Here is a 70862-nt window from a genome sequence, read left to right as displayed (position 1 = left end):
GGTTTCATGTATTCGATATTTCACATCGAGTTGTGTGTCGGGACCTGCCTGGATAAAAACAATTTGCATGTCATCATTTGCATAGTAATAAATCAAGTGAAAAGATAAGAGCTTCAAAAGGTAAATACTATCCATTGGTTACATTATATTTTATAGTATGGTTTCAGATTAGCTGCTGGTCTCCATGCAAGGTCTCCAAATCTTGGTAGTTCAATAATTAACTTATTTAATTATATTACTGAGCCCTTACCTACAATTACAGTATATTGATACAATAGATACCGTATGCTCAACTACCTTCATTTTAACTTGTAGTACCAAGGGTTTTAAAACCAGAAAGAAGTAGTTAGATTTTGTACTTATGTTCAAATGTACTCCGCATAAGCAAATTTGGGTTGCTGCTTGGATAGTTAGCATAATTACCAGCTTGGACTGTGCTCCTGTCTGACTCCCTCTCTCTTGGCCTCCTCCCAGATCTGTCTGCTTTCCTTCTGTACAACTCCACAGGCAGCCCAGAAACAGCAGCCGTCACCCCTCAGGCAGCCTGGCAGTGCCCAAACTGCCTTTACTCTATGGTAACAGGGTACTTCAGCTGCCCTGCCTGCTCCGGGGAGAGCGGCGAGGAGGGCATATGCTCTGGAGACAGCCCTTCGTGGTGCCTGCAGTTTTCCTATAGGCATTAAAGGCTGAGCTGCTGGTGAGGGCAGCCCCAGGAATCCCCTAAGAGGAAAAGCACAATACTACACAAAGTTTGGCCTGGCCTCTGGAAGTGTTTCTGCTGTTAAGTCAGTAGGGGGCATTTTTTCCGTGCCATAAACTGAGTAGCGAGCCTGTGCCTACAGGTAGCATTTAACACTGCAAGGTTTGTGGTTCATCCTTTAGAAGAGATGTAAAGCCAGAAGTTTCTAACCTTTTACAGCCACTAAAAATGCTCTGCCAATGCGCTTTTCCAAATACAAACACAGGCAGTCGCTGTACTTTAACACTAGTTATCCTCAAATGAGACTGCTGAGAGAATTGAATGATAATTCTTGCCTTAGTGATACCCAGAAAGCAAAGCTGAGCTGATGTGGGTGGAATATACTGGATTTATGCTGGTGTAGACACAGAATTATATGCTGTGTTCTCTCAATTCCTATTGTGTATTGCCACAGCTGTGAAGAGGTGTAGAGGTACCTGATATTACAGTTGCAGGTTGTAAAACAGGATGAAAGGTTTTCGAAAAATATAATGGACTTAATCCTCAGCAGGTATAAATTGACATTTATCGAGCTGCATCAGATTATACTATCTGGGATGTGGACTTAAAAAGAGCCAAATTCTGTTCTCTGTTACAGTGTTTTAAATCTGCAATAAATCAGCTCAGTGAGTAAATGAAATACGTGAGAGAAGACATTGTTTCTGTATGTTAGTTGTTGGTGGTTTATTTCATTATTATTATGAATAGCTATGCCTTTAACTGGGGCAGCTTCAGTCGTTCACCAGTCAGCTTTTATGTTTTATTACCTTATCAATAATGAATATGCCTGAATATGTAATAACCAACTATTTAATTAATGCATTCAACATTGTGAGACTAGCAATGAGTAAAATCTATACTCTTTTTAGAAAAAGAGTACCACATATGAGGAAATCTCTATTGCAGATTCCTTTTCTCTGTTTTTTACTTAACATCATAGTCAGATCAATGATTCAAGTAATAATTGATTTCCATCTCAGATGTTTTAAGAAAAGGAAATATGGATATCTAGAGAAGGAAAGATGAATAACAATTGCAATAAATATGTACTCTTAAAAATAGAACATCGTTTAAGATAAAATACTGAAACTAATATCTGTCCTTTGGGAACATCAGCAAAATGAAGGTGGTGTTACAGCTCTGATATAAAGATGTTTGCATTTGGCTATTGTTAAGGATGTGTGTAGTTCAGTGAAGACAGTGGGACTATTCATTTGTTTCATTTTAATCGTGCAAAGGGTTTGCCAGATTTTAGTCTTTGTAACTACATGCTAAAAATCTCCTTAGTTTGAAAACAGGATACCCAGAGGGTAGGTGCCAGGAGATGTGGGTAGTTTATTGTAAGGTGTTTAGCGATTCGTGTCCCCTTTCTGAGGTCAATTTCTATCTGGGTAAAAGTGTTTTGTGATTTTAGAGTGTGAAATATTCTCTCTGACACTGGGTTTCTTGTGTTTTACATCTGAAAATCCAATCCAGTAGAAAAGAATGCTAATGTTGTTTTCAAGTAAAGTAATGCTTGTCATTATTATGGTAATATCATCTTTGTATGCCTCTCAGAGGTAAATACTCTTTTGTTAGATTAACACTATACAGAAGGACTCCAGGCAAAGGATCATGTTTCATTCTTTTTTTTCTTCTGTAATTTTAGCTGTCACCCTATTTGACTAAAATACCACCTAGTGCTTTTAGATAGATCTGTGACTCAGGACTAGTGTCAATCCAATAATATTCACAAACAATTTATTCAGAGTATTGCCAAATTTTATCAGGTCATTCTTTGTTATGTGTGAAACCAGCTCTTCCTAAGTCAAGATAATATTTAGATTTTTTAGTAAGTGTGTTTTTGCCATTGGTCTGAAAACCTTACTGATGGAAATGGGTAGAATTCCCAACAAAGAAAGGAGAACACAGAGTGGACTAGTAAGACAAATTCTATTAGTGACAGAAATTTTCTATTCTTTAGTCCTTACATTAATAAGCAATTTACCAGCACACATAGTTCCCTTGATAAGAAAATAATATACATCCTGCTTGTCATGGTAACAAGTATCTTACTGTGCAAGCCATTTTTTTGATTTTTTTTAAGACGTTTTTGGAAGACACTTTGCTGTCATGCTTGCTCTGTTATGAACAAGATGGAGATAATCTGATTCAGAGTGCATAAGCAATTCCAACATTCTTTGTTTTGCAAAGTCTACTTACAGTTCTCTTGGCTTCCATCACCATGTATAGAGCAAACTGATTACCAGTTGCTGTGTCTCCATTGTATTTCTTCAGTGCTGTGTCGACAGCTTTAAAGACATCAGGGTCATCACAGTCCAAAAACTCAAATGGAAGAGGGGTGGCTCTGCTAGAGAAAAAACTACAGCAGAATACGAGTACAATAAAAGGTTTCATAATTGGAGAAAAAAAGCCCCCTGAATTAGAAGGCTCTTTAAAAACCAAATGGAAAAAGAATGCCTGAGAGGGTTTTAGTCACCTCTTCTGTTTTTCAGGAGCAATAGCTGAGTAAACAGAGTGAGTAGGTTGTTGGGGTTGGTTGGTTCTCATCATACCCTGTTTATACTGCAAATAAACTTCTGAGTTTATCTAGATAAACTTTGTGTGGTCACCAGAATGACACTAAGGTTATCCACCTGCCATCAAGATAACAGACTAAATGGCTGCAGCTGGGGACAGGTTTAGACTAAGCAGGATGGCCGCTGAACAGAAGAGAAAGCAGAATGTCTGTAGCTTTTTGGCTTCTTTTCTTAACATCTAAACAGCTGCTGAGAATGAATTTTAGAAGGCTTAGATAAAATACCCAAGAAGGGCACAGTGCCAATGAAGTTCTGGTTCTGGACAACAACTCTGTAAATTTTATAGATCTGTTTAGTGTTCAGACCACAACAGTTACGAGAAGTCAGAACATGTTTGAAAAAAGATGCGTATCATTGAACGTCACATAACTCTTCAGTAACACTTGATAAACCTTGTCCTTCACGTTACTATTGGAAGTGTCCATCTTCACTGCCATGTGGAGACTGCCTTTGGACTATGGATTAGTCAATATTCATAATGTTTTGTTATCGTTACAGATAGGGAAAACGACACCCAAGCACAAGGGATTAAGTAATGTTGGCTGTGTCTGGCAGAGCCAGAATTAGAGCTGGCTGGGAACATCTGGTGCTTGTCTCCAGTGTTGAACACCAAATAGCTTTGCTTTGAATCTGTGAGCACCTTGGGATTGCCTCAGCTCCAGTGTTCCAGTTGTGTCTTGCTACAAGTTTTGGTTAAAGAAAAAGCACTTTAGAGACTTTGTGGATAAACTATGCCGGAAATAAGGTTGTTCGTACATGATAATGCACTTTCAAAAATTAGACAATCTTCACTCAGTCACACAAAATGCTGTCCCCATTTTTTTTTTATTTTTTCTTCAATGTAGCCCTCACACTGTATTTTACTTTATGCCATTAAAAAGCTACTTTGAGGATCAATTTGCTACTTTTTTGAGATTAATCCTACGTTCTTGCTTATGAGATAACTGTTGTGAACTAACTCATTGGGGTCCCAGGTCTGTCTAAATGCATTTTACCTTGATGGGGGCTAGAGCATAAAGAGGCACCAGTATTCTTTCTTCCTGCTCCGCCCAACTTAGTTTCCAGTGAGGACGGTTCAGTGATAAAGAAAACATTTACATGAAAGAGTTATTACATGCATCTGCTTTTCTCCTCCCCTGAGAGCAATTACGAACTATTTGAAAAGGGCTGTCCTTGAACGCAGTATTTCTGGTATATCACCGCCAGCAGCTGTAGCAATGGAAGTACCTGGGCAGGCCACCCTGCAGTGTTACGCTACAAGTAATTAACTATTGTCAGACCTTTTCTAGATAATGGAGGTAACCCAAGCACCATTAGTCAATTTATGCTAGGCTAGAGTATGCCTCATTGGTGTTTACTGTGCAGCTAAACATCCATAATAACAAAAAAGACAAAACTCTGGCAACTGGGTCAAGAAATAAAATTCTTACATATTTTTATTTTCTTTGAATCTTTACAAAGCATGAATGTAGTGCCATGGATTGTTTTTTATGGAAGGCGGTGAAATTTCCTCCAGGTCAGATTTCCTCAGAAAAGTATATTATAATTATGAATGATGAGAAAATTAAAGATGTTAGATGGTAGTTTTCACTATCAGGGAATTTTCCTTTTTGTTACAACTAAAGGAGCATTGTTTGCTGGGGAATTTTATATCCATTCACATTGTCTGAGGAATTCAGAATTTTGAGCCTTTCAGTTACAGTGGAGTCTGAGATGGCTGGGATCAAGAGGCAGGTTGGAATAATTTTCTTAATCATTGTTTTCAGTGCTGCTTCTTCCTAGAAATTGTATGCTTTTCCCCCTTCTCCGTGTGCTGTTTTCATTCATTCTACAACTGTCATTGGCCCCGCAACTCTCAAACTAGGAACATCTTTCTCTGAGGTCACGTGGGAGAATTTTCTGACATGGAGCTGTGTGGAAATAAAGGCAAAATTTTTGGAAGAACAAATTTGGGGTTTCCTGGGCATGACTTTGATTGTGTAGGGTGATCTGGAAAACCCAGAGCTTCTGGCACCTCCTTTAGACTTGAGCCAGTTAAGGGAATACCTTCACCAGTGCTGGAGAAGTGAGGGCTGCTTTCGGATAGCTCAGGAAACTTTGCAGTGGGAGGTGTGAGAGAATCCTGCTGATTTAGAACTGGAATGCGATAGACAGCTCCTGTTATTTGGAATGGAAAGTACTTTCCTGATTTGCCTGTCTTGTTGCAGTGATGTCTGTAATAGTGATGATAGAGATGACGAGGGTGGCCTGGAGGAGGACGGTGATGTGGTCCATGATGGGGAGGAGGGTGGTGGCGATGTGGTCCATGAGGAGGGGGAGGACAGTGTGGTTCATGATGGGGACCAAGAGGAGGATTATGTGGTTCATCATGGGGAGAAGAAGAAGGGAGATCATGGAATTCCTCTTGGGAAGGAGAAGAATGATGTGGTTCATTGTGGGGAGGAGGAGCAGAAAAGGGATGTTGTGGTTCCTCTTGAAGAGGAGGATGTGGTCCATCATGGGGAGGAGGAGGGTGGTGATGTGGTCCACCATGGGGAAGAGGTGGAGGACAGTGGTGTGGAGGGTGAAGGTGGTGATGTGGTTCACCATGGGGGCGAAGAGAAAGAGCAGGTCCTTCATGGCTGTCTTGATGTTCTGTGTTGAAACTGTGGTTATGCTCAGAGTCTTCAGGTGTGGATTGAGAAGACAGTGGACATCCATGCCTGTGACGATGCCTGTGACGATGCCTGTGATGGGGATGGGGATGTCTGTGTGGCTGTCTCAGAGCTGAATGTTTGCATCTTTGCCCATAGTGATGGTGCTGTTCATAAAAACACCAGGGGAGGAAGTATTATGTGAGACGTTTATAGGACAGAAGAAAGTGGTGAGAAAGAGAGAGGGGTGGGAGTTAGTAGGTTTGCATTTACAGTTCTGGTGATCTGAAGGAAACAAAACCTGTGATGTTTTTCAAGGTAGAAGAGATGGAGTAGATGATAAAATGCCAAATTACTGAAAATCATCTGGAAATACTACACCATAACAAAATGAAATCATATAATCAACTGAGCAAAATTTGTGATGAGTCAAAACAAAATAAACCCCACACTGGAGTAGCTGTTATTAAATGGATGGGAATACCAAATATTATAAAGATCATCTCCCCTCTTCTTGCTTTCTAAAATTCCTTTGAGCTTGTTTGCCAATTTCTACTCACTTTAACTAGGGAGTATGATTGGACTGAGAAAAGACACCCTTGGAAGCAGTAGTAGGGACAGCTCGATTTGAATTCATCCTCTGATTACTTAGCAGTCAAAAGCCAGTCTGTCCTGATATGCTGCATCACACCCAGGTAATAATAAAGGGGTATAAACAACCGTTGCAATCATCTCAGTCCGGACTAAGTGAGGTTGGTGTAGCCTGGAGGAGGATATAGCCAGAGACATTGCAATACGTGAGTACATACCCAGGGATGGTAGATGTCACAGCTTATATCTGTTCTATCAGGTTCATCTGGATCACTGATCATTCTTGCCTTGCAGAATCCCATGTGCTAAGCAAAAGAAAAGGTAAAAAACAATGCACATCTGGGTTCTTGTGATGGAGTTGATAGAAGCAACTAAAAGTTCACCATTTTGAAAGTTAGGCTATTTCCTTTGATACCTAAGTATATTTACATAACTTAGCTAGATCCTGAGCTTTCTGACCAGTGATACTTGCCAGTGACTAATAATGATTAAAATATAGGCCAGTTTTGAATGTTCTTGACTGTGAAGACCACTTTGCCATGTGTGTCCAGAGGACTACTACTCTCCATCTTACTTCTCTTTTGATGTCTGTAAGAAATTGGTCAGGTACTGATGTCTCCAAAACAAGTACCCTGTGGGTAACTGATTTTTATTCCTTTTTTTGTGTCTTTGCTTGCCAAACTTTTGTTCAGATGGGGCTGTTCTGAAATTTAGCTCAAAGTCCTCAAAAACAGACGCTGTAGCTATACTGTTTCACACAAAGCTCAAGGTAGAGCTTCCTCCCATATTTATTTTTTAAAAAGTACTGTTGTAATCTTTTTGCATTACTTCCCTTAGCATCCTGTTTGCTGTCACTTTCACCTGCTGTCCAGTTGTTTTGTGTGGAATTGCTCGTGTGAAAGAGCACAGAACTTGGGTGAGGGGTTCTGTGTATGCTCTCTGTAGTGGATGCTTTATCTTGATATATGTTTGGGCTGTTAGTAGCCTATTATGATCAATGACTACAAATGTTAACAGCATTTTATACACACACCCCTGTGATGGCAGCATTGAGAACAGAATTCAAAACCTCTGGCTATCTGGCTTGGGCTTCATTCTAGTGAACTTTTGGCTCCGCTACCAGTTCGTTCACAACCTTTTCCAATATTCTGGAGTATAAAGAGCCAGAGAAGAAAATGGATGTAGATAAAATAAAAGTTCTACATGTTTTATTTTTTCCATATTTTTATTTCATTCCTTCAGTTTCATTTCTGGGGAATAATTTATTCTGAAAGTATGATCTTGTCTAGTTTTTTCTTTGGTGTAGACTATAATTGTAATGGGAAGGTGGGGTGAGGAGAGTACTTTGATAGTAATCTGCAGGCAGGCCTGAATTATTCCACTCTCCATTCCCTTGCAGCAGAGGAAAAAAAGAATAACCCTGGGCTCACTGGGATGACATAATGCATGTATTTTTTTCAAGATCTATGACTCATGTTCGTGTACAAGTTTTTATGCAAATAGCATGAATGATTTACTAGGGAATGACCACAATTTGAATGTGAAAGCCAGATCCAAACTGAAAAGCTCGGCTCTGTAATATGCCAGACTCCAGTCAGATTTGAGAGTTCAGATTGGCTCCTTACAGAATAAAAAGGAGCAGCTGTAAAATTAGGATCTGGACTTTGACGTGCTGGATTTTTAATTTTGAGTTTGGGTGCATCCTTATTAGAAACATTTGGAAATATAGTGGGAAGATCTTTCTGGTGCCACCCATTGTATCAGTCGTCATTCCAAGACTTTACTTACAGTGTGCCAGTCATCCAGAAAATCACATTCCAATGCCTGGTCTGTTTGTTGTGCAGATTTGGAACAGTTGGTCTCTTTTATAGAGAATCCTAAGATGTAACCTTCATGGGAGGCAGTCTGAAACCAAGAGGTCAAACAAGAAGAGGTAACTAGGTGTCTTAAAAACCTGTAATTTTAAAAGCAACCATACTTCATATTGTTGAAAAACCTGTCTACCTCATGTTTTCACTAACTGTGCTGTTTAGATGTTCATACATATACGCATATACAGTGAGGAAAATAGATTAGATAATTTATACCTTACTTGCCTCACCTTTATGAGTTCCAGGAATGGTTGCTTTCTTTCTTTGTCTAGTATGTGTATGTTATAAAAATGATACTTTTTATTACGGTTTGAGAAACCCACAACAATTTACTGTTGTTTAGACAATTATTCTATCACTTGATGACACCTTCCCCAGCCGGGAAGGGGAATCAGGGAAAAAACAAGGAAACCTGGGGGTTGAAATATAAACAGATATAATAGAATAAGACTAGATAATTCACATTAATAGCTCTAAAGAACCAATATTGATCCTGATACCAATCTAAAATATGCAAGGATTATACTCAGCCAATTGTATCAGCAGGCAGTAGAAGCTGTGCACTCCCAGCAGTAGACAGCAAATGTCTGACACTGCGAGCACTATGGCTTTGAGAGGAAAGGAAGGGCTCAGGGGTCCAGCACTGGGGTAAAGAAGTCCTCTGCATCACAGCCATTAAGGGAGAGAGTACTTCACAACAAACTTTCTAATTTATATTGAATGTGAGGTGTTTCATGGTATGAAATAATCCTGTTGGTCAGTTTATGTCAAGGGCCCGGGTCTCACTCCTCCTTGTCCCTGCACCTGGTGAGCTCGAAAACACTGAGACCTTGAAACCCACGCACCATAGCTGGCTATAAAGTAAATCTTTTCACAAATTCAGACACTAGAGTCTTCTAAAAGTGCAGTTTTCCCAGGCAGTAGAAGAGAAATTAGTCCTGTGTCACTCAAACCAGGACACTTTTACAGCCTGTGTTTTTAGGTAGTAGCATCCTTAGAGTCTTCTCTGTAAATTGAACTGCTGCTTCTGTGAAAATACAAAGTTCTACTGGATGGCAACCACCCCTTTCCAGTTATGGGAGTGCATAGTACTGCATTGCTGATGTTGACTTGGGATGACATTCTGCCAGTTACTGTGAGATTGTTGATTGCTCTGTTGTCAGTGGCATTATTCATAGAGAAGGCATTACTCCGTAAGAACATGGGAGAAGGCCTTTGTGATCGTGTTAAAATCCATAGAGGTGTTTGATTTTAATTTCCAGCTGTAGTAGTAGTTTATTTCAATTCTGTGTTGAAGGTGTCCATAGCATGTGTGTGCACACAAGTTTCATTAATTTAACTAAATTGGTTAAAAGTGGATGCACATACTTTATGATATACTTTTTTATCATAATTCGTAGTTTCTAAGTGTTATGCAGTCTGTTGAAATCCAGTGGTACAATCTAAATTGGCTCTGTAGCTAAAGATGGCCAAGTGTGAAGACAAAGCATTTAGGGAGAAATCCATGAATCCAGGCAATCTGAAAAGAGCCACTTGCTAAAAGGGGGTAGGGATACATCCTGCATGGCACTACAGTGTAGAATACTGTCAAGTTTCTGAGCAATATTAAAAGCTGCAGGGAGGTGGGACTGGCATGCTATAATTTAGGCAGTTGCCAAGATCAACATATATTATGGCCATGGGACTTCATTACAGAGGTGTCCTGAACTGACATATGTTGGCAGAATGATCCTGTGCTGTTTAAGTGAAGGTCTCGAGTATGTACCAACAAGAAGTTGTGGTGATGTGAGAGTTATTCTTCCAATCACCCAAAGGATAAGTCTTCATGTAGACATCACTCAAAGATGGAGGAGTTATTTACCAGAGCCAGTAGTTCTTCAAGAGGTACAGCATAGATAAACCTCCTGTCCTTCAGAGCTCTCACAGTGCTGCTTTGCTCTGCAGCAGAGAGTCAAAATGATGCTGAGCGTGTTCCACTTTGTGTTGTACCCATGTGCTAAATATTCTAAGAGTAAAAAATTATCTGACTTCAGTTGACAGAATGTATGACTGTGATAATATGCATGGCTGTACATATTGAAGAACTCTGGTCAGTAGTAAATAAACTCTTGTATGTTATGATATGATAGGTCAATAGGCATTCAAAATAAAAATATGCACATAAGGAAGGCTCCGACATTTTGTATGCCATCACACTGCCATAGTTTTCAGCAGGTGAGAAATCCTTTTGCTTTCACATGCCTAAATTAAAGTTGATAACAAGTCTTTGCAGAAGTACGACCTTCAATTTTAAGAGATGATTTACACTGAGAGGTGACAAGCAATAGTTCTGGTCCTAGAAGGGTTTGAGTTCTGGTCCCGTGGTTTTGGAGCTGCTCACAAAATTTTGTCATTTAGCAGTAATTCTAGGACAAAATGCCACTTACCATCTTTAAAATCTTTTCAACTTTGTCCACGTTGAAGTAGTTTGTGTGGTTACTCTCTCTATTGAATTTCTCCAGGGCCTTTGCAGCAATATTTTTATGTTGCTCGGTGACTTCTAAGACTTCAACTTTCACAGGACAATCTTTGCACTCTAATAAATCAGGGGGAACTGTGCAAACAGATAATTTACTTCTATTGCAATGGATATTAATACTCTTGGGAGTGTCCATGTACCTTTAATGTGAACTCATAATGAGAAACTGAAATGCAAGCGTTTCATTGGAAGTGAAATACCTATCCCTCACTCCACAAACACGGGTCTGTTCTGTAACATGAAAAAACCCCAAACCTGTGAAGATGAATATTCTTACAAATCTTTTAGCTCCACCTTAGGATCTTAGCACTCCAAAAGGGCATTCTTTCCAAGTTTACTTTTTTTCTCATATTCATTATTGTGTTTTGGTGGACTGGAATGGTGGTACCATCTGATATTAATAAGGTCTGCTTTAGAAGAGTAGGATAACCTTAATTCTATTACTCATTCTTAACATTCCATTTGAATTATCTAAAATATGAATTGCAAGCAGATGATTTAATCTGTTACAGTTACCATACACTAGTAGTGCACAGACTTGTAATTTGGTACTGGGGCTGGTTTGAGGTATACATTGGCTCGCAACAGTGGTTATTTTACCTGGACTTAATGTACAATTAAATCCATATAGTTGAGGTTTCCTCAGCAGCTGGCTTGTATATGTGATAATCTTACATTGCCCAAAGTCCTGAGAGAAAAAAAGAATACGTGATTATGATGTTATTTTCACTGGATTTAATTGGATGTAGGTGATCATCGTAATTATGCCTCCTTTTAATGTACAGTACTTGTAAGAATAACAGATGTGGTCATTAATGGAATATTTGATCTGGTACCAGTCAAAATTTGTGTTCAGTTAAAATGGGATCTCCCTCTACAAGAGCCTTTATTTTAATTCTCGGTTTGCATGACTGAGTAGACAATGGAGAACTAAACCAGCCTTCACAGTCATTGTAATAATTACTTACAGTAAGATAATACTAGCTAGCGGGGGAAGTTAGGGTGCCAGAGATACTCAAGGTTACATAAATCTATCAAAAAGCGGATGGACCTTTCCTTCCATTCATTTCCCCCATCTTAATAAAAAGTGTAAATGCCTTCTCTTCTCTCCTCGTGGCCCTCCTGCTTTGTCTTGTGTGGTAGTACTACCATTCTCCTATTTAAATGAAGTTTTGGACTCGTAGTTCTCATCCCAGACTGCATCATTGGATTGCAGCAAGGAAGGACAAGTATTGCTACACATCATATGTGTTCTGACACCACCAGTGTTTCGCATTGTCATTCCACAAATGCTATGACCAAAACCTGACAAAATATAACACTGGTATTTCTGGCTAATATACTAGGAACATGCTTGAAAAAATCATTTCTTGTGCCCTTTAGTTGTCAGCAAATTATTCTTAAAACATCAGTACTGCTACCAGCAGTGTAATGTGGACTATAGCTCCTTTGAGACAACCAGTTAAATGTAGCTGCACTTATTTGAGGAGTCAGCCCTTCTCCAAACCTTTAGCTTATGTTTAACAACTCTAGAACCCAATAGATTTTATTTTATAGTAAGCCATATTAAAGCCTAGACTTCACTTAGAGTTTTGTGACACAGGAATTTCCGTGCAGTTCAGATGAAGATCAAGTTAATGCATTATTGATGTATGACTCTGCCTGGTGCCATTACTTGCCATGGAATAGGTGTCACTGTATTCACAAGACTCCCAGTGTCTTCTGGATAATACAGAGCATTCAGTTTCCAGCACGTCCAAGGTTAAGTAGAGGACTGATGAATTTCCCTGGAAGAGAAGTGCAGGTAAAAATGAGTTTGTATGCAAGAAATTTGATCTGAAAGAAGCTTTATTTGCAATAGATATGTTTAATCTTTAATGTAGCTTCCCCAGTTCCCTATTAAGGTTTTTCTGAGCTGACAAACGTGGAAAGGGTTTAGGCTGGAGGGGACCTTGGCGATCATCTTGTCCAGCTACTTGCTCAAGGTAAAGCTAAGTTCAAAGTTAGATTCAGCTGAATCTATATATCTGTGTATCACCAAGACAGATGTTCCACAACCTCTCTGGGCTGTTCCAGTACTTAACTGCTTTTTCCATGATTTTTTGGGGGCCTTACAACTAGTCTACTAGTTGTACTTCCTTCCTACAACTTATAGCTGTCGCCTCTTATCCTTTTGTTGAGAACCTGTGGAAAGAGTCTGGCATCTATCAAGTAGGGAAAATGCCAGTGTTAAGAAGTTGCCAGTCCCTCTTTCTGATTTTCACATAGAACGTATTGGTCTATTAGGAAATCAGTTGTCCAGGCAGCCAGTAATATAGCTACAGCCACTTCAAATGACCTCAGTGACCAGATACTCTTTCAGAACTTTGCTTCCTGCTCAGTTTATTCAGGGAGTGATGCAACAAAGCTGTAATAATCTCTACAAATTCAGTAGCTTTAACTCTGAAATTCTAGTATGTTCTGAGCAAATAAGATGGAGAATCAGAATTTGAATTTGGCTGCCAGTGTAATGGGATGTGGTGTTAAGAATTATCTGTGGCCCACAGAAATGGTTTTGTATTTTTCTGCAAGAAAATGAATCTCAATTCACGTTTGGAATGGATTATTTAAAATTCATGCAACCCCTGTATGGACATTCAGAATGAGCACAGACGTATTTTATTTTGTCATTTAGATAAAATGATGCAAAGCCTTTCACTGTGAATAAATGTCCTCAGGTTTTATGAAATTTCATCCATTCATAGTCCTTTTTCAGAGTGTTTCTGTATAGACGAGACCTTGAGAAAGAATTACTGCGGTCTAGTGTAATATTTTTATTAGTGAGAGTCCATCAGTGTGATGTTAAACACTAGTTTTGCAGTATCCTTATGTCTTAGCATTGTCTCTTTTTAAAACAGGGGCCAGATGATTCGCGCAAAGAGACATGTTATTCAATAGCTGAATCAGGAAAAGAATAGAGTTGTCCTGGACACCCATCCTGCCCACTAGCTGTGTGATTATTCTCTGCTTAGGGGTAGTTAGTTTCTCTATTTTATTTTATAAATCCCAATAATTTCAAGCTGCTAGTCAACACATTAATAAAATGCAGACAGAGAAGAGAACAAAGACAGTAAGAAAGGCTATTTTTTTCTGATTTGTATTTATGGAATTGCACTGAATGGAAAGGTAAGACGGGTAAGATAGTCTTTTGTAAAATGTGCTATTCACTAGGAGCCCTCTGAAGCTGAAATGACTAAATACATTCACTTTGTCATCCAAACTTGTGAAATGCTGAAGAAGCCAATTCATGCGTGACAAATATTTATTTTCTTCAGCAGGATGCATTTGGATTCAAAAAGCCTAAAGCAGAGCTTGGGTGAAATTAAGTGTCAACATCCAAATATGCAGTAGAAAATTCTTCTGTCTGCTGGATAGCCCTTGGGGAAAAAAAGCTTATATGGTGCGGCCTTGGTTGTTTTAAAAGCATCTTGGGCACCAGAGCTCTGCACTGCAGAAGCCCAGAACTGTTCTAGTGTGAATAGTCGAGTACCTTATGCTTCTAGAACTCCAGATCCCGCTGCTAGGAATTGCTTTTCTTAAGTTTCTAAGAGGGTTGATGTGATAGGCTTGATGCACACTATCGCATGGAGATGGTAAAAATAATGTTCTAGGGATTATTATTGTTGTTGTTATTATTATTATTACTATTACTATTACTATTTTTTTTTAATGTCATCTTGGCAGCGGAGCCAGCATAACTTCTTGCACCGTAGCGTACATGATAAGTATGCAGGAGACCACACCTGGTGGCTTTGGGTCTGAGAAGGTACAGAGACCTTACAGGGAAAATTCTTTAGCTGTAAGATAGACAGAAGGCTCTTTTCTGTTCTTGTAGACTCTATGTGATAGCTGAAGCTGTGGTCCTGGACTTCAAAGACAGCAAAATTCATTAAGGGTACAAAACAAAACAAAAGCATTGTAGTCTAGTGACTATAGCATTCATCTGGAAGTGTGAATCCTCAGCTCTGGTCCCTATTCCAAGTTATGGTTCTATAGTTTATACTGTCAATAAGTTAATAATTGGTTAAAATGTAGAAACAGTGAGATTTTTCTTTTTATAAACAAATATGGGTTTTCTCATTCATCCAATAAATATTGCATGTCTTACTGCCCAGTGGCTCTGCTTCACAGGGGTGGCACACACATCGCTGCATGGCAGCAGCATTCTTCAAAGACGGGAGACTTGAGGGTTTAAATCTCCTACTGCTGAAGAAGACTGATTGCTTCCCAGATGCGCTCTTTCACTACCTGGCTATTGCATAAAACCCAGTAGTATCACTTGCCACATCCTTGTCTTTGAAAAGCAAAATAATCAATCAGGTTTTTTTGAAAGTATACCTGAAGACCTGTAGGAATCTCAGCTTTGGGTCACCTTCTGAGCTTTTTCTTGTCCTAACAGGCAGATCCATCAAAAACCAGCCCTTTTTTTCAGTTGCCATCCTGAAATGTGTTACACATTTCTTAAACAGTGCATGTGTGCCTGGATTCTAGTTTCATAGCCAAGCAGCTGGAAGGTAGCCAGGTGCATTAGTAAATCTACATGTCCTCGGTCTCTTTTATCTACTAGTTAAAGAAATTTTGTATTCTATTGCTTTTTCTGCTATTGATTTGCTTTGGCATTTAGGCAATCATTGAGAAAGGCTTATGTATCCTCTCTAGGAAACAGAAATAGAAATAGGAAGGAAATAGGAAATTACTGATATGGATTATCTATCCAGCCCTTCCCTTGTTTTGCAGAATGGCATTTTCCTCTCCTTTGGCTTCCTCTGCCATTTCCCCCTTCCATCCAGTTATCCAGCTGTCTCCAAAATTAAGATAATAACAAAATACCGATCTTGCAGGATACATTGATCTAATTAATGTTAGACATTCGCAGGTTAAAGGAAGCGTCTGAATGTAGATTTTGAACATAACATCTGAGACATGACAACAGACCGGATAGATTAATTTCTGGTGTTGTATAAAGCTGTTCAGAGCATCTCTTCTGCTAACATCCTGTCAGCCAAGAGAAGAGAGGGCATTCAGTGTCTTTTGAAATCAAGCTTATGTACAATAAATCATGCACAAATGAATACTGAGATAGTGTAAGTCAGAGCTGATTCATTGAATTGCATCAACATTTCTCTGTTAAAAGCAATAAACATAAGCTTTTAATGATCATGCTCATTATTTTAAAATCACAGTCTTGTGTAAACCAGCCTTTAAATTGATACTTACTATATGTAGTTTGTGTGCATCAGCAACACGGAATAAACCAAAGACAAAGCCATCTCTGCGGTGTCTGTTGACCAAATCCAGGGCCACTCCTGCATCTGTTTCAACAGTATTACAGTCTGCAGGTGTAATGCTTGTTTTGTTTTGGGCTTTAGAGCACTGCAGCAGTGTTAGAAGAAGAGCTGAAGCTAGAAGCAGCATTTTGTTTGCAGTGTTAGATCACTTCTGCCCATGCTCTGATAAAGTCAGTAGTCTGCTTTTAAATCAGAGTAGCCCACTGAAGTTATAAATGAATGCTAGAAAGGCATGGTTTTGTATAAATTTAAGTGTTGTGTCAGAGGGCCATTACCTTGACCCTGGATTAAAGTTTGCAAACAGCAAGTAAATGATTATATAGTGATTGAGCAGATTTTTGAGGAAAGTAGGCCTTACAATACTCTCTGAACTGCCCATCAAAGAGACTATGTTTATAATTCTTTAAGCAGGCATTGTGCAATAGTGTTTTACTATGAAAAATACTTAGCTTCTAACAGGGTGCTGCTGAGCCTGGCATTAAGAAGGTCCAGTTTATGTATGCAGCTATTATGCAATCTTGGTTTTCTGTTTACTGTAAAAACAGTTGAACTGAAAATATGCTGAAGTATTTGGGGTCGAGTGATGGCTGTGTCTACATCCCTGTTTTTACAAATCCTTACCTAGCAGAGAACTAGTGAAAGGGAAACATGGAAATCACTCAGATTTGGAAAAGGGATGTAGCTCAAGGTGCACTTGCAAACTGGTGGTCTGTAGCTTCTGCTACAGTGAGTACCTGCTGCTCTTCCAGCTCGAGAAAATTTACAGCGGACTTCTATCAGCTTTACATCATTTCAGACTGGTACACAGAATGGGATTGACTGGCTTAATACTGATCAGCTTTTCATAGAAAAAGGTGCTAGCTGTATAATTGACTTAGGTTTACATGTTTGACTTTGTACTTTTTCCTTGACTTATTTTCGTGAGAAACATTGGGAAATATAATGGGTAATCATCCTTAACCCTTACCTCATTTTATTAATCCTTATTTTAAAAAATCCAAGTTTTAGCATGTCTGCTGTTTAAGAAATCACATTTTAAAATGCATAGAGCTGAAGTATTGGCTTTCTTTTATAGTTAGTTCAGGACACACTTAACAGTTCTCTGGTAGCAGATAAGCTAAATGGAGAATCTTACAAGATTAGAACTGGGGGGCACTCAAAACTGGTGTGAGTCAGTTTAAAATGGATAAAAATAGTACCTGTGCAATGGGTAGTGAACTTCTGGAACTTGTTGCCTCAGAAAGATGTGGAGGCAGACAGTATCAGCAGAGTCAGAAATCGCTTAGAAAAGTTTACAGATAACAGGTACTTCAGTGGATACCAGAAGGACTAAGCAGATAAGTACTCTTTTAAATTCCTAGTACAGTGATCCAGGGTACTGGAAAAGTACAAGGGGAATGGTTTGGAGAAAGGGGGCAAGTCAGATGTTTCTCCTAACCACAATTCTCTTTTGCCACTGTGAGAGATGAATACTGGGATGGGTGAACTACTGTTCTGATACAGTAGAGCACCTACAAAAAGGCTGGAGAGGGACTTTTTTACAAGGGCATGTAGTGATCAGACGAGGGGTAATGACTTCAAACTGGAAGAGGGTAGATTTAGAAAACATATCAGGAAGAATTTTTTCACAATGAGGGCGATGAGGCACTGGAACAGGTTCCCCATAGAAGTTGTGGCTGCCCCATCCCTGGAGCTGTTCAAGGCCAGGTTGGACGGGGCTTTGAGCAATCTTCGGTGGGAGGTGTCCCTGCCCACGGCAGGGGGTTGGAACTAGGTGATCTTTAAGGTTCCTTCCAACCTAAACCATTCTATGATTCTATGATTTCTTTTGTTTATGTTTTTATGATGTTGCATTATAATAATTCAGAATTTCTTCTGGAAGATTGAAAAAAAAATGGTGAAATAGGTGTTGTATAAATAATCAAAGACATTTGAAATACATCTCATCAGTTAAAAATAATATTCACATCATTGCTGTGTTCCAAATCTTACCCCCATTCATTACTTACAATAGTGTTTAATTTTTCAAATGGGCAGTCATATTGAAGAAAGGCATCAGATTAGGCAATTTATAACATAATTCCCTTAGTCTTCTATTGTTTGCAGATTGTTTGTTCTTTTTTTCTCCTTTTGTTCTGTGCTGTTCATTGTGACACCGATCATTTTCTTGACAGTGGCTTATGTACTTTTTATGTATGAAATAGAAACACTATGAATAAACAGTAGAAAATGTACAATTCCTGCCAAATTGACTGCAGAAGTAAAGGTAAGATTCTGTTCCCACAGTAGAGAATTTTGTCCTTGATTTCTTTGGAAAAGAAAGATTGGACTCTATTATTAAAGTATAGCATGGACAAGCACTCCAGGCACAGTTAATTAAATATTGGTTGTACTTGAGTCAGTATAATGTATTTTTATCATTTCTCATCCAGTTTGATATCTTTTTTAATACTTATTTTGTTTTTATATTTATTGCTTGTCGGGTTTTGTGTTTTGTTTTAATGAAGCTATTTCTATAAACAGATAGCTGGCAGGAATAGGAATATTTATCCTAACATGGCATTTCTCTTGACTGCCTTGTCCAAAGCTTGTTTATCTGTATGACTTTTACCAAGGCTTGACTTGCAACAGTAAGAGGTGATCCGTATTCAAACTTTAAAGAACTGGTAATAAACAGCCTCCTTAAACCTCTCTCCAGAAATGTGGGAGAACACACCAAAAAGTGACTTATTTTCCCCACTTGAAAAACAAGGTATCAAATGCTTAATAAACAGAGCTTTATTCTAGGGGGGTAAGAAAAAGAGAGCTGACAAATAAAAGAGATAATATTCAATAACCAATTACTCCTTTCCTAAAGTATAGCTGTAACTATTAACAGATATCTCTGATTTCTTGGGAGGACGACTGCTGTGTTAGCTGACTGTTCTCTGCCTTCTGCAGTAGCGCTTCCCTCAGGCTGGCGTTATCAAATCACACAGCTCAGGCAATCATGCAGGTAGCAAGACCTTATCCATCTGGCAGCCTGTGCTGCTCTGCAGCTGCTGTGGTTTCTGCACCTAAGCAAGAATACAACTAACAGAGACACATGTGGCTCCAGTTGCTTCTAGAAGAATTCTTTGCTAGCGTCTCTTTACTTTTTTTTTAGTCTGTGATGACTCATACCTTCAGACCAGGGTGGGCCTGATTTTACACCTTGGTGAAAAAAAACAAAAAAACAAAAAAAATAATTTTGCAATTTTTGGGGTAGCTTTGCATTTAACAGAAATACTCCCACGTATGATGGGAAAATATGTAAATGTGTCATGCCTTCATTCATGTCTCATTTTTATCTGCTGGGTGTAAACAGGGTCCCCTCTGATGCAAATGCAATGTTATACAAATTCACTTTGGTTACGGTCTTCAAAGCAGCAGCTACAGCTATAGCTTCCCCTATAGCTTCCCCTCTCTGCCTGCAGCTTCTTTTTCTTTACCAGTCACCAGATTTTATCAAACTTTTAGAAGCTTTATCACCTTGTCTATCCAATTTCATTCAAACAGACCTTAAGTTCAAAAGCTATTTGGAGGAGACAAACTGTGAAGTGAACAGGTTGACAATGCAGTTACAAAAGTCTTGCTGCTTAGGAGGAGTCAAGAACTAATACAGGGAATAAAAAGGGTGTTGGTATTCCTTGTCTTGTCCTCAGTGTTGTTGGCTGCAAATTGTTTTCTGGAAAAAAGCGCTCTAACTGTAAGTTGATGACCTTAAGGATATGTTGCAAGACTGACCTGTTTGCTGAGGGGCTTGAGAGGCCGGGAAAAAAGGTGGGGTTAAAGATTTGGTGTTAAGAATGGGGTCAGAAGAAGTTCCAAGGGATTTGGCTTTTTCAGGGCTTGTGGCATAACACTGTTCATAAATCTGAATCTTTAACTCATGCTCACAAGTTGTGGTAGCTTAAGGGAAGTACTGGCAGCTGTTGTGATTGCATAGTATTTATGATTATACCTAATGGAAGGTCTTTCGTAGTATTTATGATTATACTTAATGGAAAGTCTTTAAAATCTACCTTTGAAATCAAAATAATATATGTGTATTCTGAATACATCTGCGTAACTTGTATAATCTCAAAGATGTAGAAGAAAATGTTTAACTATGACATGTGTGCAATGGGCAGGTTCTGAGGTCAGACAAATAGAATTTATAGTTAACTTCTTTTATAAAAAACCTTGTTTTTTAAACTCATCTTGAGAACTTTGATGTCTAGGCCTTGCTTTTTTAAATCATTTTGATTGGCCAAGGTTGAGTGTAGGAGAAGGGTAGCAGAAAAATCTAAACAAATGCACAGCCAGTGTATGCATAAATAAACCAGCATATTTTATTCTGTACCCTTTGAATGTTACTACCCCTTCATTTTGCATTTATGATGCCTCATCTATATTCAGAGATAAAGGCTTGATAATATCTGGCAAAAACATCCACAGTCCTGGAGGTGACTGACCATTGGTTACATGTGCCGGAATAAAAAACATTGTCCACGCGAAACTGGAATGTTTGCTCAAATAAATATCAGACCAGATTTTAACCAGACATTGCCCAGATAGCAAGTTAATAATAGATGATATAATATCATAAGATCAGTAAGTGTTGAAAACCTGTGAAACAAAATTGAAAAGTGAATTGGGAATTGTCTGCCAAAATCCACCCACTTCTCATTCCAGGGACTGGACGGCGGCTTCTGTGTGTTACTGGCCTGTTGTCAGCTGGTCAAGGAGAGGCAGAGCTTAACAGTTCACAGTCCTGGGAGGAGAAGAGAGCATTTGGGGTGTGACTGAAGGTAGGTACATGGGGTGCGTTACAGTTAGCTGTTTTGCTCGGTTTGGCTAGAAGGTGAGGGACCAGGCCAGACGACGGAGAGGTTTGGCACTGTCAGGGCATGTCTTTTAGAGGATTTGCTGCAGTCCTGTCTGACCATGCTGTCACATAGGGTAAATGTGCGGAGACCAGATGCACCCTGTGCCCGTACTTGTCCATGTGAACATGTTGGGGGGAGAAAGCTGCAGTGCAAGCCCACTCACAGATTGACATAAATCTGCTGAATCAGCAGCAGGATTTGAAGTAGTGATGACAAAATGTTATCGGCTGTTAATCATATCAATGCCACCTGGGAGTGCAGCAGTATCCAGGTTCATCCTGAGGGCAAAAGAAACACAGAAACTGCACATCTTCAGTCTCCTATTTGTAGATGAAGGTATTAGTCTGGAACATTAGTACCAGGCCTCGATTGCGGTAAACGCTGGTGATGGCCTAGGTGATGATAAAAGCCAGGGAAAGGGATTGTGCTGGAGTGGCCACAGCAAATAAAGAAAACGCCCATGAATGTGCACTGACCACTGCTGCTTGCTGATCTGCACTGTAGGTACAGTTATCGCTTAGATAAACATCCCTTCTTGGTTTTGTTTTTAAATCGTAGAAGTATTTGAACCCAAATCTCAGATCTAAGCTAGAGAAAGTATTGATTAGAATGTCATTTCTGAGCCTTGTCTGCGGAACAGCTTAAACGATATTCAAACTGAATGCTCAAAACTCTGTATCCAGACTTTCAGATGTTCACTTTAACTCCCCCTGTTTACGTTCACACCAGCTCCACTCATTTATCTTCACTTGCTTCTGTTCCTGTTTAATTTACTATCGTAAACAGCTGTGGTCAAGAAAGAGAGCTGACTGAAACGGGGTATTCTTGGCTGTGGCTAGTGGTTAATGAAGATGATTTCTTCCCCAGTACTCCTTTTGGGGAAGAATCCAGTTATCTATGTTGATATAAATCTCAATATTATCATTAAACTGATGGAGCCACAGTAAGATTAGAATCAATATGCAAACGGTTAATAAAAGAGACCGCGTTATAAAATAGCAGAAGTGAGAAGTATATATAGGGATTAACTGAGAAGAGGGGCAAAAAAGGCATTCTGAAAGTCACTGAAGTGTGACGGGCTGTTGCCCCAATGCTCTCGTCCTCCAACTCACTAAAGCCAATGGTGCTCTGTGTGAGCACACTGAGTGATGCCTGGTATCCCCGATTTCAGCACGTGGCAAATCAGCAGTTTGTGTGCAGGGTGGCAGAACATGCTGGTCGTGTTAGGGAAACCTGAGCTGTCAAAGGTGAAACTTCCAGAGGGAAAAACAAGATGCTGTAATTTGATGACTTGATAAAAAGGGGAATACTGGCACAGACAAGAGCTCTGCAATAAGAATTGGATGGAATTTGAATTATGACTTTTGGAGAACTATCTGATTTTGAATTGTTTTCTACTCTGAAATGAATGAAACCAAAATATGTTAAAATTTCTCATGATGTGGAATTGAAATGGAATTATTTTTGGCTCAGTTGTTATATTTCACATATTACTTTTTGGCTTACTTTAATCTTTGAAGCAATTAAATTACTCCTTTATGTAAACTTCCTGTTTTTAAGAGTTGTGCAAACTGAAAAGCCAAACATATTTGTTGTGAACATAACTCCATACAATATTTAAATATCATTTTGTCTCCACTTGAAAAAAACCCCACTTTTATTTATATTTTATTTATAATAATAAAATAATACATTTTAATCAAATTGTGTGATGCCAGAATACTTTAACAAAACCATAATTTTTTGTTGAAAGGTTCTTTGAATGGAGAAATTATCCAGCATCTCTAGGGATGATTCAGCAGCATAAAAGCTTCAGAAACAATAATATTTTATTGATTTTGTTTTGAACAAATGATTTTACAGATCTGCTGGCAACTAGAGAAAGGGTCTGTTGCCTCATACGAGCCCCATAATTATTGAAAATATCAGTGTACTCCTAGCCACAAATGAGATTTCTTTCTGATGTTCACTATTTTCCTTCTTCTTGTCTTCTCATTTATTTATATTTGTTATTGTCAGTACAGTTGCTATATCTGGCTTTAGTGAAATTGATTTTTCTTAGCTACAAGCTGTAGAGTGTCCCTGTGGTTTTTATTATAAGGCAGTTAATATGACCTATCTCAAGAAAGAATTAGGCTGATTTTGTAAATCATCATTTACCCTGCACAGCAGGGTCGGTAAAGCGTAAGGATGTGAATAGCCTGGTCTTGGTTCTCCACTAGCCAGAATAATGTGCAGAGGTTTCACACATTTCCACTTTCTTTAAATGAGGGTATAAATCATTAAAAAAAAAAAAAATCTTTCTTGAGATCTTCCACGGGAAATAAAAAAATAGGCTAAACTCATTGCATTACAGTTAAGAAGTTAACCCATAAAATAATAAAAACCCACTATCTTTTAATTCTAAAAAGTGTTGAAGTCCCTTTCCCCGTTCATACACCATTACCACGGCTGTGACTCCGTCAGGGCCCTGAGAGCATCCCCTCTCCTGCAGGCTTGGCTGCCGGGGCTCGCGGCCAGCTCAGCGACGGCACAGCTGGGGCTGTTCCCCTTCCCCTTGGTGACAAACAGCGCTGCGGGGAGGCCACAGCCAGGGCCAACGCAGTCTCCCTTCCCACAGAGCCGCTTTTGGTTCCTGCCTGAGCTACAACTCCTGCTGCACCGTGGCTGCACCTGTGCCTGACCATGGACCTTCTTGATCCAGACCCAGATTCGGACCTGCAGCCTGTCTTCCTGGTCTGACCTCAGACCTGTCCTGTCCCTGTGGACTTGCTTGGAGACCACTGCGCTGTCTCTGACTCTGGTTAACGCAACCAGACCAGATACTGACCCTGACTTGCTAAACTCATGTTCCTGGCTTGACCTCAGACCTGCCTCGTCACCCATGAGCTTAGGTGGTGATCTGCCTCTTCCTATAACCCGACTGTCACCCCTGGGCCTGCCCTGCTCACCTCGGTCGGGTACCCTGGGACCGTCCCCTGCCCTGCCAGCCTGGTTATCACACTCGGCTCTGTCTCACCCTCCCCTGGGGAGCGGCCATCCTGCACTGTGCCCTGACAGACTTTTGCTACTGAGGATATTTTTTTCTGATGCCTTCGGGCTGTCTCAGACAGGCAAGTTCTTTTACTGTCCGCAGTTACCTTTCCTTCATGCTCTTCCTGATGGGAAGAATTTGAGTATTAAAAACCAAAATCTTGTGTTGGAAAATGCCCCAGTTAAATTTGTTTTGCTAATCTATTCTTGTGCTTTCTTAAAACTGAGAACTTGAAAGATGAAGACTGTAATAGGCAATTTATTTATGTAAAGATGTTACACAAATTGAAAGACCAGGTTGCCATTGTGGCCGTTATTTTGTTGCAGGTACTTGAGGTGATTGGATGCTGGCTAGACCTTGATAGGCTTTTTAGGCAGGAGAGGCTGAATGATGGAATTCATCTCCTTTGCTTCTCCTGGGCATGAGTCTGATAGAGAAAGTTCTTCAGGAAAAGGGAGAATAACTGGTCCAGTGACTGGTTTGGTCAAGTCTGGTTTGTCTCCTTGTGTCTTTCCTCTATCAAGACTGGGCGTAGATCCTACAGCCTCAGGTGGAAATGGCTTTCCATCTTTGTATTCATTTGGACTTTCTGGTAGGTTTTGGAAAGAGATGTCCTCAGATGAAGGAGGTAGAATTTTAACCCAGCCCACTGTTTTTTCTAGGTGTGGGGAGAAAGGATCGGTTTCTGAAGGGAAAGCTTCTTGATGATTGTGGCTGGATGTTGCAGGTGTCTGATGTGCTTGCTGTTTCCCCTCTTCAGTGGCAGGATCCTAAATAACAGGCAATAAGCATTATCTATATTGAAACTATTCCAAATTCTTTCAGATATGAAGAAGGTCACCCTTCGCACTAGGGATCTGCTGCAATTCCAGTCTGCGAGACCAGTTGCAGAACAGAAGCTCGAAGGATAGACAGATTGAACTACTTCTTATGCCAGTGGAGATGGATGCATGAAACTTAGGTAACAACACAGTTATTGCTCTTTGCATTCCTTTTGTTATTTACAATTTCTTTGTAGAGCATTCTGAACACATTCGGTATGATTGAGTCTATACTTACTCTATTGCCTTTTTATTCACTGAGCAACAGTCTGTTTTATCACAAGAGAGATTTCTTCCTGATTTGGCTTTATCACTTTCTTGGAGCCCATATCTTTGCAAATAAGAAAACTTAAAAATGGCTGGGCTTTCAAGAGTTCAATTCTTGTTTTGTAACGGAGTATTACTCTTGCAATATTAAGATTAGATTAATACCTGCGGACTGTAGATTTCACAGGATATTCTGACAAACTGTTCATGTTCCAAGTTACTGTTTACTACTGAGCCTTTGCAGAAACCTGTTTGCTGGAAGAAGAAAATGCAAGCATTTTTTTTTTTCACATTGTAGCACTGATACTTAGCTCCTATCTTGTAAAATAAGTGATTATGAAAGGCTGAATAGTTATAGCTTGTACATGTATTCATAGGGATAAGCAGCTTGGGCAAACTTTTACTTTGGGATTGGCAAGCTTACAAAGGCAGGCAGCATTTTGGAAAAAGCTTTATGTTTGCAAAGGAGGGTTAGGTAACATGATAGCAAAAACAAGCTGGCCACTTAAGGCCCAACCACAGCAACACACTTAAGTTCTGCTACAGCAGAGTATCCCCACGCAGGAAAGCTGTGTAATAGAACATAATATCATTTTTCAGGCAAAAACAATTTCACACCATACTAGTGAAAGGAACCGTGAAAAAATGTTGTTTCTAATAGTTGTGGTTTTACTGGGCTCTAGGTAACACGGCATGGATCTCAGTTAATATGGGGCTTGAAATGTTATGTCTTGGCACCGTGCCTGTTTAGTCTTTCAGTTTCTCTTATAATTTTTTCCTTAGTTCCTAAATGTTTTCCTTAGCTGACCTGATTGTAGTATGAATATAGTCTTCATGCATTGTTTGGGATTTATCGTCTATGTCTGTTTTCTTGGAAGAAATCCTTAAGAATGATTCAGTTTTGTAAGGCAATGGCTACCCTGCCTTTTTCTGGATGGTTTTTTTTTTCTGTTTTCTTTCTTTATGGACTTCTAGGTAAACTTTTTTCAGAACTTTTACTGAAATGTTTTCTCTATTCTAAAGCAGTTTGTGCAGTTGCAAGACAGTACAGAGCTACAGCCCATAAAAAGGCACCTGTGGGCTTTGATTCTTGCCTGCAAAGAACCAAAGAGATAGGCTAAGTATTCACTGAGGAATCATAGTATCTGAAAAATAGGTGTTTATACAAGGAAAAGTACTTACAGCTAGTTCTGGTGGAAGTGGCTTGCACTTGGAGATGTCAGCAATTGTGTCATTTTTGGAGCAGGATGTCTCCTGAATTAAAAACTCTACAAAATATGCAGGACCAACGACCCACTGTTAATGAGAGACCAGTGGCAATTAGACCTTGTGCATGTGTCAGGAAGAAGGAAGAACCCTACAGACCTTGAAACAGATGTAAAACTCCTGCTAAGTGTGGAAGGAGCAGGTTATACATGGGGCATTACTGTTAGTTGTATTACAGAAGAATGATTTTTTGCCAGTGCTGCTTTATTGCCTGGTTATTTATTACTTCTTATAGATGCACAATCTTAGTAACTCATGGATTAGCTACAGTTGAAATGAGTTTGGGTTTTGCAATAAGTAAGCATCCATATAGAACTACATATCTGAAGACCCTCTTCAGTGCCTTGTTGATAATTTCTGGCTGCTTTAATGGACAGGATCACTGAAAGGCAAGTACCTCAGGGTTGGAAAATGGGAGCAATTAAATACTGTATTGTACTAATACCTAACAGTTTGAGACAAAGAGTGAAAACCACCTTCTTATCTATACATAATGAATTTATAGAGACTGTATATTACTGTGGTAAACGAACAGGGTTTAGCCAGGAGATCATTAGCTCTCTGTTAGTCTAAAATTAGTTTTAAACCATATTTAAACTCATTCAGTGAATTACAGGTATGTATTGGAAGTGATGGTTGTGCTTTATTAAATACTTTCTATTAGGGAGTCACAAATTCATGGTGGTGGTAGAAGAAAGAGCTCACAGTGAATCTTTCCTAAACTTTGCAATGCAAATCTGTGCCTTCAGTTTTGCATAAAGCCCTTCTTTTTGCAATAAAAGAAGTCAAAGTCATGGACTAAGGCAGATCCTCATTTCCCAGGAGAACTCTGCATAGAAGTATTCTCTGTACTATACAGATACAAATTCTAAACAATCTGTAAGACATAACAAACCATGTAAAGTGCAACAGGTGGATCCATACTTCTTGAGGGCTAAAGCAAGTTAGATGAGCCTTGACTTACCTGCATTGAAGCTCTTGTGACATTGAGGACGGAGAAATAATGAGTTTGTTCACTCTCTTCATTGAACTTGGCAAGGCTTTGAATAGCAGCCTCCAAATATTTGGGTTCAGTTGGACAGTCATCAACTGGGCAGTCAGGACATACTCTCCAAATATATCTGGGTGGAACTTTTTATTCAAACAAAATAATATCATTAGAGAAAGCATAACCATAAGAGCGTGTTGATAGTGTAGGTCACTGAAAATGCATCTATGCCCCAACCCTACCCACTTGTCCTCCAGTGCCCCGGAATAACAATATATGGTTTGATTCACTCAATGATTTTGAATTTCTATGAATTTGCAGACCGATAAAAATGCTGCAGTGGAGGCAGAAACACTGCAGGAAAAAGCTCGACCTACTGACAGTAAGCTTGCCAGTTTTACTTGCCTTTCACAAACCCATAAAAATGCTTTTTGGACCAAAGGGTAAAAGCTCAAATAGAGGCTCTGCATGGTTTCCCAGAGACGAGAACAGTTATTACTGCACTGCTTTGAGCTGCAGGACCACACTGGCCTTATGATCACCGACTGGAGAAAATCAGGGCAGCTGAAAGCTAATGGAGGTGCTGTGGTGCCATAATTACAATTAAAATTTAAAGTAATGCTATATGGCAAAGTGTTTTTCCAGTCCTCTTTCAAAGTTAATGTGTTAAATAAAGACATACCTCGTTGTAAAATGCACTCATAAGTATTCAGATGAGCAATATTCCTTGCCTGATTAATGTAGATAATTGCTTTGCATTGACCATAAACCTAAAACAATACAAGCATTTAGAAACAATCAATATTGCACCCTTTGCACTGATCATCTAGTACCTAGATACTGAGTGGTTCATTTTCTCCATGCAGTCATGAAATTCTTTTCAAGAGAAAAGTTGCGTTAATACTCACATGGCAATGAAGCACATTTCTAAGTGTCTCCTTTCGAAATTAAAGGCCAGTTCTTCCACTGGTGTAATGCTGAGCTGTACAGGTGCAGTGCGTGTCTGCGGGATGGCCTACACAAAGCCGCTCTTCTGGCAGCTAAGAAGTGCCCAAATGTCACAGAGCGCTTTCCCTGGCCAGGGCCCCGCACCGGGAGCTGGGTCTGTGTCTGGAACCCAGAGAGCTTAAACCTGGAGATCGGCTCAGAGTGGCTGGATCCATTCACCTCTCTTCCCCCTTCCCCCTCTCCCCATGTCCACAGTAAGGAAGGAGAGTGGTAGGAAAGACCCTAAATCAGTGTTGTGACACAGTGAGATCTCCGTTGCACACAAAGAATCTCTGACTTTATAGCAGAAAATAATACTGGCCTATTAATATCCATTGTGCCTTTATGTTTAAAAGTTGAATGTATATTCTCTGACTGCTTCTTATATATTGCCACATATACGATCAAGACCTCTAGGACAAACATTTCTTGACTTCACAGAAGCCATATTGTCCATATATGCCTTGCACCCTTTTCCGGCTGAAAGCGCTGTAAGAAGAAGTGAGCAGAATTCTTTTTAGTTTTTCCAGTTTTTCATTTGAAAATTAAGACTGATTGACCTAAGAAGCAACCCAGGACAAGTTAATAGTAACTTCTTTTTTTTTTTTCTTTTCGTTTTTTTCCCCCCGTGAAGCTTCTTTCTTGTCATTCTTTATTTTATAAGGGTATTTTTCACTTGTTCAGAATCATTTTGGTCACCTGTAGCAACAGTCTTAGATCACTTTCTGTCTTTGCAGCTTATCTTGCTGAGCTTATTTTTCTCTCTTCTTTCTGTACAATTTTTGCAAAGTTGTCAGAATAAGAGTGGAATTAAGCTAAACCAAAAATCACATGTTATATAAAAGTGAGTTTCTTTTATTCCCTTCTTGACATCCTGTCTTTAAAATAAACTCTTACAGGGTTGTTATAAAAAGTAATGCATTTATTCTAAAGAGTGCCCTAGCATGGCTATTTAGTTATGTCTGCTTATTAGCTCTGGTCAACAACTTTATTTTCATTTTCATTTTTTTAAAATAAATTTTACCAGTCTATAAAGTGATCAGAAAGTACAGAGGGAAAATGTGGACCTTAAAAAGTGAGTTTTGATTTCTTCTAAGCTCTGCTGCCTACTAAAAATGCATGTGCAGGGATTTTGCTGTCATCAGTAGTACCTGAGTAACTCATCATACCTGAGATTAATAAGAAAATAAAATCCTTACAGTTGTATGAGCAGATCTGGCTGTACAGTTTTTCCACAACTTTTTGCTGAGTACATGGCATTCGGTATCTACTACATCCAAGATGAGATAGAAGACAGAACCAGTGATCTCCTGAAAACAAAAAAAAAAAAAAGAAAGGGTCATATCCCAGTTTTGTATAGAACAAAGTAGAGACACATAAAAGGGAGAGGTGGAGAAACACAAAATACACAGGTAGAACACATAGATATCCTGAAAACTGAACATTCTGTGGGACAAATTCTCAACGTTGGCAAATCAGGTGAGATCCTGTTAGAACAGGCTTGGTCATGCATCTAGCCAGCTTTAATTAAAGAACAGCCTTTTAGAGTTAGTTTTATCCTTCTGATTCTGGTACCAACCAGAACCCAAGAATAAGGACTAAACATGGTGATGTTTTCATCATCAACTGCATTTTGTGATGAGATTTGAAAGGTAGGCTATTTTGCCTTCAATAAGAACGAGACGATAAATACCACAAATAATAAAAAACTGTGAACGTGGAACATTCCCAGTAGGCATTAGAAACAGAAAGAAATATCTTATTTCTTAGAGTAGTGTCTTCTTCAAGTACGCATGCTTTGCACTTGCTGTAAAGAGGCAATGACTGTGTTGATGCAGACAACTTAAATATTCTCTCAGATATCTGAAAGTGATCCTCTATGAGAAAAAAAAAACATCACTGACTATCCTGCGTGAAGAAGTAATAGCCAAGAAAAATGTGTATCTTTAAGGAGTCCCAAAGTTAGGACTGGTGACTTGAGCTTTCAAGATGGTTGTTCAGGTATTCTGGAGGCAAAAACACACACATATCTCATTAAAGAAATGTTCTTGTAATCAAACGTGTTTGATGCTAGGTAGGTTTACTTAGCTGAATCATGAAGACTGATTGTAAAGCTTGGTGATCTTGGAAATACTAAATGCAACCAGGGTGGACCAAACTGTATTTCCTGTTGCCTGTAGTGCTCTTGTATAATATCCGCTTTAATACGCAAATGAGGTTATTATAAAATCTACACATCTTTTTGTCTACCTGCTTCTGTATGTATCATCCTCCACTGGGGAAAGGCTAATTTGGGGTTTATTCAGAGCTCAGCAGATCTCTGAAGGTTTCATCATCCTTATTTTAATTTTCATTAAAAGACCGTTATGCAAAGGCCTTTTGATATCTGCTTAGTATTGAATAAAAACTTCTATCTTTTCTGCATGGCCAAAAAGATCCCTTCCTCAGCACTGCTGGTGCTAGGCTTCTGCTGCAGTGCGTGCTGGGGAGCCTGGGAGCCAGAAGACATGTGGCAGCAGCGCAGCATCACCTTTGTGGCAGGGTGACCTGGTACAAGGGAAAGAAATGAAATATTTTGGCGTGTTTTGTAATTTTGGTCAAGTGCCTGTCAGTGAAGCTAATAATGAGTATCGTGTGTGAAAGAAAGGCTCTGCCCTACTTACATATAAGTTAACAGCAGATGGCTCATTAGTTTCAATTAGAGCAAAACTGAACCACAGGTTGCTTAAGGGCAGATTTGAATTTGAAGTAACTTTGAAAATGTTGTTATCCTGAGTATTGGTTACAAAAATGGGAGGAAGAACCACTGACTGATTTAAAAAAAAAAGTTGGGTTATTTATTTATTTATTTATTTACACTTCTGATTCTCTTCCTCATCGCAACTGGGAGGAGTGAGCGAGTGGCTGTGTAGCCCTAGCTGCCAGCTGGGATTAAAGCACAACACTGATCCAGTTGCTTAGTGGGCACGTTCTATCACCTGAGCAAAGCAACGGAGAGACCATAGCGCAAAGCACAGCAAAGTGTGCATCTTTAGTCGTGAGATCTCAGATTGCTGGGGGCCACAGTGTGTCTGCACAAACTATGTCCTTGTGAGAGCAGCAGGAAGTAGTGTCATATCCTTGCCAGGACAGATCTTAAAACATCTGGCAATGAGCCTTATTTTCTTTAAGGGTTCAGAACTCATCCTTTCAGGTAAGTTTATGGGAAGTGAGGAAGCATGGCAGGGAATGTGAATAGAGCGCTTCCACAGTGCCTTGTGTGTTGTGGGCCTTGTGCACTCAAGTTGTCCCTGGCTGGTGCCAGTAGATTCAGCTATTGTAACACAAAATAGTAATAAATTAAGCAGAGAGAGAGAAATAAGATACTCGAGGGTATGAGAATTGTATTCCATAGGTATTTCCAGTGTAATTTTTGCACTCAAACTGGTTTCAGATTTCTTCTGGAGAATGAGTCATTATTTAGAGGTCTGTGAAGGAATTCCCTGGTTCCAAGCTGGACGTGTTTACACCTGTTAGTGCTTACATCTTTTGTGCAAAACATACGATGACTTAATAGCCTTTGCACTCCAACTGCTCAAGGCAGTGGGAGGAAGGTGTAAAATGAAATTAAATCAGAGTAGTGGTGTTTCATACAAAATTTGAACTGATGCCTGGAGCTATTCCAGGGGCAGGCAACAGAGAATCGTGACTGCGATTTGCTCTCTAATTGCCCACAGTGGTGATGAAACTGTTTCTAGTCATCTGCGTGTAAAGTTGACATGGCCTCTGGAGTCCTGTGCATGGAACTTTACATTTGCCTTTTGAAATATTTCTTAGTTCAAATAGATACTGCTAAGGAATAGTGATAGGCACAGGGCTCTTCCTGGGAGAAACAGATACAGAACAAGCAGGTAGCTTACCTGAGGATGTTCTCGGACACTGAAAATTCGGTAGAGCCTGAATATGTAGCCCTCTTTTCGGTCAGCATTGATCTGGCGAAGAGCCAGATCTGCAGCCTCCTCTACTGCAGTGTCACCACAGCTGGGGGAAAGCAGCGCAGCTGATGCTTCTCTGGCGGGAAGAGAGGCAGCCCAGGAGCAAAGGGCCTGCATGCCAAAGAGCACCGAAACAAGTAAAACCATTCTGCTTAGAAAAGCAGTGCAGCAGATCAGAACGGTCAGTCAGTATGGAGGGGCTGACCTGGATGAAACAGCAGACTTTTGTAATGGAGCCGTGTCTCTTTATAAACTTGTGTTCCCTTTTTATTACATACTGACCATCACCTTTAAACCTACAGCTGTAACAGCAAACACTAAGTCAATGATTACAAGGTTTTATGAAAGTGTTGTCAATGCCTCTGAGACCAGAGATCACTTTCTCCTTCTGGCTTTACATCTCCAGTTCAGACATCGCTGGGCAGATTGTATAGCTTTGACCTCATCGCCAGGGACAAGAATATACACACAAAGCTGCTTTCTTAAGAAACCAGAATTGCTCAAATAAACCTACATGCAGATCTGGATCCGCCTCTGTTCTGTCAGTGACCCAGCTCTTCTCCCAAATACGACAATGAAAAGGTCTCAGTGATTTGAATAGGAACTGAATAAGGACCGCAAGGCTGACGGATTTTACACTTTGCATTTGTTAAATGCTAATTGTAAACAAATATACTGACTCTCAGCTATATGCAGTCAGTTTGGTTGGGATAGAAAGCTCGGTTTGGATTAATTCTTTGAGCATTTCTACTCCGTTGGATACCTACAGATGACCGTTAGCCCTTTGCCCAAGCCAAGCCAAGCCAGCAAAACGCAGTTCATGAACAGACAGAAGCCTGTGGAGAAATGGCCTGCTCAAGCCATTAAATACTCTTAGATAATATGATAACAAGGCAATGTAAAAAATTAACAGTTTCATCCTGGTGTCTGCTTTTAAGCAGAAATTTCCATTGTGCTTATTTGGTACTTGACATGCACCGTAATTGAATATGGTAGCATAGATGTGGTAAGTTTTCTTCTCGCCCCAAAGACTTGACTTCCGTTGGTGGGATGGTGCAAAAATGGAGCTGCTGTAAGAGGTTAGAGGAAATAGACAATAAGTGAAGCAGGGCTATCAAAACAGTCTTAGGCTATTGAAGACTCCATTTCAGGATTTGTTCCCTCTCAGTGCCTTGACTCCAGCCCACTCATCTTTTGTTGCCTAAAACTCTCTATTCATTGACACCTACCAGGTAATTGACCCCCCACTCTGATTTCTCTGAGCCCTGAACATTTCCTATTTCACCCCATCTTCTCCCAACTTCTGACTTTGTTCTCACTGCCACGTTGTGCAAAGTACTCTGTGAACTTGCCATCATTACATGTTACTTCTGATGTCAAAGAGCAAGTTTTGTTTCCTAATACCTCCTCCCATCTTAACTTTTTGGCTGCACCTGGTTTCAGCCCTTGCCTGGCAATGTATGGCTTTATGTTCCTGTGGGTTTAGTTGCAGGTACAGTTGCATATGAACTCCACTGCTAATTGTAACATGCTGCTGCGTTTTTATTGCCTGAGAACCAAACTTAGTGATGAAATAAGAACCATCTGAAATTATACGCAGAGAGGGGAGGGGAGGGGGGAGGAAGGTAGCCTGTAAGAAAGTTATGGACCTGGGGCTGACTACAGTCATCTCAGTGCCAAAGGTCTGAAGGGGAGAATCTAGCAGAAAGAACTTTTTAAAGAAGAGAAAGCCTGTAACGTAAACTGGATGGTGAGCTGCCTGCCTTTGACTTCTTGTAGCTGGTGCCTTCCTCCTTATGCCTCCTGCTCTTTTTTTGCCTGTAAATTATTCCTTTTGTACTTTGAATCAAGGAAAATGTACGCCCAGTTGTTTCTTTGCCAGTTCACATCACCTTGCGTAGCTCCCCAGATTTAGTCCAGACTTCTCTGTGAACTGCAGCTACTTATCCTGTAACTGCCTCTTGGCCGGAGGGTTTAGGACCTTACTATCTTTTTCAGTGTTACTGTCTCCTGTAAATTGTATGGTCAGAATTGGCTCAAGGAAGAGTCTCACCTGCTTAATCTTTACCTTCTTGGCTTCTCTAACCACACTGCCACAGCCTACCCCAGTTTAAATTGAAGGAAGCCACAGGAGAATCATAAGCCTGTGGCTACAGGCCTGAGGAACAAAGGAAATTGGTCCAGCAATGTCACTATTTTAATTATTTTAGCACTGCTCAGTGCTCTGCTTTCATTCCTTTTCAGCAACAATAAATAATACAATCCTGACGTGACTGGAGACTGTGACTCCGGGGGGAAGCCATTCACTGACTCAGCTGTTCCCCCCATAGTGTCACAGAGCACACGCTAAGTTGTGCAGGTTTATTTGTACCTTTGACTTATCCCCTCACTGCTGAATTTGGAGGTTGATTTGTCAGCTAAGAGACTGCACTGTGGTCACTATTGATTCTCGGGTGATTTGCTGAGTACAGATTAAAAAAGGTCATGGAACATTCTGCCTGGAGAAACTTTAGTTTGAAATGACAGCGGTGTGCCTTGTGGCTAACCTGTCAGGAGCTTCATGCTGGAGATGGGGGAATAGCTGTTATCTTGAAGGTCTGGAGAAGTGACAACCACCATTACTTGGGGATGATCCCAGTGAAAGTCATTGGTTTTCTACTAAGGGGCAATTCTGCAGTATTTCACCTTGAAGGATACCAGAAGCTGGGTAACCATTTCCCTGGCCCTCTTTTTCTGTCACGGGAGTCTCTGTGATCACAGCTATCTGCTGGGTGACACCGAGTACCTTTAGGTTTGAGGATTGCCCCTGTATTGAGTGAGGAAGGAAAAGTGCAAGTGAAGGACTTAATTGTCTCTATTTAATAGTACTGTAAAGTTTGGGAGTTTTAACATTTTATATATTGTCAATTTTTTTTACTGGTGGTATAGAGAATCTCAGCTCTTTAGCCCAGCAGTGCTCAAAGCATGTTCCTGTGGGAGAGATCAGAACCTGTCCCAGGGAACGTCCATAGAAAGCTGGGTGGGATTATACACGCAGCCAGCAAAACCCACAACAGCACTGGGCCTGAAGCCCTTCTAAGAAGACTTTAGTTGGTGGCAGGGGTGGAAAACTCAGTTAGCAGGACAGAAGGGGCACATGGCTGCTAGACTGAGCCAGCTCGTGTGTCCCCAGTTGCTTTGCAAACTCAGGGTGAGGGATAATGTACGGACTGTATCCTGGAGGGAAGGGATACAAGGGGGGAATGTTGAGAAACACTGCTGTAGCCATAGTAGAGGAACAGCAGAAGCAGCAATGCAGACTCGCTCGCATTGTTCCTTGTGCCTGGGAATGCTTCCCCTGCGGCTAAAGGATAATAACTCATTTTCTTTATCCTTACAGTACATGGCATTTCTATGGAGATGGGTGCCAGTTAGTACTGGCTGTGTCGGTGCCTGTTATAATGGGGAATTGTTATATCCCTGACTCTGTTCTTTGTACTCTTCCTCCCACTGGAAAGGAAAAAATTTCTCTGTTGAAGTAGCTGACCTCAAAACATGGACACAGCTGGGAAATCTGAGCATGTCCAGCCAAAGCAGCACATGAAATACATATGCTTTAGCAAAACAGGGTTTGAAGAAGCTGAAAACCATTGTCAGCCAGTGATGCAGACCTGACAAATCTATTCATGCTGCATTTCAGGGAAGGAGGCATTTGTATGTTATGTATTGCCATTTTGCAGCACTCATTGCCCAGAGAATCCATTACTAAATACTGAATCTGTTACTAAGGTCCACGTGCATAAATACGGGGCCATACTGGGGGGAGACAAAGTGACTGCTTCAGAGCAGTCATGGAAAACGTATCCTGAAGAGGGCAAAATGTGTCCTAAAGAGGGCAAGCGGTAAGCAGAAAGAAGATGAGGTACAAGATGAGGAGCAGCCACTAACTGGAATCACAAGAGAGCACAGAGCAATTCTGGGTTTTTTTGCTCCCTGTTTTAGGAAACAATGGAGTAGTTAGGCCAGGTGTAGGAGAATATCTGTGAAGTGTGGAGGCTACAGATGTTCTGCTACATATCCTTGCTTTGTGCGGTTGAAAAAGGCAACAAGAAAATGCAGCATTTCTGGAGTTCGGAGATTCCCACAGGCAGGGATCCCTTTTATAAACATACTGTTTCTACCATCCGAATTTTCTAAGCCTGGAAAACACTGTCTCTTCTATAACTTAGTGCCCGCTTCATTATATACCAGAAAATTTGTATGGTTTGGTTAAGGCAATTCCTAGTTTTAAAATTACAAAAACTGGGAAAACTAATTGCTCAAGGCGAGTTAAAAACTCAGTCTAACGTATCTGATGTTATAGTAATGCAGATCATCATAACAGCCATTTCATTAAATCCTGTGCTCTGTCTTATACATTGGGATGGGAGGACCACCCAGCTTACCACTTCAAGAAATTTATACAGCTTAATCCTAGCACTTTTTAAATGAATGGCTGCATGCAGAACCTACTGGAGTCACTGCTTTACAGAGAAGCAAAAAATCCCTGAGCAATTGAGTGGCAGTAGCTTGTGCAATTGCCTGCAACACACTTCTAGCAAGAGCTCAGCATATTCGTGGAACATGAGAGCTGCTGCCTTCACAGGGAGAGCTTGTTGGCAGTATGTCGCCATCACATTAGACTATGGCTTATAAAGCCTGGGCTGATTTCCCTTTTTCTTTCCCCTCCGCAGACCCAGCTGAAGCGCTGGTACAAGTGCATGTGGCTTTTCTTTTCCCCATTGACACAACAGAGCAGAACCTTTCTGTACAGCAACCTGTTGCACTGTCACCAAGAACAAATGTTAGTTGTGTTGCTTATTGAATACTGGGAGGTTGTAACTAGGAGAACAGGATAGGTTATTTGAAACAGTTCAGAAATGACATGTGTTCTGCAGCTTTTGCTGCCTGCATGATAATTATCTTGTAGCAAGTGCTGTTCCTGGTTAAAGATTCATGACTATCTTTGAGACTGCTCCCTCGGGCCTGCAGAATTCCAGCCTGGCTGGCAGTATAGATCCTGCTGGCCCCTCTCCCTTATTACTTCTCTACCTAGAATAGATTTTGCCTCTAACATGTGTCAGAAATTCGGGGAAGATTTGACTGCTAGGACAATGGTAAATTGCCATCACTGTCTGGGTCCTGTTATATGAGATACTTGTCTGTAGTATATTTTTATTCCCTTGAATTGGTATTCCCTTACATGCACACAGGCCATACAGTACCCCGTGATCATATTGCACCTGTATATCTGCCGGAAGACAGAGAATACACATGTGTTTGGCTGGAAGGACTGGTGCTTTCAGCCTATGCAGCAATGAACGTGTCCTGATTCTTTGTTCTTTTCATAGATATGGATGCTCTTATGCCATGTCCAAAAGTGTTGAGGTACTTCTGGTGGATATTAAAAGTAGTTACATAGTAGGAAACACTAGACGTAGAAGGGAAAAACACCTTTTTTCCTGCTACTTCTTTAGTGTTATTGGTGTGTGATCAAAAGAAAGAACTGACCTGATTTTCCGCAGTGCTCAGCACCCACACATCCCAGTGAAGCTGATGAGAAGTGCAGAAGCTTACTGTTTTTGAAATCAAGCCCAGAATATGACTCATAATGCTGTGAAAGAGATACTTGACAACTAAATGAAAATATATACAGATAGGCGGTACCAAAGCATTCTGTTGAACATTTTATTGAAGTAACCTTTTGGATGGTGTTTCTATCACAAAGCTACAACTGTTGTATAGCTGTTACAAGAGTTTCATTGAAACATTATTTTTTGGATTTTAACTAGAGCATCCCTGTACGTAGAGAAAACAACTTTCATATGTTGTAATCACCTATATTTTGAAGCAGGCCTTTACAAGATTCTGGCCACGGCTCTGCCATAAAACTCAGTTGGGCTCAGAAACAAATGTTCTCACCTATTTGCACTTGATGCTGTGGTCTGTGTGTTGATGCTGCTGCCGCACACTGATCCTTCAGTAAGCTGTATTGCCACGTCTTTAACACAGCCTATATCTTGAAATGGCGAATCTTCCCAGGGCATGGAGGAGGAGGAGGCACAAAGCCAACTGGGCGAGGTACTTTGTCATGCTGAGCAACCTCTGCAACTGCTCTCTTTGCTACAGATTTTGCTGAGAGCATGGAACTAGGAAATTCTGAAGAACTGGATTCAGACGCAACAGGGTTGTTGTGGGAAAGCCTGAGATTATGGTTTGTGAAGCCTTGTGCAACACTGGGCACCAGTCCTGCTGATGTGTCTTGACCTGGTTGAGAGTAGGTAACTCCAGGCTGGAAAAGAAAAACAGTTTGTATTTGTGTTCGGTGGCTTGGGGCTTATAATATACAGGTCATTGATGTCTTACTAACCTAGTAAGTACCCTGCTCCTAACTAGATATAGGCCTCCAACCCAGGTGCAAAATGTTCCTGACCATCACAGAGGTTTGATTTGCATTTGAATACATACACAGGAGCCCAGAAACACATTTTTAATATCCGGTGGATCATTAGCACCAAATTCTGTGCTATGTGAACTTCTAGGGCCACCTGTGCAGCTGGCAAAACATTCAAGATCAGCTGTCTTATTCTTTCTTTCATATACCTCCTAGACAGCTAATTGCTCCTGTGTAATGCTCTGGTCTGTAGGAAGTATTGAACCACCACCTGGCTCTTCTCAGAGCAAATGGAGGCTAAAATACCTGGACAGCACTCACATTCAGTGCATATATGTTTCCCTCCTCTTGCTATAGCAGTGCAGGTCAGACTGCCTGAATTCAGTCACGTCTAAGGACTCCTAGCAAATAATCCCAGCTGGTTTCATCTATGGCAATAGCTCGTTTATGTTTTACACCCATCTGGCCAATCCCCTTCGCTGAGCAGAGTTTGGTTCCCTTTGCTCCCAGATGGTTAGGAGGACAAACTATGTAGAGCATGGATGGGAGAGGTGACGTAATTCCTGTATCAGGAATACATCAAGTCAAAGTATAATCGGGAGCTACCTTGCCTTGGGTTTTAGGGTACAAAGTGAAACTCAAGTTATCAGAGCTAGCTAATGCAGTCTACAGCAAAAGAGGTAAACTCAGGGTGATTGCTTCTAATAGAATAGAACTAGTAGAATACTCTGGAAAGAAGGGGAATATCTGGCATTGGTACCTGATGTCCGTAGAGCTGGCAGTCCACTTTGAGGTCCTGTGAGGGACGTGTTACCCTTGCTGCTGTGCAGAAACCAAAATTCTGGCAAAGCAGAACATAGTGAAAATAAAATAGTTATAAAATAGAAGAGACCTGCATTACAATTTTTAATTTCAGTACATTTAGAAATAGCTACATCTTCTCATGTTTTAGCTGAGCAGTAAAGTGCTTGCTTTTTAGTCTGTTGGACTCAAAAGCCAAGCTATTTTAAATGCATAACCAGCAAACAAGTGAAACTCCTGTATTATTCTAGAGTAAAATCCTTTGTATGTCTGAATATGAGGGAGGGAAAGAATATACAGGAATCTAGTTAAAAGGTTCCCACCCACTAAAACTGCCTAGCACTCAGTTTCATCAGAAACAAAAGAAGAATTTTAGCATGATAAAGTATACAGTATAATTCTCAAGAGCCTGTGTCAGGACAAAGCACACTGACAGCACTTAAATTGTGGGAAGGCGAAAGTCTGCCCTTTGGTTATGTGTTTGTGTACTGTCCAGTACAAAAAGCCTGATTTTCTCAGGTGCTCATGTTAAGAAGAGTACAGAATATGATATATTCTGTTGATGATTAAACTTATTTTGTGTTAAGGACACGTTGGTCCTCATGCCTTTCTGAAATATATTCAAATATATCAGGATTCAGTTCAGATACCTCAGAGAGGAGAGAAAGGTGTGATATAGCTTTAGGAATTAGATATTGAACAGCGTATCATGACGGTATACAACTCTTGCACTTTCATCCTCACAAAGGCCTATTCCTGCACAAGTGCAGGCGCATCACAGCATGCTGCTTTTCTACCTCTGAGCTGGTGAGATCAGGACTGATGTGCTGGCGTACTTACAGACTGATCGTCAGGCAGCAGTTGACAAGCCTCCGCATTATCTTTAGCTTCTGCTGCTGAGCAGTTCGTGGCAGCCACAGCAAACTCAACGGAGACACTATGCACTGGGTAATACTGATAAAACAGGAAAATTGTTTAACTGACTTTGCGCTGTGAAACTGCAGAGCTGCTAAGAAAAGATAAAAGGCAAATGTCGTGGCTTCTAGCTCTGCATCTCCCACGGAAGTCAAAGGGAATCCTGTGGCTAAAACGACACAAAATGCTTGGGAAATCAAGAGCAATCCTGTAGGGCAATTTAGAGAAAGCTACATCTGTTTGCAAACGTAACTAGTTAGCACTGCACAATTACCACAGAAGAAATACTCTGTTTACATGGAAGGCTAGACGGAGTTCTAGCAATTACCTGTATTCTGGCTCTTCCGATCTCAAGGAGTCTGAGGTAAGCATCAGCAGTTTTGCTGTTGTGGTCATTAAGTGCAGCTGTAACAGTTGTTAATACGTCGGTGTTATTCAAGCTTGCCAGCAGTGGACAGTCAGGGCAGAGCTGGAGAACATCTTCACTTGAGTCTGCAGGAGGAACCAAACAGGTTATGTTTCGATTAGATCGTAGGTTGTTTTGAAAGGCAGTATAGGCCTATTCAGCCACACGAAACCATTTCATGGTCTGCCTGAAATTATAGTGGAAGGAATTTCTTCAGTAGAGACTATAGATGGCAGTATATCACATGACTTTTGCCATTGAAGTCTTGCTGCTAGCAAAAGTCCTGTGGACCTCAACAGGACATTTTGAATGTTCTTATTCAGGTTTTAATCAGTTCTCTTTCTGGCAAACTATCCATGACACCAATGAAAAGATGTCTCAGCGCACACAAGGAATGGTGGAAAAATGAAGATATTTTAATTTATTGGAATTGTGTTTGTGTGAGCATGTTGTTTCATTCACTCAGCAGTTTTGAAAGTAGTACTGAATACATCTCATACAGAGCAAAGAGATCTCATACAGAGCGAAGAGATCTCATACAGTGCATGCAGAATACAGATTCCGCTTTCCCATGGCATTATTGGAAATGCTGGGTTTAGTAAACAAGCTGCATCTGGCAAAGCGGTTCTGAAGATCAACAAGCTCGAGTAAATTCAGTCCAACGAGGAATCGAACTCTAGAGCCTGAACTCCCGAGTGAAAAGCCTCAATACCAGTGATCTCTAGGTCAAAACTGGGAATTGCTCTCCAGGTAATCTTAGAGTATCTTAATTGTCATAGTCAAGAGAAGCAAAGAGGGAGGGCTGGGTTTGCAGGTGAATGAAATCAGAAAAGGGAAAAAAATTACATTCAAAACAGCTGGGTTTATAAAACCTATTAACTGTCATCCTTTATGCCATATTTATACACAGCAGTTGCTGGCATTTTAGAATCAGAAAAGCTAGTGAACGGTAACCACTGCTATCTCTCAGCACTCCAGATTCAAACCTAAAGAGCAAAGACTTTACCTGCATGTGAGTGGCATTTACTAGCAAGTACGGATAACTTTCCATCCAACTTCTGCAATTTGACATCACAGTCACCCTCAACTGCCTGGAGAGAGACAAAAATCAAAGGGTTACATTGTTCAGATAAATAGGAATTTCTGAAAAGGGCAACTATTACTAAATGCAAAAGAACAGATCCTGGCTGAGAGTTCCTGGCAAAATCAGACTGATTGCAAAGGCGCTGCTAGGCGTGTCCTGGGGTCTGTCATTTTGTAAAAGGCAGGCCAGAGCTGCAAAATTTGGATCCAAATCTGGATCTCAAAAGTATCAGAAGCGCCAGGGTAGCCAGATTATGGACGTTTGGTTCAAGTTCCTCTCTCATAAAGAGCAAAGAATATGAATACTTATGAATTAAGACCTTCTGCAGAGCTGTTTGATAACATTCTCACTAATCTCAGCTGGTCAGTGGCCATGGTAACAGCAGAGTGTGCTGCCTTGTGCGAGCTGGCTCACGTGCAACATGATCCAGCAGGGGAGGAGATGTCAAAGGCAAAGCTGGAGTCACTGGGAAGAGGGAACAGTTAGAGTTACCTCCCCCAAGACGGAAAACGGGATCTGAGCCCCAGTGAATACAGGGGTGGATCATGATTCAAATTTAGTCATGAGCTCTGTGAATTGGGCCCCATTCGAGAAACAGCAGGCTTAAATTGTCAGTTGCTCACTCTGCTTTCTGCTTAGAAACCAGAGCTGCCTGTACTCAGACAGCATTTCCACTGCTTTGCTTGGGGAACGCTTTTCACAGTTGGATCACACTGCATAAGAACAAAATATTTGAGGCCAGTAAATTCCAGCTGAGCATTACTTTGAAGGCACAGCCCTGTCCGAAGGGAATAGCTCTTCTGCAGTCTCGACTAGGACTAGGGGGCTAGACTTGATGGAATTTCACTAGGTAATACTCCACAGGTAGCCAAGGGAAGGTTGCGTTTGCACAGATTCACAACCTGCCCTGTCTACAGTTTGCAACGAGGCAGTGACATCTGGGCTGACCGCAGAGGGCTGAACCTGGAGCCCCTAAACAAGCCCCATGGCGTTCCTGAACTGTATGTGGGATGTTATGCTGAGTGTGACCTGTACTCTTCACATGACAGGACGTGAAAGAAATCCAGGAGTGAAATCCCTCATGACACGAAGGCAGCTAAATCAACAAGGAGGTTACAAGCGATGGGGTAGTTGTAGGCTGTTACAGTGATATAACATTTGCTTGGAAAAGCCTGGCCTTTCGTATCAACATACTGAACATACACCTTTGGACCAATCTAGCAATGTTTTAGGTACTCACATGTTGTGTGAAGCTCCTTACTGTGCAATTTTCAAGAGGCGTAGGGTTGAGAATATGGCACGTGGTCTCTAATAAGTCAAGTTCAAGAAACATTATGTCATTATTCAGCCCCTGCAAATAAAACAAAGCAGGGATTGTAGTAATTACTTCCCAAAACATCATTAGATTTCTTCTCTGGGTCTCTGTGCTGTGGTCTCTGTTGCTGACTGTCATTGGGTAGCTCCAGGTATACACTAGTATAACTGAACAAGTCCTTACTATTTAACTTTATAAAAACCAGGAGGCAGTTTTTAGCTGGAGTAAATCAAGATAGTCACACTGATTTTTCCCAGCTAAGGAACTGGCCAATAAGTTTTGGAAAGTCCAGCTTGTATGTCGTGAGTCAGTTCTCTTAACTTGATTTTATTTTGTTGGCTGTTTTTAAAAGATCAAATGCTGGCTCCATTGATGAAAAAACCTTGTATTTCTATAAGCAGAGATCAAATAAACACTGGTGCACGTTGGCCTGTCCCATTTAGTCCATTGGAATTACACTGAATCGCACCAGCTAAGTTCCAGCCTCAATACTCGTGTTGTTTATGAACTGCAGGATCTTCTATGGTTATTCCTGAACCTTTGCAACTGTAACATAAGACATGTGAGTGGAAGGGCAGAAGTGAGGTTCCCTACTTCCAAGATTGACTCTGAGTCATGAGTGATTCCATTTAAACCAATGAAGTTATTTTAGTGTATTAGTAGTAGTATTAGTATTCAATATGAGCAAAGCAGTGTCACCAGCGTTCCTGTGTGGGTGACTGTGAGCACACTTCTAATCTCATTAATGTCTGGTTTAGTCTCTGTGGTATCCTCTCTCTCATAACAAATAGAAAACAGCCATGGAGTTTCATTCATGTTAATATTTGGGGCTATTTTCAATGTTTAGAGAGAATCAAAGGTTCTAAATGGGTGCATACATTGTATTCATGACCATTTCTACAGCCTTTCTAGATGACTACAATGATGTCAGTTGATCTTAGTGAAAATGAGACTACAAGCCATAGTTACTTCCATTCAGCTTCCTTGTCAGCTCAATGGGATATTAGGTAAAATTAATGCCTACTGCAAAATCACTAATAGCATGGAGTATGAGAGGTATGCATTTAACCAATAAATAATTACCTGCATCCTGAAGATTATCCTGATAGTTTTTCTCCAGATTAGCTACTGGGCTCATGAATCAGCACTTTGAATGATCCGCCCTAGCACGCGTGCTGCATTTGCAAACTGAGCCCTTTCTAGCATTGCACAAAAGCATCTGAGCATTTCTCTCTCCCCCTCTGTTCTGCTCTTTGAGAGACACATTCCGGTGACCTGGATTCTTGACTGCTACAAGGTGGCGTTGCCCCATTTAAATCAACAGAGCCATGCCGATTTACCCCGCGTGAGGATACAGCCCTTGGCAGGGCTTCTTGGCCATTTCCAAGCATCTCCAGGTTATCACCGTGCTCTGCCTGCAAGCTCCTCACTTACCTGGGGCAGCACGCGGATATTCTCGATTCTGTTTAAGGCAAACTTGTATCCGTGATGACTGTGGCCATTAATATAATTCACAGCAAATTCAGCTGCTGCTTCAGATTCTGGGTCATCGCAGCCCAAGGGAGCAGGGGGAGCTGCTGGTACAGCTTTGTGAATTGGAAGCTGAACAAGCAATATTAAAGCTACTAGTGCCTTCATGGCACCCAAGGAAAACCGATCCCTCGCAGAAATAAAGGTCTAAGAATACTGTTCAGATGGTAGGTAGGTAGCTAGAACTGGGGTCTCATTTATATAGTACATACCACAGACTTCGCATGAGCGCATGTCTGATATTTGTCCCAGTTCCAAGAGGCATTGCAAACAACAAAAGAGAAAAGTAAATGTTAGGACATCAAGCTGACTGATTAATATTGGCCAAAGTAAATTTTATCAGGTAGGATATTGCGAAGTCTGCTAAAGCAGCTAAAGAAGAAAGTGTCAGCAAAAATGTAACATAATTTTTAGACACTCTTCTACCGACCAAATACAGTACATGGAAGTGGAATATGATCCCTCCTGTTAAATGTGTAGAGATGCTAGTGCTAATTAAGCTTTCTTGTGAACAGGACACATTCTGTTAGGGCCCAAATCTCACCAGGCACCAGTCTAAATTGTGAGATCAGTAACATGATTAATTAGAAAATGGAATTTGAATCAGTTCTAAGGATCACATTCAACAGTAAATGTAATTATATAGCAACTTTTGCTACTGAATTCATTTGGAATAGGAAATGAGACATAGTTTCTAAATCTTTTGCATCAGCTCTTTCTTTCTCTGTATAATCTAAATACTTCCAGTAGTTCCTGGAATTTCATTTTGCAAAGCAGGCATCTTGTAGAAATTTTTCTGGAATTTGCTGTACAGACTTGAGGATTTGGTAGAAGACCCAAAAAGAAAAGGGCACAAAAGTGCTTCAGGGAGAATGTAGATGAAAATCAGCTGCTTAAATGCTCAGGAGTGCTGAACTCCAGCTTATATTTACATTCACATACAATGTACGTGTTTACAAAACAGTAACTGGATAACAAAAATGTTCTATTTAGCAGAATATAGCTTCTATGGTGTGTCCAGCATTTAAGGTCTTTAATTTAAGCTGAGGTGACTTTAGCTAGATAAACTCTAGCTAGATAGACTCTAGCTCAACCAGTAGAAGTTTTTTCTGCAGGGATTTCAGGGTAGGTTTCTAGGAACCATTTTATGGTGATGATCAGGCTGCAGAATAGTAAAGATCCCTTTTGGCTTTAAAATATCTGAATTTCTGTCATCATTTTCAAGGAGTTCAGGAATTGGCTGCAGATTTGAGATGAATAGGAGGACTTCAGCATCTTCAGAAGTTTTCACTTTAGATAAGTACTTCTCAGCCTGCAAGATAGTGTGAGTGGGGCTTAAAGATTTGCAAAAAAAAAAGGAGTCTTAAGTCATACCTCTTGTCTAGAATCTGGAAATATGGAAAACAGCATAAATAGAAATGGTTTGTTTGGACAGATTAAGTGATGAAGAAGGAGAATGGGAAGAGATTAAAAAGATGGAATGATTTTCTTCAGCTGTGTGGGATGAGGTGAGTTTTGAATACTAGGATGTGCATGTTGAAGAGATTCCTGGGGAAAAGAAAGGCTCTTCCTCTGTCTTGCAGTAAAAACTGCTCTGCGCATGATTCGTTTCTTCCCCTCATTTGCAGCAGGTGTTGTTTGGCATGTTTTCTGTTGTGTGAATGATAATTTGTCTTCTTGACTTTGGCCCAGAACACTTAAAGGATGAAGGTTTGGTGTCCCAAAAACTCACCAAGTGTTCCTTGTGGGTATCTTTTGAATCATGGCAAATTTATTTAGAAAGATAGTATTTTACTCTTTACTTTTAACCCACAGTTCAGCTTCTAATGTGTGAATCTTTTAATTCCTTTTTCCTTTTCTAGTATGAAACATTGGGGTAAACTTCCAACAGGGGCAGATTGAAATTGCTTTTCACCTAAGTGAAATAATTACCCAGACCATTAATTGTAAATTTAGTGTGGTCATTACTCAGTTTCTTATGTTACATCTTCTCCACTTCAGAGTTGCAAATACTGTAGGATGTATAACATTTTTGCAGTCAAGCTCTAGGCATTCCTAAATATTATATATAACCCAGTTCAGTCAACTTCAGGTTCCATTTTCAAAGAACAACTTAAAACCTCAAATAACAAACAGTATTAATGATCTTCTTTTTTCTCTCTCCATTGTCACTCGAGATTCAGTATTCCATTTACCAAGCAGGACAAAAAGGAAATACTTTGGAGTCCACTGTACCTCTTCTCAGTTTCTCTATAGGGTTACTCAAGCCCTTCTCCTCTTGGTGACTGTATGAACTTTCTTTGCTGGCATACAGCATGTGCCCACATGATTATTTATGCTCGGTGCAATGCAGAATGTTTGCAGCTAGCACTTTTTTGGGTGGCTTGTGATATGTTGCATATGTATGGAAATCGGTATTTGGTCTTTATGTTTGGGAATGAAGTTTGAAAGTGCAATCAGGTAGTTTGGCTACAGGTAATACAACAAAGGAGGCTTTCACCTTTTGGATATAGACTGACACAGATCTGCCTAATTATTCTCTTCCAGAAGTGAGATTGCTGATGCCAGCTCCCTGCAGGCCTTGTCCCATCACTACTGGCCCTTTTTTGGCACCCTCACTCAAGAGGCAATAATTGCAGAAATAACTTCTCATTGAACTCAGTGCAAATATATTCTCTCTCTTTCATGTCCAGGACATAGTAAAAAGTTGTCCTTTAGTAGTGGCTGCAAATAGTTCTTACAGCACAAGGAAGTGAGTTTAATTCCATGGGCCCCTGGGAAGAAGGTCGCATCTCGACCCCACTGACGTGAACAAATCTTTCACAGAATCACAGTATCACAGGATGGTTGACGTTGGAAGGGACATCTGGAGGTTGTCTTGTCCAACCCCACTGCTCAAGCAGGGCCACCTAGAGACAGTTGCTCAGAATCATGTCCAGACAGCTTTTGAATATCTCCAAAGAGGGAGACTCCACAACCTCTCTGGGCAACCTGTGCCTGTGCTTGGTCACCCTCACAGTAAAGTAGTGTTTCCTGATGTTCAGCCAGAACCTCCTATTTCAGTTTCTGTTCATTGCCTACGGTCCCGTCACTGGGTACCACTGGAAAGAGCCTGGTTCTGTCCTCTTTACACCCTCCCTTCATGTATTTACATACATTAAGATCCCCCCGGGCCTTCTCTTCTCTATGCTAAGCAGTCCCAGCTCTCTCAGCCTTTCCTCATACGAGAGATGCTCCAGTACCTTAATCACTTCTTGGCCCTTTGCTGCACTGTCTTCAGTATATCCATGTCTCTCCTGTACTGAGGAGCCCAGAACTGGGCACAGCACTTCAGGTATGCCCTCACCAGTGCTGAATAAAGGGGAAGGACCACCTCCCCGGAGCTGCTGGCAGTACTTCACCTCGTGCAGCACAGGATACCATCAGCCCTCTTTGCAGCAAGGGCACATTGTTGGCTCATGTTCAATTCGGTACCCGCCGGGGACACCAGGTACTTTTCTGCCAAGCTGCTTTCCAGCTAGGTGAGCCCCAGCATATGTTCATGCATGAGGTTGTTACTCCCCAGGTGCAAGATTTCAGACTTCTTGCTGAACTTCATGAGGTTCCTGTCAGCACATTTCTCCAGCCTGTTGTAGTCCCTCTGGATGGCAGCATGACCCTCAGACATATCAGCTACTCCTCCCAGTTTTGTGTCGCCTACAAACTTGCTGAGGGTACATTCTGCCTCCTCATCCAGATTATTAATGAAGATGTTAAACAGGACTGGACCCCAGTATTGACCCTGGGGTACTCCGCTAGTTAGGGGCCTCCGACCAGGCTTTGTGCCACCAATCGCCACCCTCCGGGCCCGGCCATTCAGCCACTTTTCAATCCACCTCAAGCCACCTCAATGCACCTTTCACGTCAGTAGTGTTAGACTTTGGCCCTAGTGAATTAGGTTGCCTGAGAGACTTGACAAGGCTTCGCTGTGATGGAAGCAGAACAAGCTGGGTTTACTGCCCTTGTTATATAAAATACAGTATTGATTCTATGCTCAAGAATTGAGGCTCCACGGAATCTCAGTTCTTAATAATTCATATAAACCACAATGGAAAGGTGAGTTGATGGTTTTCTCTTTTGCTTTCTCTTTTTTTTTTTTTTTTTTTTTTGGTTGGATGCTTAGAACAACTAATGATTGGAAACTTGCTGCCCCTGTTCAACCTCAGATGGAAAAAAAGCAAAGAATTGCTTCCACCAGATGTCAAGTTGACACCTTCCTGAGCTTAAAATTCAAACAAATTAAACAAGCAAACAGATAAATATCATCTTTTTAAAGCTTCAGATCAAAGTTAAGCACTTGTGGGGATTTCTGAGGCTCTCTTTTCAGATTACTAAAACGTCATTTTTTGTAAAGCAGACAGAACTGGTCCAATTCTCTGCACCCCATCAAAAGATGCATTTCTGAGCAGTCAGGCATTGTACAGTACTGCAAAACTTAATCACCTCTTGCTTTACACTTGATTAAGCACATTACTTTTGGATCATAGAGTTCACAACATATTGGAACATCAGGGCTGCCTTCTATATAGCCATCACCTACACAGAAACCTGCACGCTAAGGCAAGAAAATGTCAGATAGTTAAAGTGACCAGTCTTGTTAAGGCAGCATATTGCGCCCTTAAATGACAGTATAACCAGCATTTAAAAATAAAGTATATGAAAACGCATAGAGGTCTGAGAAAAACTTCAAGACAAATTAGACTAATTGATTTGCATAATCGTATTGGCACCTTTCCACTACATGGGCAAATCTGCAGCAGATGTAAGTTGACTTAGATTCACTGCAATCCAAGACCCCGGTGCCCCTATACCAGAAATTTCATGCTGCAGAAAAACCTGTGAAATCGGGACAGTTTTACCAGACTGTAATAGTATAACATTATACGTTAATTCATTATTTTTCTTTTAAATATGAGAGTCTTTGAGGGAAGGAAGGCTGATCGTGTGCCATAGTTTGCTGTAGTATTTGCAGTTGTGAGATTTCTTACTGTGAGAAATAAAACGTGCAGACATAGCATCTAATTTGGGAGCCTCTAGTTTTGGGTGCCCAGCTAGAGGTTCCTTTTCACTCAGTTTTGCTGATCTCAATCTGTTAATCTCTATTTTCTTTTAACTGTAAAATGGAAATAACTATTTTCCATTTTACTTCTGTGATCTGAAATAAGTCACTGAATTTTGTAAAAAGTTTCAATATCACTGGGTAGAAGGATCTATTCAAAACAGAGGAAGCTAAGAGTCAGGCAAACCAGATGCCAGTCAGTAAAAATGTAAGGATTCCCGCACTTACTGGAGATGTAGCAGGGCAAAGAGGGTTGAAATTTGGGCTCCCAGATTTAGTATTGATTATTTCAGAGAAATTTTATTTGCTGGAGTTGCTTTTCAAAAACTGTACTGCCTTTTTTTTTTTTTTTTTTTTTGGTTGAAAGAGCATGAAAAGTTGTCAAGAATTCTGAAATTTTTACTGGAATGGGAAGACAATTTTTGACCAGCTCTCCCAGACAAAGCCAACCAAAGTCTATTTCTGTTCAGTTCTCTCTTGTTCTATTTTGCTCTTCTATTGTCTATACCACTGAAATACTTCCAGAAGCACATCAAGTGACATAACTCGCATTTGTTACATGAAAGTCTATTCTCCCTCTCTTCCCAGTGGGAAGATTATGTAAGATGTTTTGTCTTAGTGAAGTTTTTGATTGATTTAAATTTTCCTCCCCATTTCTGCATTTTCTCTGCTATGTGTTTTGATGTTGCAGTCAGTAACAAGAGCAGTTTTCTGAGTTGAGGGTTTTCAAGCCTCTGTATGATTTACCCTGTGTTATGCTGTCCTGGTATGTAAGACCCCCCTTTCGAAATTTTTGTACTTTTTTACCCTTTTATCAAGGTCAAAGTTATTTATGTTGCCATGCAACCCTTAGCAGTGGGATATTTTTGCTTCAACCCTGCAGGGATGTCATGGCTCTCTCTGTATCATGCCTGTGCAATTTGATGGGTGTGGGAAAGCAGTGCTGGAGATGGATAGGTGGCAACTGTGAAATCAGAGATTAGCAGCTACTGAAGTTTTTCTTTTGGCTTGATGACCTTATGCTATAGTTTGGGCTTCCAGCCTATATTGGGTGCTCCCCATGATCATTGCTTCATATCAGAACCTAGAACAAATAAAGCAAGATACCTGGGAAGAGACTGCAGAGCGGAACAGCAGGAGCAAACAGTGGATCAGACAACAGAAACAGAGTATTTCTCACTGAGTAAACACACACTCTGCAGTCAAACTGACCTCTCCTTGTCTCAGTGAACAGCACGCCGACGTAAGTGAATTTAAACTCCACTCACTATGAGAACCAATGACTGTCCTGGCAATACCAGGGTATCCACAGACACATGGCTCCAGTTTAAAAAGGCAAATTGAAAATGGCTACGTTAATTCTTGCTACTTACGGGAACGCTTCAAGATGTAAATGCACAATTGGTCTGGATGCTGTCATGTCCTATGATGCTGTTAGTCTCTTTGATGGAGAACTCCACATGATAACTCCACGTGTTATCTTCCCTTGCTGAGTTAAATCCTGAAATTTAGTAGCAAGTGTTAGGGAAACCTGCTGTGCGCTCCGGATTCCCACATGCTCAGCTGCAATGACATGTTTTTGATGTGAAAAACCAAATTCACTCTTGGCACTGTAAGTAAGTGCTTTTTGCCCTGAGCTTGGTAGAAAAAGCAGCACATTCATTGTTATGCTGTGTCAGTCTAAGAACATGAAGTTGTTACCCTCTTACACTGGGCTACTGTTTTGAAAATGGTGTGTGTGTTTCCATGTGGAGGCTCATTGGCACGAGTGACAGAAGGGTCCGTGCTGTTACAGGCAGCACTAAGGAATGGCAGGTGGGAGGATGGGAAACTGATACACTTTCTCACCTTGGAGCACTCCTTTAGGCGCATGACAAGCTCAATCAATATCCCAGTGAGATTTACATAATTCTGACAAGCAAGAGTGTTTTTAAAAAATTAAAGTTATTTTTTTTTAGTGAGGCAGATGATCAAGAAGATTTTTTTACGGCTACATGTCCCTAAATCATCCATTTATTCTACTCTTTCTGCTACCTTCCAACCACGTGGCTGGAAAGCTGGAAGTAGGATAGGAAACATGAGGGGGACATTTTAATTTAATATCATGGAGGCAATATATTAGTAACACGTCTGCAATAGGGGAAGTGGGTCTTTCTGCGTTAATGCAATTTGAAAGAAATTGTATCAACGTTCCTGCTTAAGGAATTGAAATTTTGCACACTAGACATGAAGTACGGATGACTTTTGTGACAACAAGGTAGCTAGACTTACAGCTTTCCTTGCTTAATTTACACAACATCAGATTCACAGCAGACAGGGACTCCAAGCTGTCAAGAGCAATAAATATGAGGCACTCTGAACAGACACAGGTGCCCAGGTGACCTTCTCCTTAGTGTCTAAAAGAAAGGGAGATGTGAATGTAAGCATCGTGGGCTGATTAAAAACAACATCCAGTGTCACATTTATATAAAGAGGAGCACATCAACACCTTTTCCTGATGTGTTTGTGAATTTGTTAAGTTTTGTAATGGCAAAGGAAAGAGAGCTGTATCTTTGTTTACATTCAGCCCAGAAATTCTGAACCTAACAGTGATAAATTCTGCCAGTTAGAAAGTGTGCATTTAAGTGGCTGGTGCAGCATACTGCTTTTGTACTCATGGATTTATGAATAAACCACATAAAGATAACTCACAGAACTGCTTTGGTGAGGCTACAAGATTTTGTAGTGGGCATCTCAGCCTTTGCCTCTGTCATATTGCTTCTGCTGTTCTGTCGAGCATCGTTGATCTCAATGGGTTTCTAATTTTTCCATTGATTATTTCCATTTTTCATTGCTGGTGGCAGCGCCCTTTCCCTGACACCCAGGTCTGTCTCTTGAAGGGGATCTTGGGGTCTGTTTGAGTCCTCTTGTTTAACACAATCAGCCTGGGTCTACATCATAATCTTCCAGCCAAATATATCTGAAATCCCTATTTTATCTGCCACTATAGCTCAAATTGTTCATATATGCTGACTTCCATATGATGATCTCTAGAGCACAACCACTGATCCTACTCCCTATGCTAGCCTGCCGAGTACGTCATCATTTCTCCAAATGGATCCCCATTCACAAGAACATCAAGCTCAATTTGCTCCTCTCATCTGCAAGGCCCTGGCCAAGACCAGACCTTCTTGTTCGGCTGTTCACCTGGATCTCACCTCATCCTCACTGCCATCTCGATGTCTGAGCCATGTCACTGACAGATACGTCTCTTTCACTCTCTTCAGAAGAAGCCCGTTTCTGAGCTTGTCCTTGAGGCTATCACCTCTCTGAATTCTCACAGGGACTGAAGAACTGCCCCTTGACACGTTATCTCTAGTGATGTGTTACATGACTTTTAAACCTGTGTTTATTATACAGAGGGCTGCACTTACACTGTAAAGTTTTTAGGACCCCACAAGTCAAAACATTTGAAAACCACCAGAAATGGTGACTTTGTCTGCTTCAATTCTGTTTTGTCAGATATTTGCCCAATCTTCCACTTCCATGCACACATGGCAGTGCCACTCGAGGGACAGCGTTACCGTCTCTGCTTACCAAGAGCAGTTTGGTACGAAACATTCCTTTGAAAATGGATGTCTTAGCTGGCCCTTTCCCAACTCTTGCCTGCATATTGGTATACACAAGGAGGGGGAAACCATCCTGTAGTTCACACACAAATCTCGAAAATGAGCCTGTCCTTGGGGTAGCTTGAGGAAAGCCTTTCACTGACAAAATGGAACACATAATTTGCTATAGAAGAGGAAGTGAGATCTAGTTCACACATTTTGAAATCTGTGAGTTCCTAACAGAAAGGTTGTTAATACTGGTGTCGAACATTGCTGTTTATCTTGCTACGTAACTCAGAGGGAGCGCAGCTGCAGTTGTTAAGCGTGCATTAACACTGGAGCGGAAGGCTTGGCTTGGGTTAGGGTGTAGCAATTCTCAGGTACTTTCTGAAAGGAAACAAGAGATTTTGCTAACTTTGCACCGGTAAGAATAAAGTAGATGCCATTTGCCTTAAGTTTAATGACAAATTATTTGCTTCATTGTATGAAGCTTTCATTATGCTGTTGTATAATGATGCAAGTTAAGGATTCAGTTTTTGAGAGAATTGCTGGGTGTTGGTTAGAAGTCTTGCAGTCTGAGATCTGACTCAGTAGTATTTTCAGGGAAAATAATTTTCTGAGTGAAGCTGAAGTACTGTTAAAGATTATTGTGTAATGTTATGTGTGTGTCATGGGAACAGGTAGAGGCAGAGCACTAAAAGGGGATTTCTTTGCTTGAAATTCCTAATTATTGTCAGTATTCGTCTCTTTCTTGGCTTTTGGTATGGCCCTGCAAGTTCTTGAGAGGCAGGTACTTGGGGCAGGCCCATGGAAATGTCAGTACAGATGGACAGATGCGCCACATGTGCTTTGGAGAGCTCAAGCACTGTTGCAAAGAACTGCTAGACACTATTTGTACACAGAGAACCAAATAATTCATATTCCCTGCTCTGTAATCAAAAGCCATTCTTGGCTGGGGGAGATCCCTACAACAACATTCTTGCCTCCCCTTGAGAGAAGGAAGCCAGTGATTATTCTGTTACCCTTCATTATCATTCAGTGTGGTATAAACTGGCCAGGACTTGAACTCTCAAGCGCCCAGGAGGGCCAGTACATGAATATACCTTGTGTCAGCAGAGGCCATTTCAAATAATACAGATGATGACAGATTGATGTTGGTAGCTCATTAGGCAAAGCACTGACCGAGACATTAAATTCCTTTCAGCAAGACTATGGCTGGACTGTTTGCTGTTGTGCATTAATGGAGAGACGCATTTTTCTTCTTTGATTTCTCTTGCTTCCTGCTTCCCATGTTTGCATCAGACAGCGCCGGCTATCAGATCTGTCATCGTGTTTGACTTTCCTAATGCGAACAGCTGTGCCAGAAGAATCAAGGTGTAAAGCTAAACCCAATCTGTAGATAAAGTATATATAGTACATTTCAACAAAAGACCTGTGTTCACAAGTCTCCTGTGGCATACAGATTTTAATATAACACTTGACTTGTAGCTCATCCAGATCCAATAGTACAATCTTCCCACCCGTGCCTGAAAAGATAGAGAACAGATTTCTGAAACAGTGTAAGGTGTATTGAAATTGCTGTCTCCTTGATAAGCTAACTCCTGCTCTTGTGGATTATGCTTTCACACTTTTGGGGCATGCCTCAACCCATGTGGTTAAGCTGGTAGCCTGTTGGCCAGATCTGGCCTTCTGCCTCTTCTTGAAGAAGAGGGGGAGCAGTTTTCCAAGCAGCAAACACTTCCACAGTTCTCTACCGACCTGTCACAGTCCAACAGAGGAAGCCAGGTGACTTCAGCTGCCATCACCTTCCTCCCTAGTGATCTGACTGAAGAGGAGGACAGAATGCACTGGGCAACTTGCTTCAGAGAAGAGAGAGAGGTCCTAGATTTAGTCGGGGAAGAAATCCCCAGACCATATTCGGTCCTTGTGCCCAGCAAGGATGAAATACTGTGTAGTCCCGGGACTAAGAAAGGGCAAAAACATTTGAGGCTTGTTGGCCACTGTGACTACCCAAGAAGAAGGGCTGGTGCAAACGCCAGAAAAGCTGCTGAGAGGGGCCACAGAGATGAGATGGACACCCAAAGGAAGAAATCAAAGCAAGGAGAGGAGGAGGGGAGTGCTCAGCAACTGAAAAGATCCCAGGGTGAGGGTGGGTGCTAAAATAACTGCAAACAGCTCGTTAGCCCCTGGGCATACCAGACGGTTGATCCGGCCTCATTGTACAGCATCATCTCTGGAGCTTTTTTGCAGCCGTGCAGTTCTGTGGCTTTGTGATTCAGTAAGTAATCTTACAATACACTGGGTACTTTATCCTCATAGCTGATATTATACTCAGTGCTTTTCATATCCAAAATGGTTTTACAAACTATATGGGTAATCATCCCTTGGAGGTAGGAAGAGACAAACATTGCATTTATACAAAATAGAATCTTAGAATAAACACCACTGCCATCCTAGTATGGTAAATGTCACAAATGGACCTGATTGCTATGATACAAAAATGATCTTTTAAAAAGAATATGCATTTTCCCCTGTTTACTGTAGTCTGCTCTGCTGTTAGGTCCTCGTCTTTCAGCTGTGGTCTAAGGTATGCCCATAGAATAAATTGCAAGACTGGCGATGAACTGCTTTAAATAGAACTGGCTTTAAATAAAGTCAATGAGAAATGACGATATGGGGCAGGAGTAGCCTGTCAGATGCTTCCTATATCTCAGAGTTGTGCTAGACATCTTACATGAAAAGATTAGTGTTAACATTACATCTAATGTTACTAATCTGATGATTCACATACCTTTTATTGATTTTGTTTGAATTGAATTTGTAACTATTGGTTTGGTCTTAATTTATATAACCGGTGGCCAAATGCAGTTTTCTTAGTAATTCTTGCATTACAGAGAGCTAGATGCAATGACAGTAACTGCGCCTGGCAGTCTACCATCTGGGTACATGCTAATAAAATAATCATCTGCATAATTTTGGAAGTCATTGCAGATACTGGGGGAAAATGTATTGGGTTTGATCTGAAAATTGCAGGCAGCCCAGTAGAATAATAATGATACAAATAATTTCCCCTAAAATCCTGGAATGGTCCCTGGTGGGATTTGTTTTACACGCATCATGAAGCTGCCTATGTTAACTTTGCTTTGATATCAAAGGTAAATAGAGGGTGAATGATTAAATAATTTCTGTTCAGTTTTGCTGAAAGTAAGATTTAAGTCAGTAAGAAATGAACAATTTTTGCTCTGTATTAGGACAGCGATGAGGGGGGAAACCCCTTTATTTCTTACATCGCTCAATAATAAATTATTAGGGCCTACAGATCTCGGTCACAATTGGGTCCCATTGTTAGTGTCAATATGCGTTTGTAAGGAAAAGACAGTTAGCTCTCCAAGGAATATATGCTCTTTGGCTTCTTCTGCATTCTGAAATCAACTGTAACTAACCCCAAATAAATCCAGAAAAAGTAATAATCCCTTAAGAAGTATGTCACTATGAGAAGATACGTGTGGCTCCAACACGTTTGCACCATTCTGTGTTCAGGAGTAACTTCCCCTCTTTGAGTCCAAAGGCCCTTTCTGCAGCTGGAGCTGAATACAGAATGTCTTATTTTGGGGCAGGAGTGCCCACGCATTAGGTTATTTCTGAAATAGATATTGCCGTATTCAGTTCCCACTCTGACTCCATCCAGTTTTTCTTTACCAAAAACAGTGGGGAGGGTGCAACAGTGCCTGTGGAAAAACCATTGGAGCAAGGAGCCAGACTGGTTGGTGTCTTGGGTAGATCTCTAACGCCACAAATTGAAACTTCTCAGCAACTGAAGTCTGTGAAAAGAGTTGTGGGAGGGAAAAATAGGAAAACCCATTAAATTCCACTGAAACTAATCTGGTTGGAAGAGCTTTTAGAGAAGGCCAGTGCAGAACTTTTGTAGGTATTTTAAAAAAAGTTTCTTACTTACTGGCTGAGTTTATAGCCTGTCGCCTCAGACTAGGGACAATGTGGGATAATTAATGCAAAAGATTGTACTCAAGCTTTTGGGTGATGGGTATTTAAATGGAGAACTTGAGCTGGGAAACCAGTTTAGCCAAGTTTGAAGGGACTACAGAATGGAAAATTACCAAGAGCAAAACAGATATCAAGACAGTGTCAAACAGACTTGCAGAATGCTATGGGAAGCTTGTGGTAGGAGAGAGGGAAGGATGAACAAGCTTTCTTAGAGCAGAGGTTCAAGTTTGCGGTGTAACAAAGGTCAAAGAAACGTGATCTGAAGTAAGAGCAGAAAGGTGTGCATGTTTTTGAAGAGAAGCTATTAGGGCTGAAGAACCTGAGCCTACAAACAAAAAATGCTTCGGAGGAGCTAGGAACTAGACGAGGCACTGTGCATGGGGTTAAGTACATTTTGCCTGCAGCCAAACTCTTACATCTATAATTTTCAGTGTGCAGAAAACTGTGGAAGACTCGCACCAGTGACATGTCCCAGAGAGGCATATTCTGAATTCAGGAGTTTGTACCTTCAGTGAGATGGTGAACGTGCTGGGAGAAAATTAAGGAGATGGTGCTAGTAGCAGGTATTAAGCACTGGGCTCAGGGACTGCCACTGCCAAGTGTTTTGCAGCCAGTGCTCCGTGCCTGCGGACCGAATGCCAGGATCCCTGCCTAATGCTTCCCAACCGCAGCAAACTCGGGGCAATCTGGCAGATGTCCATCAGAGGTACTCAACCACATCTGTGACGCTGTGACAGGTCGGCGAAATGGGGCAGGCGTGGAGAATGGAGCAGGCTCTATTCCCATGTCTGCCCCTACGGCATGGGTTGACGTTACCGATCGGCTGATGTAAGCCGCGAGCTGCCGTGGAAAGGGGAGGTCCCATCCCCTGTTCCTAGCCACAGGCTCTCACCCTTCTCTGGCATTCATCCGTCGTTCATCTGAGCATGCGGTGAGGTGATACAGGGAGCTATGCCAGCAGAAAATGAATCATTCATTATGGTAAGGTTAGCTCTTTGGCAGATTAACTCCAAGAGTTGGGTTAACAGAGATCCAGTGAGTGGCTGTGCTGGCACAAGGGAAACGACAGCGGCCAGTGGGGAACCTGGATAATCTAACCAGTTGAGTCACTGAATCATAAAAGTTCTTTGGGAAGGGATCTCCGGAGATCATTTGGGCAAACCGACGGCGCAAAGCAAGACTATCACCGGCATTACAATGGTGGTTGGAAGCACCGGCTCTTTCGGCTTCAGGTTTTTTTGCATGTGAAGTAGAGGTAATGCCACACTGGTGGAGCTGAATAACTCTTTGGTGATGCGTCTGGAGATCTGTAGGTGACAAGTACTGTCTTAGCATGAAGGACTTGTAAGACCATGCAAGGCTGCCGGGTGCCAAGGACAGGAATTGTGTTTTTCCTGGCCTTTGTATAAAGTTTGTGATATGGACTAATGTTTTAGGTGCAAGGCTGAATTTCTTCAAATATTAAGACTTTTAAGCACAGCCTATGGAAAAAATACAACCATATGTCACTGAAGAGGGGATGATACACAGCCCTAAATATTCATCTGTTTCTCAGTAGGTTTAAAACCAGTGACTGCCTGGAAGCTATTCCTGATGTGATAATGGCTGTCGTATTTGTCTACCTGAACGCAATGATGTCAGAAAAGAAAGACCTTCTTACCTCCTTTATAGTAGCTGTTTCAGACTGGATCAGTTATAACCAGTTCCTTTAAAAAAAATATTTACTTTTCATCAGAAGTTTACATAACATGTTCTCCAAGGGAACAAATACTGTGTTTCAGCATAGTTTGAAACATGGGAGATGGAAAAGAAGTTAATGAACAACATTTAAGTCAACATCAAAGCACTTTCTTTCTCTAGTAAATACCCAGACCATCACATTATGATGCAATAAGGAGAAGTTCACGGTCAGTCTCTTTCAGATTGCTCTTTTGTACATTTTTGAGACCTCATGACGAAATCCTGCACTGGCCTTGAAAGAGTTAACTGCAGGCAAGGAGAATTAATGCATATATACACCTTAGGGTGAGCCTGATCTTATTAGAGAAGTCTGAGGGAGAATTATATTAAAATATTATAAATAAATGAAAATGAGAGGAGAAAGCCTTAGAATCCTCTTCAGAGGAAGGAAGGGCCTGGTGACTGATACTGTGGGGTTCTTGAAAAAAAGAACGGCCAGGCTGGCACGAGAACAGGAGGGGGTGGAGGAAGTAAGAGATACCAGAAGGGCAGTGACCTCAGCCCATGGCAGGGGTCTTGCCTGCGAACCCTGTGCTGGGAAGAAGCAGAGCTTGGTTTCCTTTCTGGGGATGAGGATGTCCCCAAAACAAGCCTGCGCTGTTTGGGTTCGGAACCGGACACTGCTGGCTGGTGTGAGGACACTTCGGTAGCTGAGCAGACCTGAGGCTGAATATGAGTTAATTAGGGGACTGGGTGCTGAAAAGAGCTAGGTCTTTGCAGACATGTGGGAGGAGTCTGTGGTCCATGCAAGGGACAATCCCAGTCTGTTTAAGCCTAGTGGGAATGGTACGTAAGCATTTTGCTGCATCTTTTCGTTATGTCAGGATCTGTTGCCTTGCTCTGACTGCAACAGGAATTAGGAGCAAACTGTCTGCATTCCGCTTCCCTAAAGAATACAAAAGTCATTGGCAGAGGTGGAAAAGAGTATCACAGCAAAATTTGGAGAGCTCTCTGCGCTTTCATGGAGGGAGGTGGGCACTGGGGACAAGGCACTTTTTGTCCTAGAACTTTGACAGACTGGGCACGTGAAATTGTTTATCCAAAGCATATCTAACAAATGAGCAAATGGGACATCAGGCTTGTGATTGGAGAAGAACAAATAAAAAATTTCCTGTATTTACAAGTAGCAACAACAATGTTGCTAGACTTGTAACCGTAGCGTGTCAGGCTTATGAATAGACTTTGGAGGGAAGAATAATATGAGAGGGAGGATGGGAAAGAGAGAGGAAAGTGGGAAAAAATGTAACAAGCTTTTGCCACTGCCAGGTAATGTCACACTATTATTTTTAAGATAATCAATTTTCATAGCCAGGGAAAATGTGGTAGATCTCCTAGGCTTTAGTAAGTATCTGATAGCTGCCATATGGGGAATTACTAACGATGTTACTTACATGTTACAATTCTGCTAGCTAAAGGGGAGACAAAAATATGTACTATAAATAGGAGAAGTATCAGCTTGGAGGAAAGCAGATAGTGATGTTTCCCAGATATCTTAAGGTAGTCTTAAAACTGATCCTGCTTTAAGATATTCATTAATGTAGGGACACATTTATGCAAGTTGCTGGTAGCAATTAGAGAGCACGATTAGTAAAGGAGGATCAGGAGATGCTATACAAAGGGCCAGGCGACCTTGAGAAGTGGAGTAACAGAATGGAATGAAACTTAACAAAGGAAAAAAGACCAAAGCTGAGCCCTGTGGCTGTGAGCCTAGTGCTATAAGCTCGTCAGTAGCGTAAGTGAGGGCGCAGGAAAATGTGGGCATTTAGCCTCATTTCAGGATGATTGGACTGTTAGCATGAAGCATCTGGAAAAGAAATGCAGTGTCTGATGGTGTCCTGAGGAACAGCAGGTCAGGGATGTGGGAACGCCATTGTCCAGGGAACAGCTATAACGTCTGCAGTGCCATACCCTGGTCTGGTCACTGCTCAGGAGTGAGCTTCAGTGGAGGTGGGTGTAGGAAAAAGCTTCTAAGATGAGCAGAAAGTCCCTTATAAAGGAGCAGACTAGAGAAGAGTAGCTCTTTTATTCTCAGAAAGTGAAGACTAAGGGGGGGTAACAGCAAAGAAGGCCTTTTTTTTTTTTTTTTTTAACAGTACAGCCTGTCAGACATTATCAGTCAGTAAAAGCTGGACATATTGAACAGTCTGTCTGTCTGAAACAGAGCAGTTCAGCCATGCTTCCACAGCCTGCATTTGCATTGTGCAGTGATCTGGAAGCCCTAGGCATGGACTAGTCTCTGCAGGCCCAGCAATGGCCCTCGTTAGAGCAAAGACAGCCCTAATCTGGCCCATCTTTTCAAAAAAGAGAGAAACTGCAGATCTGAGGAACGGCAATGTGGAGATAATTCCATCTCCCCTGTGTGGGAGGCCGGTGTGCACTGACTGCAGAAGTATTAGGTATTTGTCTATGTATCCTTTAAAAAGGCCTGTTGGAGGATGCTGAGATCTTGAGATCTACTGCAACGGCTTGTTCTAGATCTGCCATCACAGATGGATAAAACAAATGGATGTAAAGTCGTGTGAATGTATACTGTATACAGATCCTATGGCAAGGCAGTTTTACCTAAGCGTGCCAGTAAGGGTACGTACCTAAGTCAAATGGCTCAGAGTTGTGGGGGGAGGCTGGACTGCAGTCTCCGTTATGCCGACCTGCATCTGGAGTGACTCTGCCGGAGTCAATGAGGTTAGACCAGCTGGCTTTCAGCCCAGTTTGGTTCGCTTGACCAACTATCTTTTCACCTTTGCTCGCAAACAGCAGATAAAAGTTGGCCTTGTCTGTGCTCTTTTTGGTGACTTAATCCCCAGCACAGGCTTACTTATCAGACCTCTGTACACAAGGCAGAGTTAATTGGCTCAGATCCACCCGAGCGGAGGTCCCTGGAGCTATGCTGATTTTTACCAGAAAAATGTTCTGACCTAGCCACTTGATTTCCTTATGTAAAAGAGGTAGTTGGATTTTTCAGTGACCTTAAATTAGTGATAAAAGATAACTCTCTCCTCAATTCATGAGCTGGGAACATATTTATTGTGTAAGTATCTGCTGGAGAGGTAAGAAAGTTGTTCCCAAGCCATCGGGATGTATTTGTTCCATCTCCTCTTCTCTCTAGACCAGAATGCGTTTTGGCTGCAGCAATGTGAGTCCACCTGTGAGTTCCTGAGTACTGATGTCACAACCCCTGTCTGTGTGGTCTCTGTTTTTATGAATCTTACCTTACAAGATAAATAAATAATCTCAAAAGATAAATAAGCAGAAGCAGAAAAACATAGCCTGGAGACATACAAGCGGCTTATGGTGCAATACCGACTTACTAACGGTAGATGGTACTAATGCATCTCCAGTAACAACGTCTTTCTGATGGATTTGAAAGGCCAAAAGAGGCTTAGATCTGAATCCGCTAAAAATCATACAAGCCAAAGGCTGTAGAATATCATCTCCTCAACATCAGAGGGTGTTTAGCAGCCCAGTCACGGCCATATGTCAGTCTGTTGAGCTTTGCTGAGTTCTCAGCTGAAAAACGACCATATAGGAGAGTGGCAGGAAGCATAGCGGTTGTTATGAGACTTTGTGAATTTTAAATCTATTTTCAGGAGTTCATAAAAAATTCTCTCTGGCCTGCACTGAGGAAGCACTCTGAAAAATTACTGCAAAGATATGAAAAGCCAAGGTGGAAAACTTCTGAGATACAGCAGCATAGATTTTTACTCCGTATTTTAACCTTTTTTACCCTGCTGATGGTTTTGTTCCATATCTTAATTATCTCTGAAGGAAATCCTATTCTTTCCTCCCTTTCCGTATAGGATCCTGCAAATGTCATTAAGTCACATTGTTTCATTGCACCAGGGAGCCCAGGGAGCATTTCTATCATCCTTATGCATGCGATTAACACAGATTTTTGTAATGGGTAGCAGTTCACCTGGACTGGTTTCCATGGTGCCGTTAAGCTGGAAGTGTGGGGTCTGGCGCTCATTTGCTAAGAGCTGATGAGGAGTTGAAAGGGAATTTTCCCTTTGACCTCTTTGGTAGAGGTCACTACTGCTAATCAGTGTCCTTATTGGATTTCAGGCATTCAGGTACTCTTCTTAGCCATGCCCTCTGAAATTTGCAGTAAGGACTGATAAAAGGGAGATGATCAGATTTGCAATATAACAATTCCTTTCAGCAGCCACTGAGGTCAATCAAATACTTGCTAACCAGTATGAACCACTAGAGTCCTCTGCTTCTTTAGTGATAAGGGGAAACATGTTTTGGTTTGAAGGCTGCATTGCTACCAGCTAGTGAAATTCATGTACAGTATAAATAGAAAGAGACGAAAATCTTAAAGAACAGGCTTGGTTTTCACCAAGAATGGTTTGACTATCACTGTCCCAGCCTTTGGGACATATCAGATTCTCTATTCTAGCCCGTTTTATGTGTTTTACAGTAACCTTCAACTATTCATTAAAATGTCTGTGAAAAATCTACTTCTCTTTGTTGTGGCAGTGACAGGAACAGAAAGCATATTTTGTTTATCTGTCTGCCACTGTAGGCTAATACAGCTTTGCTCAGTGAAAACGTGCGTGATTTATGTGCACAATAATTGGAAAGATATGGTAAAAGCCAGTTTACCAATGCTATTGACTGATGTTTTGAGCATGTTTTTGTATTGCCCTTGAAGTTAAGATTACTGAGCACTTACAGTATTGGTTCCCAGTCATTACTTATATCCAGGTACGTGTTGCTAAAAATTCTAGTGATTAAAATCAAAGCTAGCAATCAGTCCAGATCCCAATGAAATCAGTGAAAAGTTCCTGTAGGTTGTATGAGCAAATAGGTTGGGCTTGCATACTCTAAGCAAATACCATTGAAATCAATGCAAGGATGGTTATCCACTTCGGTGGATGAACAGTCAGGGTCTGTGTTCTCTCTCTACATATGCACCCTCACCTTTACACCCACGTGCATGTGCGTGCACACATAGAACTACAGAAGGCAGATCCCTGAAATCAGTTCAAAAACATTTTTGAGGTTAGAACTCGTCTTCAAGGAGTTTTGCTTCATCCTAGAACAGTCAAAATTAATAAAATTTTTGTCTAAGAACATACACCAGCTTTCAGTTTAGAAGTATCTGTCAGAAACAAATGCACTTCATTATGAATTTCGGGGATTTTTTTCCCAGATCGCTGTGAAATAATTAATGTAAATATTCTCACTTCCAGACAGGCAAAACATATTTAAGAAATGGTTAAATATACCCGTGAGAGAGCTACCAATCAACACTTTTTTTACTAGTTTTGTTTTGCATTCTTTTCTGACTAGTACGTTCATGACCAGCTGTTTTTAGAGCTAGTAAAAATTCTCAAGCTCACATTAAGAAGGTTTTCGGTTACATGATCTGTAGCTGCAGTTGTTAGAAGACTTGGCATGCCATTTAAAAATGAGAAAATTGTTTTTGTTGAGTAAAGCACCGAAGCTCTGAAATACTATTTCACTGGACTTACAGAAAATGTTTTTGAACTTTGCTCTTAATGACCAAGTGATAGGCAATTTGGTAGGCAGGGAGTTTCCAAATGTGACTTGAAGTGATGTCCATTTGATCTGTGCGAACATTAGAAATTTCAGTGCACTTATAAGGGAAGGACTTGTACCCAATCAACCTTGACCAATATTTCTTCATCCACACTAATGTGCTAGCTCATCTCACCCAAGAGTTGCCTCCACACTGGGGGTAAAGTATACATGCAACAAAAGTCTTCCTTGTCTTTGTTGGTCACCTTAAATGGGGAAGCTAGCAAAGTTTAGTGAAATCCTAGCAAGTTTTACTCTTAACTGCGCACTGCCTAATAATGTTTCTTGTTTTCTGGGCAGAAATTACCTATCTTGTGTACTATCAGTCTTTGCCAGGTGGCTTGAACAAACCTCGGTCTCTATTACAGAAGCGAGCACAATAAGAAGCATGTTTGGACTATGCTGATAGAGAAACTGGGGCTTATAATGGTGCAGTGGTTTGTTGCTCTCTCAGATTACTTCAGACTCCAGAGGGAAAATAAATGCTGAGAGTTAAAGGAATGTATGAAGTTCAGAAAGGCTACAGGAATAACTAGCCTGCCATTCTCAGAGCAGCAAAACTAATGAAATAAAGATGGATGTTTGGATCTACCACTGAGATTCATTAGGCAGGATCATTTCAGGATTCCTGAAACAAGCTGGAGGGCACAAATGCCAGTATTGCCAGGACCACTGCTTCCCCAGGTGCCCATGGGGAAAGCAGGTCTTGCAAGAGCACCGAGATGGCCCGGGCTGCTTTGTCCCTTCCATATGGATATTTTTGCAGAAGAGGGGAAAAGCTCTGTCCTTCTTCCAGCCCCTGGGACATGGCAGGGAACAGGGAAGCTAATGGCCCAACTTCAGCCAGGTCAGGAAAGCAAGTCATACCCTGGCTGTGGCCTCTGCAGGGACCATCTTGCAGCTAGCTGCAACTGAAGCCAGCTCTGCCCTTGGCACCCAGCTAGCAGGACTTGGTGCCACTCGCAGCGCTTTGCACTTTCTCCAGCAGTCTCTGCCCAACTCATTGCCCTTCTTGTGCACCCTGCAAGGTATGAGGGTCCAGGAGGTGCTGGGAGCAGATGAGGGGTGGAAAAAGGGGGAAGGAGAAAGCAGTGAGGACCCTGCCCAGATAAGGGTGAGGATGTGTGGGGAGAATCCCTTAATTCATGTGCCTCCAGCAATGCCACCCTCCTTGGCTTCTCAGTCCTGGACTTCAGTGCTGCTTGCAGCCTCTTTAGCATCGGGCCATCTCTACCCTTCAGTTGCCCACCAGCCTGCTACCCAAAACACTGGATGCTCCAGGCAGAGGTGGGACCAGCCTACATGCACTTCTTGGTGGTGTTACAAAAACCATCTCTCCCTCCTTAAACCCAGCGATCTGCAGGTACTGGCAGGATCTCAGGTGGTGCTTGCCCCTTGCTGGGCTGGCAAAGCCCCATCTGCAGTGCAGCCAAGGGGCAGGGAGACACCGTCAGCATGGCAAGGGCACAGCCCAGCAGAGCTAGTGTTCACCGGCAGAGAACGGGAGCTTTGAAGAAAGAGGGCTGACCCTTTGATCCTCAGCTTTTGTACTGAGCATGAGGCAGATGGGATGGAATACCCTGTTGGTCAGTTTTGGGTCACCTGTCCCGTCCGCTCCTCCCTGCAGGAGCGACCCCTCTGCGCTTTTCCGCTTCTGACCCTCCAATGGAGCACATAACAAAGTCAGCCGGCCTTGGGTGTTATAGCAATAAGAATAAGCAAGAGCCTCTCTGCATACCTTTCCTTGGCATCAATGATAAACATAGGTCTTATCACTCTGAGAGCAACAGTGTCTGCACAATACGCTGCTAATTTCAGTAGTTAGAAGAAGATTAGCTAAGAAGTAAAATCACTGAACAGAAAATTGGTTCTGTTTTACTGCAAACCAGGACACTGGCCCATCTCAGATGCCCTGTGATTAATTCCCAGCCCTACTATTTACTCCTTGAAAATCATTCCTGGCTGTATACCGTAGTCACTGTCTCCATGTAAAAATACAGAAAATTAAGCTACAGAGCCAAAACGGATCAGCATAAGTAGTGTCAAAGAATCTGGATGATGGTTTTATTTTTAAGGTAGAAGTGGCCATTGCTTTGCATATGAGTGGACAGAGGATGCAAAATCTGTAAGGAAACCAAACGTTCGGCATTCAGACATCACTCAGTGTCTCCTCTTAACCAATATTGCAACTAAAATGATCAAAGAAGTTAAATATCAGTAGGGCCGGTTGAGATTTTGTTGTGGTTCCGTAATGAGAAATATGGCATATTCCTGCTTTTTTTGAATTGAGAGTCAGATGGAGTGTAACTAACATTTGTCATGGTGCCACTAGTCAAGTTAAATAGGCTGGAGTGGAACTGGGGTGGAATCAGGAGGAATAATTCGGTCCCACAACCGTGACTTACAGGCTGGAAGCAGGACAGTATGGAGACGTGACAGTTCCCTGACAGTTACTTTTGTCCTGCCGTAGACAGTTGTAACAATTACACTTACACTTAATTACTGCACTTAGACTGTGGTAGGCTAAAGCACTCGGTAGGATGGGAGGTGTTAAGAAGCAGAATGCGTTTTAAATTTAGAAAATCCCCTTGAGAAATATCCTTATTTCACACTTATTATTAGCAAAGCCAGCTTTGGAGCAAAAATCGTTGCTTCCATGACTGGAACCAGTGTCTTCAGCAAGAAGCAGGTGTATAGAAATCTCTCGTATGGGGACATCGATGTTCCATCTGCTCTAAAATTTTAGTAGCTGCTGAGTCATCCCCCATGCCATGTATATTTGACATAATTTTTAAAGGTTATCAATACTGGGGCACTGCATACTTAACGGATAGGGGTTTTTATCTTATTTCATTTTCCTGTGAGCCTGAAAGTAAATACCTGTCTGATCCTGCTCCTGTTAAATTCAGTGACTAAAGTCCTTGTTTGTTCCAATGGTGGAGGATTTAATGTTGCAAACTTAAATAATTGAAATAAGTGACCCATAGTGATACGAGGCACACATCCAACACGCAGAAGGTCATTTTCTTCTTAAGCTGTTTATAGGTGTGAATTAAGATGCCTATGAAAAATGCTTTACCATTTCTTCCAGATTCACCCATGTAGCAAAATACATGCAGAGCAAGCAGAGTTTGTAGGGGGAGGATTGGAGCAAAAAATGACGAATAACATATTGTGCAGCTCACAGTCTTGGCTGAAGCTGTCAGCAGCCAGCAGTTTCTGTTGTGCTGCTTATGGGCTGAGATTTTTGGTATCCTGTGCTCATTGTGCACCTTGTGTGTCGGGCTCCTTTGAAAACTTGGGTACTTGTTTTCCTGCCTAATTGGAAGCAGAACTTATTTGAAAATGTATTCGCTTTCCCTCCAGGGATGGTACTATACCAAAATACAGTGTATGCTTTGGCTTAATTTAATAAGTCATAATCTCTTCTCATATTTTATTACGTTTTAGTGCGAGGTGATTTTTTCCAGAGATGACTCAAAATAATACAAAAGAAACAAGCTTGTCCTGTGAACAAAACATGAATTATAGCTGATAAAATCAAGATAGTTTGAAGGCTTGCCAGCACAAAGAATGGACTCACTCAGATTCCTAACTTACAGAGTAATGTTAGCAATCCCAAATTTCCCTGGTAATTTTGAAGTTTAAAGGAACTTTAAGGACACTCTAAGGAAATCAATAGAAAGAAAAAATTTCCTGTTAACGCAGAAAAGAATCGCTGCGAAATGAGGAAAAGAATAAGGTGATTTCTGCTGTTTTGATGAAGACCCACAGCTTACAGTGCTCTTGGACACACTTAACCCGTGCCTTCTGGATGTGGATGTTGTTATGCTCGTTGGGAACGGCCATCTCAAGAAGCTATGTAATGCTGTGTGTGGAAATGTCAGCAAAAGCAGAATGAGGTTCACTTGGTTTCTTGCATGGGGGATATTGTGCTGAAGCTCTGTAGGCTGCATTATCTCACAGCTCCTCGCCAGGTGCTGTTCAAGATGTGAGCTTTGGCTTTTAAAGCCATTTATGGATGGAATACAGCAGACTGTGCCGGCTCAGGCTGCAAGCCTTCAGACGGAGGTGTAAATTCAGCATGCAGCTGTAACCGAGCTTTCAAAGATTTACACTGTGAGTCTCATACGATTTGGTACTCCGGTGGTGCTGGTATTTATTTTAATGCTGGAGAGCATCTTTGAATCGGGCTTATCTACAAAAGGAAGTGGAACTGATTCAAAGAATGAATATACTGGGTTTTTCAATGTACTGAACTCATGTTTAAGGATCCCAATAAATTCCTAAACATTCATCCTATAAAAACCTGTAGAAGAGTATCTTTTTATCCTCATTGGTTTCTCTGTAGCAGAATGCAAGAAATCAAGTGATTTCAGCGGAGACTATCTTGTGACCTGAAATCAGCCCCAGTTCAGTAAAGAATAAAGGAATGTATGTAAGCACTTTTGCATTAAGGACAAGCTTAAAGGTTTTGGATGTAGGTAGAGTTACCTGCTAAACAGGTTTAGGTGTGAAAGAGACAATTGCATAAAGCGTGTGAGGCTCTCAGAGACAGTATTTCAGGATGTTCTCAGGAACTTTCTCACACTGGAACTTCTCTTCACAGTGCACGTGACATATGGTGTTGGTATTTTTAGAATAACGAATAATGCAAAAAGCTGTTCTTACACCATGGCAGAGCATTAATTTTTCTGGATGCCTTACACTAGAGTTTTCAGAAGGTATGCACTGATTCTGAACCTCAGTGCCATCTCACAGTTTGAAGAATTTATAATCACCGTGCATGCACCGTGCCTCATGCTTTAGAGATACGTTCTTGAATGTTCCCCCCAGTCTGATCTCTGTTGGTGTATTTTGGGCCTCTCCAAAATTATAATTCTCAGAAATTAGACACCTTAAGCCACTGGCAATATTTAAAAATGTCTGAAGATCATATTCCAGACTTCCTTTGTCGCCTTGGGCAAGTTGCTTAACCTCTCTGTAGCTTCAGTTTTTTCACCTGAAAAGGCAGGAGAATATCTATGTTGTTTGCCTGCTGTGCAGCTGAATTCAGAAACGTGAGCAGGAGGTGCTCTTAACTCCTGGGGTGCAGAATGCGATTAAGCTACAAAATATTATCAGTACTAGTATTAGTATTAAATAAGAATACCTATTTATTCTAAATATACCATTCTCCTACTTTATGCAGTACTATCTAAAAGACCTTTCACGTTACAGAGAGACGTGCTTTGTGTGATATGGGTGAAGTCTTTACCTGTGTAAATCAGTGTAAGATCAAAGCTTCTATATCGTGAAAATGTGAGTTGTCCTTGATTTTTATAAACACTGCAGAACCATCTATTAGGCATAAAATACATTTAAAAGGAGAAAAAACATAACTATGCATTTCAAATCAGTTAAATACTGCTGGCATTAAATATACTTTAGTCTTGTGAATAATTTGGAAAGATTATTTCAGTGGAAACGTTAATCGAGGTTCCGAAATATCCCGGAGTCAATGATACTCATTGCAACTGCTGTCTGAAATCAGTGTGTACTTTCCAAACTCTTCAGAGGACTGATCCCTACTCCAAAGAATTCAAAGCCTGAGATGGGGAGAGAGAAATCCCTGAAACAAAGAAATAGCCTCTCAGTGTTTTTCAGATACTGAGATTGGAATTGGTTGAGGTTGATGGCAGTCAACTAATGACTCTCTTATCCTTTAGGATTTTGTTAAAAATGAAGACTGCAACACAAATGAGATTGAGAGCGTACAAAATCTGAGATGAGGAATCAGTTCCCCACTGCCACATTTTTAGCCTGAGAAGTACATAACTACAATTTGAGGCAGACTTTTCAGCTCTCCCTGTGTAAGTGTAGTAGTGGTTATTTTAAATGCATGCATCATACTGAAAGGATGGTGGAATGGATGATTTCTAGTTCAAGGTCTGCTGCTGAAAAC

The 70862-nt window shown here is 41.1% G+C and overlaps 4 protein-coding genes across 4 annotated transcripts in view; all 4 read right to left on the bottom strand.

Moving 5' to 3' along the window:
- Positions 1-3136, bottom strand: part of KNG1 (kininogen 1) — a 16964-nt gene extending 13828 nt beyond the window's left edge. The window contains exons 1-2 of the mRNA XM_009895291.1: positions 2942-3136; positions 1-48 (exon numbers count right to left, since the gene is read on the bottom strand). The exon at positions 1-48 is cut by the window's left edge and continues 63 nt beyond it. Coding sequence (XP_009893593.1) covers positions 1-48; positions 2942-3136 — 243 coding nt within the window. The remainder of the gene's footprint in view (positions 49-2941) is intronic.
- Positions 3137-5200: 2064 nt separating this feature from the next.
- Positions 5201-16385, bottom strand: HRG (histidine-rich glycoprotein). Its single transcript, XM_009895323.1, has 8 exons — positions 16188-16385; positions 12611-12718; positions 11532-11619; positions 10840-11006; positions 8331-8447; positions 6761-6847; positions 5905-6118; positions 5201-5721 (listed from the first exon to the last, which is right to left on the bottom strand). Exons 1-8 carry the CDS (start codon positions 16383-16385, stop codon positions 5201-5203), a joined length of 1500 nt encoding a protein of 499 aa, XP_009893625.1.
- An 8146-nt stretch (positions 16386-24531) lies between these two features.
- On the bottom strand, positions 24532-32687 carry FETUB (fetuin B). Its single transcript, XM_009895321.1, has 7 exons — positions 32410-32687; positions 29710-29820; positions 28206-28293; positions 27500-27666; positions 26452-26565; positions 25435-25524; positions 24532-24951 (listed from the first exon to the last, which is right to left on the bottom strand). Exons 1-7 carry the CDS (start codon positions 32629-32631, stop codon positions 24532-24534), a joined length of 1212 nt encoding a protein of 403 aa, XP_009893623.1. The 5' UTR covers positions 32632-32687.
- A 5828-nt stretch (positions 32688-38515) lies between these two features.
- On the bottom strand, positions 38516-45055 carry AHSG (alpha-2-HS-glycoprotein). Its single transcript, XM_009895290.1, has 7 exons — positions 44852-45055; positions 43343-43453; positions 42025-42109; positions 40941-41104; positions 40538-40651; positions 39657-39737; positions 38516-38794 (listed from the first exon to the last, which is right to left on the bottom strand). Exons 1-7 carry the CDS (start codon positions 45053-45055, stop codon positions 38516-38518), a joined length of 1038 nt encoding a protein of 345 aa, XP_009893592.1.
- Between the last annotated feature and the right edge of the window lie 25807 nt (positions 45056-70862).

Source organism: Charadrius vociferus, unplaced genomic scaffold, assembly GCF_000708025.1.
Source record: "Charadrius vociferus isolate BGI_N301 unplaced genomic scaffold, ASM70802v2 scaffold311, whole genome shotgun sequence".
NCBI lineage: Eukaryota > Metazoa > Chordata > Aves > Charadriiformes > Charadriidae > Charadrius > Charadrius vociferus.
The sequence above is the reverse complement of the archived record's forward strand: the minus strand, read 5'-3'. Positions and strand labels throughout refer to the sequence as shown.

What these genes read in the sequence shown, in the direction of transcription:
- HRG (XM_009895323.1), bottom strand. Translation starts at nt 16,385, where the DNA reads ATGCTGCTTCTAGCTTCAGCTCTTCTTCTAACACTGCTGCAGTGCTCT. An exon ending in TAATTGTACATTAAGTCCAG is followed by an intron (nt 11,007 to 11,531) that starts GTAAAATAACCA and finishes CTGTTTGCACAG; the next exon opens with TTCCCCCTGATTTATTAGAG. An exon ending in GTGACATCTACCATCCCTGG is followed by an intron (nt 6,119 to 6,760) that starts GTATGTACTCAC and finishes TTTTATGAACAG; the next exon opens with CACCATCACTATGGGCAAAG.
- FETUB (XM_009895321.1), bottom strand. Translation starts at nt 32,631, where the DNA reads ATGGTTTTACTTGTTTCGGTGCTCTTTGGCATGCAGGCCCTTTGCTCC. An exon ending in TCACAAGAGCTTCAATGCAG is followed by an intron (nt 26,566 to 27,499) that starts GTAAGTCAAGGC and finishes TCTCATTAACAG; the next exon opens with TGGGTCGTTGGTCCTGCATA. An exon ending in GTGAAATCTACAGTCCGCAG is followed by an intron (nt 24,952 to 25,434) that starts GTATTAATCTAA and finishes CCTGTTATTTAG; the next exon opens with GATCCTGCCACTGAAGAGGG.
- AHSG (XM_009895290.1), bottom strand. Translation starts at nt 45,055, where the DNA reads ATGAAGGCACTAGTAGCTTTAATATTGCTTGTTCAGCTTCCAATTCAC. An exon ending in TAAGGAGCTTCACACAACAT is followed by an intron (nt 42,110 to 43,342) that starts GTGAGTACCTAA and finishes GTCTCTCTCCAG; the next exon opens with GCAGTTGAGGGTGACTGTGA. An exon ending in TAAATGCCACTCACATGCAG is followed by an intron (nt 41,105 to 42,024) that starts GTAAAGTCTTTG and finishes TTCCTCCTGCAG; the next exon opens with ACTCAAGTGAAGATGTTCTC.